This window comes from Saccopteryx bilineata, chromosome 1 (genome assembly GCF_036850765.1).
Source record: "Saccopteryx bilineata isolate mSacBil1 chromosome 1, mSacBil1_pri_phased_curated, whole genome shotgun sequence".
Classification (NCBI taxonomy): domain Eukaryota; kingdom Metazoa; phylum Chordata; class Mammalia; order Chiroptera; family Emballonuridae; genus Saccopteryx; species Saccopteryx bilineata.
The window spans coordinates 406,478,119-406,547,175 of record NC_089490.1 but is presented as its reverse complement, the minus strand read 5'-3'; the positions used below and the strand labels follow the sequence as shown (position 1 = coordinate 406,547,175).

The window sequence follows — 69,057 nt, the reverse complement described above, 5'->3', positions numbered from 1 at the left end:
GGCATGGTCACCTCCTACGTCCACGGATGGCAGGGCCACGCTGTGGTCACCATGGCGTGTGGCCTGCAGAACCTGTGGCCAGAGAGTTTGCTGAGCCGTGACCCAGTCCCTTGCACACAAGCCCCTGGGGTCCCTCGGAGCCCAGGCTGCCCTTCCCGATGTTGATCTCCACAGAGCTGCCACTGGCTGTGTCCAGAGCTGCCGTGTCCACAGAGCTGCCACTGGCTGTGTCCACAGAGCTGCCGTGTCCACAGAGCTGCCATGTCCACAGAGCTGCCGTGTCCACAGAGCTGCCGTGTCCACAGAGCTGCCATGTCCACAGAGCTGCCGTGTCCACAGAGCTGCCGTGTCCACAGAGCTGCCACTGGCCATGTCCACAGAGCTGCCACTGGCCGTGTCCACAGAGCTGCCGTGTCCACAGAGCTGCCACTGGCCATGTCCACAGAGCTGCCATGTCCACAGAGCTGCCACTGGCCATGTCCACAGAGCTGCCACTGGCCGTGTCCACAGAGCTGCCGTGTCCACAGAACTGCCACTGGCCGTGTCCACAGAGCTGCCGTGTCCACAGAACTGCCACTGGCCGTGTCCACAGAGCTGCCGTGTCCACAGAGCTGCCACTGGCCATGTCCACAGAGCTGCCATGTCCACAGAGCTGCCACTGGCCGTGTCCACAGAGCTGCCACTGGCCATGTCCACAGAGCTGCCACTGGCCATGTCCACAGAGCTGCCATGTCCACAGAGCTGCCGTGTCCACAGAGCTGCCACTGGCCATGTCCACAGAGCTGCCGTGTCCACAGAGCTGCCACTGGCCATGTCCACAGAGCTGCCACTGGCCATGTCCACAGAGCTGCCACTGGCCACAGAGCTGCCATGTCCACAGAGCTGCCACTGGCCATGTCCACAGAGCTGCCATGTCCACAGAGCTGCCATGTCCACAGAGCTGCCACTGGCCATGTCCACAGAGCTGCCACTGGCCATGTCCACAGAGCTGCCATGTCCACAGAGCTGCCATGTCCACAGAGCTGCCACTGGCCATGTCCACAGAGCTGCCATGTCCACAGAGCTGCCACTGGCCATGTCCACAGAGCTGCCATGTCCACAGAGCTGCCATGTCCACAGAGCTGCCACTGGCCATGTCCACAGAGCTGCCATGTCCACAGAGCTGCCACTGGCCGTGTCCACAGAGCTGCCATGTCCACAGAGCTGCCACTGGCCATGTCCACAGAGCTGCCACTGGCCACAGAGCTGCCATGTCCACAGAGCTGCCACTGGCCATGTCCACAGAGCTGCCATGTCCACAGAGCTGCCACTGGCCACAGAGCTGCCACTGGCCATGTCCACAGAGCTGCCACTGGCCACAGAGCTGCCATGTCCACAGAGCTGCCACTGGCCACAGAGCTGCCACTGGCCACAGAGCTGCCACTGGCCATGTCCACAGAGCTGCCACTGGCCACAGAGCTGCCATGTCCACAGAGCTGCCACTGGCCGTGTCCACAGAGCTGCCATGTCCACAGAGCTGCCACTGGCCGTGTCCACAGAGCTGCCATGTCCACAGAGCTGCCACTGGCCGTGTCCACAGAGCTGCCATGTCCACAGAGCTGCCACTGGCCGTGTCCACAGAGCTGCCATGTCCACAGAGCTGCCACTGGCCGTGTCCACAGAGCTGCCATGTCCACAGAGCTGCCATGTCCACAGAGCTGCCACTGGCCACAGAGCTGCCACTGGCCGTGTCCACAGAGCTGCCATGTCCACAGAGCTGCCACTGGCCATGTCCACAGAGCTGCCACTGGCCGTGTCCACAGAGCTGCCACTGGCCACAGAGCTGCCATGTCCACAGAGCTGCCACTGGCCGTGTCCACAGAGCTGCCGTGTCCACAGAGCTGCCACTGGCCACAGAGCTGCCACTGGCCGTGTCCACAGAGCCGAAGGGGCCTTTAGAAAGCGTCCCCTTCATCCCGAGTGTTGAATGTTGTCTCAAGATCCTGGTCAATCCCTCCACCTCGTTCTGGAATACTAGCTTCCCACGGCTATCAGGGCAGGGAAGAGCCATGGCTGACCCCATCCACAAGGGTGTCCTGATCAATCCACAAAGATACAAGGGTAATGCCACCTGATACCCTGGGGACGCCCCGGAGGACATGGGCTGCGGTTTCAGGAGGCCCCCAGCCCCCAGAGGGGGAGCCAGAGCTCACACCTCAGCCTCTCTGAGCACAGGGTCCCAGCATCGCAGACCCGTGGGCAGGAGGTGGTCACCGTTGCTGGGCCTCATAGGGTTCCTGCCGTGCACGGGACAAACACGTGTGGGCCAAGGCATGTGCAAAGCCCTCGGGGCGGGGTGGGTGCCAACCTGGCTGTCCTGTGAGCAAACACACAGCTGGATCAGAGATGGGGTGCCCTGTGCTCATTGTGAGGAGAGAGGGGGAACCCCAACCACAGTCTGGGTCCAGAGCATCAGGGAAAGCCACAGAAAGCGGGGGCTCTGAGCTGGGCCCTGCGGGGTGGGGGGCGTCCGTGCACTGTTGCTGGGGTCACCCTGGGAAGGGCAGAGCTCTGTGCCCGTGGGAGAGTTATTTCCTGACAATCTCCAGGGCTGAGATGCTGAAATAGCCGTGTTTACAGTGTGCTGGGAACACAGGGATTTGTCCGCAGAGGGTCCAGCTGCCTCTGCTGATAAGGCACGTCCCTCAGCTCAGAGCTAAGCCTGGCTGTGCACTCCCGGGGCGTGGGGGCGCCAGCAGATACCGCCCGGAGCCACAGGGATCAAGGGCTCTTCCTCCCTTCCTTGGGGCTCTGTGACCTTGTGGCCTGCCGCTCAGGCCCCTGCCTGGGTTCAGGCTGACGTTTGCCCTGTTCCTGTCCCTGTCCCATCGCTACTGCCCCTGAACACGTCCTGTGGGAAGAGACCCACCGGTGGAGAAGGTCGGGGAGGGAGCAGGTAGGGGGCCAGCAGAAAGTTCACCCACAGTACCTGGGTGTGCCAGCCAGGCCCCTGGGAAGCTGGTGCGTCACCCTTCCCACCTCCGGTTCCCATGTGGGGAGGTGACCGCCCAGGGGCACGAAGCACCCCACCCAGGGTCACACATACCGAGGGCCCCGCACCCTGAAGGCAGACGCCGTCTGCCGGGACTCTGAGTCACGTAAGTGTTCTCTGCTGCACACAGGCACGCAGGGCAGTCCCGGGGGCTCTGTGGAGCGAGTGTCCTGCCGGCCTGCATTCCGAGCATGGCCCCCTCCCTGGTCTCGCCGACAGCCGGCCGCTCACGTCCATCAGCAGGCCCAGAATTCCCCAAGGCCTGAAGGCCAGTCTCCGGGCAGCTCGGTCTGCCTGGGTCGCCCCTTCCCACACGGACAGTTGGGGTGTCACGAGGCCCCTGAGGGAAGCTTGTGCACTGAGTGCCACTTACTCGTGGCTCCTGGTTCCCTGGGGTCGTGGGCCCCCTCCCCGGCCCTGCCTCCCTCAGCAGCTGCATGAGCCGGGCTCCCCCCACCGAGAGGCCGGCACATGTACAAGTATAGGTGCCCACGGGCACAGAGGGCTCCCGGAAGGAGAGGTGTGTGTGAGTGAAGTCCAAGATCTGTGGGGGACCTCGCAGGCGGGGGATCCAGGGAGCTGCGGGTGGGGCCTGAAGTCTGAGGCCCGTCCGCTGGAATCCCCTCTCCCTCGGAGGAGCTCAGTCTTTTCTCTACTCAGGCCTCCAACTGATTAGACAAGGCCCACCCACACCGTGGAGGGTGGGTCACTCTGCGTCCAGACATTTCAATGTTCCCCTGACCCCTGTGAGAGGACACACAGAATTATCCACCACAGAAAAAATAGCATTCATTTTGAGAGATTCAAAATAGGGTGTTTCAACAAGACATTTGTCTCGGATTTGGGGCTTGGTGTGTGTGTGTGTGTGTGTGTGTGAGAGAGGGGGGGGGAGAATGACATTTGTGAGCACCTCAGGTTAGAGTTGAGAGACAGAGGTCACAGAGTCCCTACTCTGGTGTGGACGGGCCCTGAGCACAGCCCAGCAGCAGGGAGTCTGGTTTCAGAGACCGAGGGCAGCCAGCACCGTGGCCGGAGGGGGGACAGAGCGTGAGAGCAGGGAGGGCCAGCGAGCCTTTTCTCATTATGAAAACGCACGAGGAGGGAAGAGTTACGTGGACGGACAGGGTGAGGGCGGCACGGGCAGGCAGGCACCTGTTAACGCCCCACGCTGAGCTCAGGGACGGGGGAGCTGACAACTGTTATGTTCCATGTACTTCAACCCAGTAAAAAAATGCACACATGTAATATCCACCTTTCAGCTTTATGAGGTGTAATTGGACGCAGGAATCTGCACACGTGTGAAGCACGTAGACTGGTTGACTCTGACCTGTTTGCCCGTGACACCATCACCCCTCCAGGGTGACGAGCACACTTCGCGCAGGGACCCCTCCACCTGTACCCCGCCCTGCCCCACGCGGACCCGCCGCATCTCACACGGCCCCCATCTTCCGGTCACTGTGCCCTCGTCTGAGCTTCTCAGGGAAGCGAATCGTCAGACACGTGCTCCCTGGGGGTCTGGCTTTGTCCTCTGCCGCGAGCGGGACCCACAGTGCAGCGGGAGTGGGGCGAGGGTCCCCGGGGCTCCCTCTCCCCCACCCCCGCCCAGCAGGCCCCCCCGTGCCTGCAAACCCTCATCCTCAGGCTGTCTCCACGCCCCCCACCACCACCACCACCCCGCCCCGCCCCGCCGGGTTTTGCCTACGCAGCAAATACCTGTGGAGCCTCTGTTCTGTGCCAGGTGCTGGCCCAGGCACGAGCCGCCCCGGGAAGACAGAGGTGGTGGGCGCCGTCTCCACCTGGACCCCGACACCCCGCATGATAAGACGGAAGAAACGCCTCCCCCGGGGAATGTGCAGAGGCTGCCGTTCCACCAGGCACCGCGTCCCGAAGGTGCAAGCTCAGCGCCTCTCGTGTCTCGAAAGGAAACACGAACAGGCTGGCAGGGCGTCAGCTTCTGCAAGATGGCTGTCGGGAACCGAGGTGCCCCTCTACGGACAGGGGACCCCAGGCGGCAGCCTCCCCCCGCCTCCCCCCCTGCCCCCGGTGTTTGGTCTGACACGGCTGTGCTGACAGTGTGGGACGCAATAAAAAGTGTATGTAACTATGTAAAAAGAAGGAATAAACCAGCCAGACCAGTAACAAAGCTCGGGACACACGCTAAAACCCCACAAGCCCCACAGACTCTCTGGGCACGACAATATCACGTGACAACACTTCCCCCTTGGAATTTAAAACTCATGCCCCCCCCCCCCCGATACTCCTTGGAGAAAAACTAAAATAAATGAAGAAAATTTAGTAAAAGCAATTTATTTTTTCTTAAGAGCTTGTTCCCCCAAAGACAAGGTTTCACCACACAGAGAGAGAGAGAGCACCACGTTGTTCCCGGATGAGGGGGACGGTGTGACTTCAGTCCCCCACAAGTGAACCTGCCGACGTCATCCCTCTCCCGTGACAATAAAGGACTATTTTTACCCTCCCGAGATTTCCCCGGGACTCTCGTCAAAGGGCCCGGGTTGCAGGGGACCTATTAAACTTTTTTAAAGCAAAATACACAGGCGGCGGTCAAGATTTCCCAGGCCGATAGCAGGGGCGGTCACCCCGACAGCGGACTGCTGACGGCAGCTTAGAGCCCGGGGACAATGAGGGGGACAGTGGGGCACGTCCGCCACCTGCGGGGGGCTCGGCGCTCCGGACAGACAGGCGGACAGACCCGCCCACCGCGTGCTCTGCCGTCAACAGGAAAAGGGGAGAGGGCCGCTGAGACGCTGTCGCCACCCTCGCTCCTCGGGGCTCCCCAAGTACCCGAGGCCGATGGCTCCGGCCGCACACCCACAGAATTCCCACGTGAGAACGACAGTGTCCCAGAGAAGCACCCTTTGTCAACGAAACACCCCCCCCAGGGAGGGTCACAGGGAAACAAGAAGGGTTGTTGCTTTAGAGAAGACAGTCGCCAACGCCCCTGTAAGGCTCCATGGCGCTTGATACCCACCCTGATCGCACAGTAAATCGGGGGGTCGGAGAAGCAGCCCCCGCTGCACCCGGGCTGGCCCGGCGGGGGGCTCGGAAGGACCCCGGGGTGAAGCAGTCGTCTGGGGCCGGGGAGGGGGCCATCCGTGTCCTCTGTACACGCATGGGGTGAATCACGTGTCCTCTGTACACGCGTGGGGTAAATCACGTGCCATCCGTGTCCTCTGTACACATGTGGGGTGAATCACGTGTCCTCTGTACACGCGTGGGGTGAATCACGTGCCATCTGTGTCCTCTGTACACGCGTGGGGTGAATCGCGTGGATTGCTCCCGTGTTGCGGCCGACCCTTTTCCTCGGCTGACTTATCTAGACTTAGCAGAATTCCTACCCAAGGAATTCCTACCGGGAGGGGGGGGGGGGAGAAATGGTTCGTAAAATAGACAAACTGATCCTACAACTGCTACAGAAAGGCAGAGGGACGTGTATCATTAAAAACTTAAAAGCCAACGTGAGACTCAAACGGGAGGAATCAGACCGCTCAGTTTTCAGACTGAGAAGCTGCCCTGCTCCAGGCGCGGCCCTGGGTGGTGGGGGTGGGGGTGGGGGTGGGGGTGGGGGGTGGCCACAGGCAAACGGAGCACAGGGGACTCCACGTAGGGACCCACGTGAGGCCGGCTCACGCGGGAGTCATTGTGGGTCCCTGGCGTGGAAGCATGTCCCTCCAGCAAACGGGGCTGGAGAGGTCAGACCTCGTGGGAGCTTCAACTAAACCTCACCCCTCTTCTAAAAAAATATTAACTCAGATCAGATCACGCATTTAAAGGTGAAATAGAAGACTTCCGACAGGAAGCACAAGGCAAACTCTTCAGGGCGTCCTGGACGCAGCATCAGAACCGTGGTCCATCCAATTAAAAATAATAATAATCTGTGAATAACATTTCATCAAAACGACAGCCTTTGGCCCCGAAGAAGACTGTGCAAAGGGGTGAGGAGGCGAGGGCCCAGGCTGGGAGGGAGGCAGGGTCTGCGGCCTATGGGCGCCAAAGGCCTCAGCGGGCGATGCCGCCAACTCTTAACACCCAGCCGCCAAGGGACAGGCAGACCCCAGACCGCGGAGAGAGGGGACGTGCAGATGGCCCACAAGCAGCCTGGGAACACGGCCACCAGCACCGGCCCCCAGGGGACGGCAGGCTCAGCCCCCCGCCCCCACAGGCCAGCAGCACACCCCTGCCAGGGCGGCTGCAGAGCCCCGGGCTAACCAGCAGGGGCCCCGGAGAGCGGGGAAGGCTGGGGGGAGCGGAGGGGGTGGTCGCTGGGATGGAAAATGTCCGTCCAGGCCGGAAAGCAGTTTGACAGTTCCTTAGAAACCTGCACGGACACTTCCCAGATGGCCCAGCAACGGGCCATCCGTCCCCCTGAGCACGGACCCCCACAGAAGTGGAAATGTATGTTCACACAAGAAAATGCCCATGGGCGTTCAGGGCGGTTTTATCTGCAAGGGAGGAGAGCCGGGGACAGCGGCCCTATCTCTCCCCCCCACCCCCCAGGTGAGCAGCTCGGCCAACTGGCTACGTGACTGCCCTCAGATGTGCCTGCCCCAGACAAAGGCGCAGCCCCGCTGATCGATGGGAGGACGGCCTGGCCCCCAGGCGCTGGGCTGAGTGGGAACAGTCCCTCGCAAAGACCCATCTGAACAGCATTTTTAAAATGCCACCCTGACAGCCACGGAGAACAAGGGCTGGGCCGGAGGAAAGAGTTAGGGACGCTAGGACACGGTTCTGGGGAGACCAGGGCCCTGGCTGGGGGCCGGGGAGAGGGGGGCTGCAGCTCAGTCACTGAGAACCGAGCACACTTTAGCCAAGCCGGGTCCAGGCCGTGCCCAGCCGCCCACCCGGCCGGCCACCGGGCGGACAGCAACGTGAGAAAGCTCCGAACTATTTTTACAGCTTCCCGTGAATCTATCACGATTTCAAATAAAAATTTTTTTTTTCAAAAGTCTGTTTTCAAAAGAAAAACAACAACAACAATAAAAGGCAGTGACGAGGTTGGCCTGCCGGCCTGCGGTCGGGGGAAGAGGGAGAAACGAGGAAAACAGGCCTGGCGTCCCCGCAAACAAACAGCGCAGGAAACGAGGTCCGGCCGCGAGCGCTACCTGCGCCGCCGGGGACAAGGAGGTTACGAGCGGCCAGAGCCCTGCTGCGTCCCACCTGACCGCTGAGATAAGCGAGGAACAAAGCAGAACAACAAGAGAAATCGATAAGGAAGGAGACAGGCAGACACAGATAAACCCAGAATGACGTGCACATTTTCCATGGGGAAAAAAAAAAAAGTGTCAGGGCGAGAAGCTGCTCCCTGCACACGCGGCTGAGCCCCACGCAGGAGAGAGGGACACTGTGGGGACAGTGGGGAACACTGTGGGCACACAGGGCTCAGCCAGCTGGCAGGAGGGAAGAGAGCCAGCCACGGACATCTCAGGAGAGGCCACTGTCCTTGGTGCTGCTGCACAGTGGCACTCAGGGTCGGGGCTCCCGTCCCCAAACCCTAGGTCACAGAGTGAGGGTCCCCGGAGCCTCCAACCCCAGGCCCAGCTCCTCAGCTCCCACGAGCAGCTCGGGGCACACACACACACCCCCCGTCCCCCCACCCCACCAGCCAGGCCCTGGTCTCAGCAGATTCCTCCCAGAAAGATAAGCTCCCAGCCCAGCCCAGGGTGGGCGGAAAGTCAGAATGACTTCCTTAGTTGGCATTTTCCAGCTGAGAAAACATTCTATGCTGCTTTTCACGTGGTCGTTTAGTTACCCAATGTTTGCATTTTTGGAGAAGACCTGAAATTGCAGAGATCTGGGGGATTTAGGGCAGGAATGCAAGGCCAATCTGGCCTGATTGAGCAACGTGTCAGGCGGTCACTCTGACGGGTCCCAGAGCCGGTGGTGCGGCCCCCCGGGCCCCCGGGGAGGGGGCTCTGACGCAGATGTGCATCTGCCGCCCTGGGCAGGAATCTGGTTTACGTCCAGAGCTGAGCGTGTTTACAGGACGCCGCGCCCCTCTCCCCTCACCCCTTTCATGTTGGCGGTGACGCTGTGCAGGGCCAACTCGGGGTCCCGGGGGCTCTGCCATTGACACGGGTCAGGCCCCTCATCTGCAGACGGTCCCATCGGGGGTCCAGCAGCTCCAGGCGTGCCCACCGGGGTGGTGGGCCCGGGCTGGGCTGGCAGTGCCGACAGGGAGGGACTGGAGACCCCAGTGAGGGACAGAGGTGCCTTCAGCCTGGGGATGACACCTTAGCCAGAGTCAGAACCCCGTTCCATCCCCGAAATGGGCCCCGTGGACAGGATGCCGGACCCTCTGGTGTGTTCTGGACACAGAGGCTGAGACAGGGGTCCAGGATCTGTAACTGTCCACAGACACTGAGAAGCCCCACTCGACAGGGGCCCGGGTGTGCAGACCCCGGCTAGGGCAGGAGCCGGGTGGGCGTCGCTGAGCCCACGAGGAGCTGGTGGACGTCAGGACAGGGGTCAGGGATGAGTGGGCTCCTGGCACATGAGTCTTGTCCCTGGACCCAGAACCTGTCCAGCTGCCCCTCTGACCTGACCCACCCTCAGCCCTCAGAACCACGGCAGCTATTGTGGCTGTTCCAGGGGCCGTGGGCCCATCTGTGGGGGCTGTGGCTGCAGATGTGGGGGCCGAGGCTGCTTTGGGGGCTGTGGTTTCACTTCTCCCCTCTGGCCCGTGTGCCTCCTCATCCTCTCTGTCTCCCAGAGCGACCTGGACAAACACAACATCCTTGGGTCTCTGTCCTCTGACCCCATGGCCATGCCCAGGGACCTCGTGCCTTTGGGGGAGGAGGCCCACTCTGTGTCAGACCCTCAGCCCCCTGACACCATGGCCCAGAGTGGACACGGTCCGCCCCCGCCCGGTGCCATGCTCACAGCCTCTGCCAGCCCCCTCGGCTCTCTGCACACCCTGAGGTCTCCCCTGCGGAACGGCAGCTACGCCCGCCACGCGGAGAGTCAGTGCTGCCTTTCCCACGACATCAATCTCTGGCACACCCAGGACTCTCATGGCTGCCGCATTCCAGCGAGGCTGTACCTTTGCTGTGATAGCGTCGGGGGCCTCAGAGCGGCATTCCTTCCATAAATGGCCTGTCGGTGCCTCTGTAGATAAAGGACGGCAGGAAACGCCGTGACAGCGCGGGGACAGCGTGGGGACAGCTTGGGGACAGTTTGGGGACAGCTCGGGGACAGCTCGGGGCTCTGGGCGTGTCGGCAGGAGGCTCCCAGAGAGGTTCCCACGTCCCTGCCGCGCCCGCCTCAGCGGCTGCGCCCAGGTGCGCTGGGGCGCCGGTCACGTCCGCCCGGGTCCCCCTCGTCCCTGCGTCATGGCCAGGGCAGCCCCTCTCTTCCCTCCCGCACTGTGTCTCCTCCATGTCCCTCCTGGGGCTGACCTGGAGCAAGACTCTCAGACACGGGGTTAACACCTCATTTTGCCCGTTTTATTTTGGTCTGGGTGTTTTATTCACCGTGAAGCCCCCGAGAAGTGATTGGTGACAAAGGTCACCATTGCCTGTGACGGGTGTCTTCCCAACTTTTTATTGTTAGGCTGTTCAGTGCAACCGGGTTGCTTTGAAACGTCTGCACCTGCTTTTCCTTAATGGCCGAGGGGCGGGTGCTCAGAGCCACAACCGCCACAGTGTGTCCGTGTCCAAAGTGAGACGGGAAGGTCAGGGTCATTCCCCTCTGAGCTGTGGACGGGGGCGGCCAGCACCTGGTCCCGAGGCCGCCGAGAGAGGAGCCTGTGTGTTCGGGAGGGGACTGTGTGCTTGTCCCCTGTCTCCTCGGCTCAGCTGGAGAGTGGCCCCTTCCTCGTCACAGCACGTTTGCTTGTGGGGCCGCTTACTCGGCCTGTGTGGACGGCTCGTCACGGGACAGGGAGTGGACGGCCAGCCCCCGATGACCCCGGGTGCGGCCGAGGCTGCTGGTGCCCAGGGCGAGGGGCTGTGTCCCCGCTGAAGGTGTCAGAGTGAAATCCGTCCTCAGGGCGGTGCGGTGGGCTGGTCCTCGGTTCTGCAGGAGGTGACGACAGGGCCCAGGCGGGCGCCCCTGCCCCCCGTGGCCGTCCCAGCCCCGCACTGCGGCCCGCTGAGCCGCCCAGCTGCGCCCACACCTGCCTCTGCGGGACAGCCGCGTCCTCTCGGGGCTCCCCAGACTCAGTGACGGGGGCCTGCGCCACGTCCCCCCAGGCTCTCACTCTGCTGCCCGCGGGCGCTGGTCTCACCGCTCCGCAGAGGGCGCGAGAGGCGTCAGCGGGCCCCGGGCGTCTGCACGTGCCGGCCGTGTGCCGTGGACACAGCCCAGCGCCCCCACTGAGCCCGCTCTGCAGCCGGGCACACAGGCCCCTGGTGGGCGGAGGCGAGCACAGTGGCACCCCCCTGCTGCCGCCGGTGCCCAGGCCGGGGAGGGCTGCCCGCTGCCCGGAGCTGGGAGTGCTGTTGGTCACAAGCTGGGCTGCTTGTTGAGACTGACCTTGCAGGGGTTTGCTGGCCTGAGGTCCCTGCGCCCCCTGCTGGGCGCTCTGGGCATGGCAGCTGTGCCCGTGCCGGGTGGTTCTGTGTGGGGCTCTGTCCCCGAGCCAGGGCTGGACCGAGCCCAGGGCCGGCAGGGTCCTTTCAGGGAAGTGGAGCTGCCTGGGTCGCCCATGCCGCCGGAGCAAGTGGAGCTGAGAGCATATCTGCATCTGTGACACAGTGACCAGCTGGCTCGTTAGCGTGTGAGTCAGGGCCAGCTCCCCCAGCGCAGGGCCTGGTCATCGTGGCCAGCCGAGCCTTCCAACCATGAACGGTCACTCTCCATTCTCACCCTTGGTGCCCACTGCGGGCGTCACAGCTCCCTGTGTCCCTCGAGTGGGTGTCCCCTCCCCACTGCCGGGGTCACCTCCCACTGCTCACTCCAATCGGCTGGGCAGCGGCCGTGGGGTCTCCCCGTGTGGTCTCCCTGTGTGTGGGGGAGGCTGAGCTCCCTTCGGCCTCTCCCTCCTCTCTTCCTCCTCCTCCTCTTCCCTTCCCTTCCTCTCTGTCTGTCTGTCTCTCTGTGTGTCCCTCCATCGAGGACGTCTGGGTGCAAAGCATTCCCAGTGTGACCCTCTGGCTACACTGCTGTAACCAATCATGTCCTGGACCCACCCGGCCGCCTCTTGTGTTGGGTTGTCCAGTGCGTGAACCAGCTGGTCACCATCTCCCTCCCCCCCTCCATGCCCTGTGGGAGCTGGTGTCACCATCTCCCAGTGAGGACCCTTCTAGTCCACATCCCACTCACCCACACGTCCTGTCCTGGGCCTGAGGTCCCTGCGCCCCCTGCTGGGTGCTCTGGGCATGGCAGCTGTGCCCGTGAGGCGTGGTTCTGTGCTGGGGCCTCTGTCCCTGAGCCAGGGCTGGACCGAGCCCAGGGGGGTCAGAGTCCTTTCCGGGGAGCGGAGCTGCCTGGGTCACCCATGCCACCGGCAGCGGTGGTGATGCTGAGGGGTGTGTGCGAATGCTATGGGTCTGCGGAAGGCTGTCTCCTCCTCAGGGGTCCTGGGGGGTCTCGGACACTGGGTCCGCAGCTGGGACTCCTGCAGAACACCCTTTGGGTCTGAGAAGAGGAGCCCCCTTCAGCGACTCCATGCTTCTCCTGGGTGGGTTTCTGCGCCCCTGTGTTCCTGGCCAGTGGCCCGACTGGCTCTCCCTGCCGTCATTAGCGTGAGCCTGTGTCCAGGCCGCCCAGAGGCAGGTGTTGGCCTGCCCCTGCCACCCCCTCCCTTACACCTGGAGCCACCGCCTCGCCAGGTCACACCCTCAGAGGCCACCTCTGATCACGGCCCACTTGTCAAGGGGCGCCCTGCCCGGATGCCCCTGCCTGCTCACGGGGTGCCCGCCTCCGGGGACGGGCAGGCTCACAGCCGTGCCTGCGACGTTGAGGTTGGTGAACGGAAATGGACCAGGAATTAGTCATTTGTATAATGAAAAGTGGATGAGTGAATAAGCCGGATAACCACCGTCCAGTTTCCAGGACAAAGCAAGCTCCCTGGTGGCCTGGTCCCCGGGGCCTGAGATGGCCCAGGCACACACAGCGGGGCCCAGGCCCGGACCGCTGGCCTGACACTTCCTCCTCTGTTTTTCCTTGTGTCTCCCGCCCGGGTCCCTGCACACAGCAGACACCACACAGATGCTTGAGGCAAGGAGGGGGTGACCAGCCGAGGGACGCAAGGTGGGCCGGACGCGGTTGATACTGCTAGAGCCAGGGGCCGAGGTGTCTGCCCGGAACCACTACCCTGCCCTGGACAAGCCCGAGGGCCTGTTCCACTGCTGGGGTCTGGGTGCCCGGAAGCCCCTGCCACCACTGCCCAGAATGTGCACACAGGGCCCCAGGGCGTGGGGTCAGCATGAGGAGGGAATCCCTGGGGGGTGGGAGCCAGAGTTCTCGACACCCCCAGACCTTCTACCAGCTCCATTCCCGGGCTGGGAACACAGAGGAGGGGGCATGCCTGGGCCAGCGGCCGGGGCTGGTCCCACTGTCCTGAGCTAAATGGGGGTTCGTGATGGTCTGAGCTGTGACCCCTCCCCAAAACCCACATGTTGAGACCCTAAACTGCACTGTGGTGGCGTTTGGAAGGGGGGTCCTTAGGAACTAAATGAGTTTGGATGAGGTCACGAAGGCAGGGCTTAGTGTCCTTGTGGACACTAAGTGAGGGGCTTAGTGTCCTTGTGGAAGGGAGACCAGAGCCTCCCCCGCCCCCGTTGAAGGCCACAAGGACAAGCAGCCATCTGCACACCGGGGAGGTGACTCAGCAGAGCCCAGCCTTGGTGCCACCTTGATTCGGACTTGCAGCCTCCAGAGCTGTGAGAGATAAGAGGCCGTTGTTTAAGCCACCCTGGTTGGTGGCATTTTGTGACAGCGGCCCGAGCTGACCCATTATCTGCCAGTTTCCGACTGTGTCCAGGGCTCAAGGACGATGTAGCCAGACCCCTGACCAGACGGAAGATGCTGGCTCACGGAGCAGCCAGCAGAGAGAGTCTTGAGGGGAAACTGAGGCCGAAGAAGCTACAGCAAAAACCCACGACCTCACACGAGTGCCTGGCACACAGGACCCAGGGTCACAGGGCACTTTGCTCCAGGATGGAAGCCGTCACCACAACCCCGGGGAGAAGGGAGAGTCCGTCCACCGGACGGCGAGGCCCCGAGGCCCGGGCAGCCTCGCCAGGCGCGCCCTCCGGCCCTGGCCTCTTCCCAGAGCGGGTGCTGCCCGAGTCATCCGAGGCCACCGACCCAGCGGTCATCGGACAGCAGGAAGGACGAAGTCTTCGGTGCACAGAGAAATTCTTGTCGGAGAAGGAAGAAGGAGAGGCGTCCTCACTCCCCAGGGCCGCTCCCCAATTCGAGCTGACGGTGGGGGTGTCAGAGGACCGAGATCACCATGTACACACACGGAGACAGGAAGCAGTCCCCACGGAGCCAGGTGGACAGAGCTACCAGGGCCACCGGACCCAGGACAGGGCGGCAGAGAAGGGGCAGAAAACCCTGCCCCGGGCAGGGTGAGGGCTGGGGTCCCGGTCCAGGCTGAGGGGTCACCCAGCACCAGAGAGGTGGCTGGCACCCTGGCTGATCTTCCTCCAGGTCCTTAGCCTGCCGCTGCCCCCACGCCAGCCCGCCTTGGCTCTCTGGGCCCCCGAGGGGGAAGAGGTGATGACAGAGACCCCAGGCTCTCCCCCGGCGCCGTGGGTTCTGATCCGGTTAGTCTGCCCGGAACGGAAGAGTGGCCGTCGTGCTCTGAACACGGGGCGTCCAACGAGGTGTCACGTGTTGACGACGCCCCAGGCGAGGGCCCTGTGGGTGCTGGCCGTGCCCCTGCTGGATCTCCCCTGCACACCTGCTCAGGGTCCCGGGAACGGCCACTTCAGGCTGCGCGATTCTGTTTCTAAAGAGCGTCGAGGGCCCAGGACTGGGAGGAAAGTGGGTGCCTAGCTTAGTTGGGGTTCCGCGTGGTTCCGTCTGGATTGCCCAGGGGAGGAGGACCACCACCCTCCCCCCGCCGCCCGGGAACCTGACCGTCTAGGGGAATAGTCTCTTGAGAGCCTGCTGGACTCCTGCAGACCCCAAACCCTGGCGCTGAGGAGCTGGTCACTCCCTGGAGAAGGTTGTCTGGGCAGACACAGCCTGCCCTCCAGGGGCTCACACGCGGCCACCAGGTGGCGCCCTCTCCGCCCTGCGGACTTGGCCGCCCGGAGCAGCCAAGACCCGTGGTCCCCAACCTCCGGGCTGTGGACCGGTACCAGTCCGTGAGCCATTTGGTACCAGTCCGCAGAGAAAGAATAGCTAACTTACATTATTTCCATTTTATTTATATTTAAGTCTGAACAATGTTTTATTTTTTAAAAATGACCAGATTCCCTCTGTTACATCCGTCTAAAACAGGGGTCCCCAAACTTTTTACACAGGGGGCCAGTTCACTGTCCCTCAGACCGTTGAAGGGCCAGACTATAAAAAAAAACTATGAGCAAATTCCTATGCACACTGCACATATCTTATTTTAAAGTAAAAATACAAAACGGGAACAAATACAATATTTAAAATAAAGAACAAGTAAATTTAAATCAACAAACTGACCAGTATTTCAATGGGAACTATGCTCCTCTCACTGACCACCAATGAAAGAGGTGCCCCTTCCAGAAGTGCAGTGGGAGCCGGATAAATGGCCTCAGGGGGCTGCATGTGGCCCGTGGGCCGTAGTTTGGGGACCCCTGGTCTAAGACTCACTCTTGACGCTTGCTTGTCTCGGTCACGTGATACATTTATCCAGTCCCACCCTAAAGGCCGGTCCGTGAAAATATTTTCTGACATTAAACTGGTCCATGGCCCAAAAAAGGTTGGGGACCACTGGCCCAGATGGTTCATGGGGACGGGCTCCCGATTGCCATCGAGGGTTTAGAGCTCAGAGAAGGAGACGGAGGGAGAATGTGGCTTGGGGACAGTCACAGGCGAGGACCTGTCCCCCCAGGATGCAGACGACCCCTGAGTGACGGGCAGGAGCGCTTGGGCACGGGACCTGGAACAAGAGAGGTGCTTGCAAAGACCAGGGAGGTCCCCAGAGTCCAGCCAACGTGGGGGAGCCTTCCCCGTGGACCTCCAGGCCACTGCAGGGAGCCAGGCCCCGAGCTACGGAGGGGACAGGTGGAGGTGGCTCTGAGGTCCAGAGAGGGGGCGCGCGGGAGAGAGGAGGGGGCCAGGCGGCTGTCCGACCCGAGGGGAGGTCCTTGCTCTCCTCACGCACCCCCGGAGGAAGGTGATTGCAGAGGGACGGAGGACAAGAAGGTGACCACAAACCCGGCTCTGCTCCCAGGGCAGGGAGGGGCTGAGGGACCCGGCTGCTCTGAGCCCACGGACCTCACGGGGCCTCGCTCTGCGCCAGCCTGTGCAGGGTCCCTCAGGGAGCCCGTGGCTGGTGCCAGGCCGCCCTGAGTCCCTGCTTCTGATGAGCCTTAGAGAAGCCGGTCCGGTCTGGGACGGTCCCTGAGCAAGGCCCTCGCGGGCACCAGGGGGCGCCCATGGACCTCACAGAGACTCAGCAGCTCACCAAGCTTCCTCTGGAGAGAGCCGGGTCCAGGGGCCCAGAGAGGGGTACTATGGAGCTGCCCTGTCGCCCGGCCTGCCAAGGGCCAGCCTCCTCAGGGCCAGCTGGGCCTGCCGTCTCTTCGGACACGGGGTCCTCCCGCGGCCTTGTCCTCCCGCGGCCTTCGTCCTCAGACCCTGCCCGCCTTCGGGGCCCTCGTTCTGTGCCCTGAGCTCACGCCCGGTCTCAGCTCCCTGCTGGCCCTGGGTCCTCACAGCAGTGGGGGAAACAGGGACCCTTGTCTCCAGGGCTTGCATCCTGGGCGGGGTGAGCTCCTCCGGTGACCCCTGCGGGCGGCCCTGCTGTTCCCTGCGCTTCACAGCGGCCAAGCCCCAGGCGCAGAGTGGCATGCAGCCGGGCGGGTGGCAGCGTCCCACCCCTCCGAGGGCCGCCAGTCCTGCCGAGGACGTGACCAGCTACGCAGTGGGCACCCAAGGCCTCCGCTTATCGATGAATCCGGGGTGGATAAGGAGAGGCCGGGGTGTTGGGGAGGGTGCACCTTCTGTCTGGGGAGCTGCAGACACCCCACCCTATGGGGACCCTGATGGCCAGGGAGCGCTGGCCAGGGCTCTCGTCCCTCCCAGCCTCTCAGAGTGCCTGGGCTCTCTGGGGACACACTCTGGGCTGGTCAGGAGGCACCGAATGGGGTGCTTCCTTCCTGGGCCTCCAAGGCTCTCCAGGTGTGGGGAAGGTCAGAGCCCTGGTGGCCGTCTGGCCCTGACCTAGGACGCCCGTGCCTCCTGTGGGCTGGCCACAGGCTCCCCTCTGCGCCCCCAGGCTGCACCAGCGCCATGCACATTGTGCTGGACGCTGGCAACTCAAGGAAAGTCCCAGGCTTGTGGCATAGCCCTGCCAGGGCCACTGTCACATGTCAGCCACCCACCCCGGGGTCAGATGGTCAGAGGGCTGAGAGCCCATGTCCACACACACACACCTTCCTGCCCGGCTGCCTGCCTGGTCCTCACACTGCTGTCCCATTTCAGATGAAGGATCATGTGAGAGAGATGACGGGTCCCAGAATAGAGGCTGTCCCCCCCCCCTTGAGGGCACAGGGTCCCCACAGCTGCCCCACTGAGACTCGGGGGCTAGTTCTCGGGACGACAACAACAGTAACATTAAACGGAGACGTTTCAAGGCCGAGCGGAGCTGCCCGCCCAGGGGTGCCGTCTGGCACGTCTCCGCCCCCAGACCTCTGGGTGTTCAAACAACCAAGGAGCCTCCGCTCGGGGCTCCCCAGCGCGTGGTCGCTCCAAACCGCTGTTCACAGAGATAGCCGGAAAGTGCGCACAGGGGCCGCTGCACCGTCGTGGACGGCCGCCGGGCGGGGCGTTGACCGCGCTGTGCCGAGGCAGCGAGGCAGCGGGTCAGCGAGGCAGCGTCACCGTGCCGTTTTATCTGCGCTGATAAAGACGCCCCCCTCCCCACGGGGGTCACCGTTGTCCCCTTCTCTGTCCCCTAAACACCACATCGCCTTCGCCTCCTCCTCAGAGCACCGGGTGGGCTTCTGCCCGAACCCGCGCTTCCCGGAGAGCGGTTGCCTCCTCACCTCAGACAGACGCTCGCTCGCGCCCCCCCCCCTCCGGCCCGTCCAGCTTGGAGGCCGGCGAGTCCTGGTGTCCAGTTCTGCGGCCACGGCCCACAGCCCGATGAGCGCCTGCGTGGGCAGTGGGCCTGGAGTTCAGGTCCAGAGAAGCGTGGCGGTTCCGACACGGGGTGTGGACGTCGCTGGCTACGCGGGTGCCTGAGCACACGGGTGACGGTGTCGCGTGTCAACGCTGGCTGGGCCACCGTGCGTCCAGGCCTTGGGTCCAGCGTGGGTCCACATGCTTGGGGGAGAGCGGTTTATGTTTTTATTTTTTTTAAAGGACTTGATTCATTTTAGAGAGGAGAGAGAGAGAGAGAAGGGGGGAGGAGCAGGAAGCTTCAACTCCCCTATGTGCCTGGGTGACCTCCGTGTTCCAGGTCGATGCTTTATCCACGACGCCGCCACAGGCCGGGCTGGGAGAGTGTTGTTGAATGAGATTAACATTTACGTCAGGGGACTTGGAGTCAAGCAGATGGTCCTCCCCAGGGTGGGTGGGCCTCACCCGATCAGTTGGAGGAAGGCCCGAGTAGACCAGAAGACTGCTGTCCCCTGGGCTGTGGAGGTGGTGTCCCTGGGAGACGGCCTTCAGACTCAACCGCAGCTCCTTCCCGAGTCTCCTGCCCGCCGGCCTCCCCATCGGACTGCGGGCTCTCCGAGTTCAGCTCTCCACTTCACCCACAGATGTTCGGTACCTTGGATGAGACGGGCAGGTTCCTGAAAGGTGAGCCTTCTTCTCTTCCTTCTGTACCATTTCCTTCACCCGTTTCCCAGACGACCAACCAACCAACCCACCCGTCACGATGATCCCGCACTCAGACGGCGCCTGGAAATAAAATGATCACCCCGAGAAACAGCCGGAGGGCCAGAGAGCAGGTGACACCAGTGGTTTTATTTATTTAATTTTTTTGTATTTTTCTGAAGCTGGAAACGGGGAGAGACAGACAGACAGACTCCCGAATGCACCCGACCAGGATCCACCCGGCACGCCCACCAGGGGCGAAGCTCTGCCCACCAGGGGGCGATGCTCTGCCCCTCCAGGGCGTCGCTCTGCCGCGACCAGAGCCACTCTAGCGCCTGGGGCAGAGGCCAAGGAGCCATCCTCAGCGCCCGGGCCATCTTTGCTCCAGTGGAGCCTCGGCTGCAGGAGGGGAAGAGAGAGACAGAGAGGAAGGAGGGGGGGGGGTGTGGAGAAGCAGATGGGTGCTTCTCCTGTGTGCCCTGGCCGGGAATCGAACCCGGGACTTCTGCATGCCAGGCCGATGCTCTACCACTGAGCCAACCGGCCAGGGCCACACCAGTGGTTTTAAACACACACGTAGCAGACGGGGCTGTCGAGGTCGCTGCCTGTCACCCTCCCACCCCGGACCGCGTGTCCGGAAATAGCCCGTCCCGGTCCCTCTGAACGTGGAACGTGGTGTCACATTCTCCAGCTGAACGCTGTTGGGTTGAGTAAAAAACAAAACAAAACCAACCAACCAACCAACAAACAAAAAGCTTCTTTGTCTGAAACCAGAATGAATGACAAAAATCTCACGTCTTGTACTTATTTAATGCATTATTTCGGGACAAAACCCTGAGCAGCCGTGATGGCTGCAGAGTCACGGACGGCCCAGGGGGGTGACGTCTCCCAGGAACGGGAGGAAAGAGGAGGTGAGTATTCAGCGCAAGACACTGGCGGCAGGAACACGGCACCAGAACCTCGCGCAGAGTAACACCCGTGGCAAGAGAGCCCGCCAAGCGGGGCGCTGTGAGGCTTCTCCAGCCGTGGACAGATCGGACGCCGTGCGATCACGCGAGACTGACAACCCAGACACCGTGTGCTGAGGACGAGGTGTGAGAGTGTGGCGCAGGCCAGCTGGCTCCGCGGGGAGCATCCGCCCGGCGTGTGCATGGATGTCCCAGCTAGGATTTCCATTCAGGGCCCGTCTGCTTCTCCCCTCCCCTTCCCCTTTCTCTTTCTCTCACTTTCTCATCCGGCAGCCGTGGCTCAGCTGGAGCAACTTGCCCCCCCCCCGGCCGCTGAGGATGGCTCCATGGCCTCCGCCTCAGGCCCTAAGAAGAGCTTGGCTGCTGAGCAACAGAGCAAAGGCCTCAGATGGGCAGAGCGTCTGCCCCCTGGTGGAGGATCCCATGGTCGGGGCCCATGCGGGAGTCTGTCTCTCTGCCTCCCTTCCTCTCTCACTGAATAAAAAGGAAACAGAAAAACAAAAAATGAACACCCATTCAAAAAAAAATTATAAATGGGATTTAATAAAACGTAAGAACTTAGAGTTAAGAAAGAGTGAAAAGGCAAGGGCACAAAGTAAAAAAACGTATGTTTTTCTCCTGAGTTACTGCGGCCCTTTATTCTGGAATGGCACTGTGATCCTCCTCGACTCCCTTAGCCTCGGCCCTCTGAAGCGTGCCGGACGGTTATCTATCACTATCCCTCATCTGAGGCTGCCCGGTGCGTGGCCGTGCCTCCGTGGCCAGGTCTCGGTCAGCCCGGGCCGCACTGGACACGGGAGAGGACGCACACACTGGCCTCCCTCCCGGCCCCTGGCCCGGAAGCTCCTAGAACAGAACCAGGCGTCAGTGCTGGGAGGAGCATTTGTTCTCCTGTTCAGTCCTGGACCTCGTCCCTCACGCGGGGTCCCTGAAGCCCTTGGAATTTCCTGGGTGACAGGAGTGCCTTTTGTTCCCATGAGGTGACTCTGGGGGTGGGGGGTGGGGGTTCTGGACAGAACTGGTCACCAGGAAGGCCAGGCTGTGGTTAGAAGCTTGGACCCTTCAGCCCAGAGAGAGGAGAGGGGCTGGGAGTAGAGTTAATAATTAAACACATCCATGCAATGACGCCTCCGTAAAGTCCCCGGAGCAGGAGGGTGGGCTCTGGAGAACTCCTGGGCGGTGCTGGAGCAGCATCACCCGCAGACACGGGGCTCTGAGCCCTCTTCCGCGCAGCCTGCCCTGCAAAGCTCTCCCACCTGCCCCCAGCACGTCCCGCACTGCACCCTGTTACTACAAACTGGTCAACGTGAGCGACCTGTTGGCCTGAGCTCCGCCAGCCGAGCCGCATTACCAAACTCCCCACACCCGAGGGGCGCTGTGCCCGGGAGCCTCCCGTCGACAGCCCGTTGGTGGAGACCCAGGTGAAGGGGGGGAAGCCCCCCCTTGTGGAGGGGACTGGGGGGGGAGTAAGCATCCCGCCGGCTCCGTCCTTGTCTTATCCCTTCCGAGTCTGTCCCTGACTCCACTAGCTCTGATGTATGTGCTCGTTCGACCAGTTCACGCGTGTAACCCAGCTCCGGTCATCACCGGGGGGCAGGGGGCAGGTGGACAGGACTGGGAAGCCAAGCGAGGGTGATCCGTCCATCCAGTCGCATGAGAACTCACTGACCGGACCGGACCGGACCGCCTATGCCAGGCCCCGTGCCAAAATCAAGGCTAAAATGCGGTGAGGAGGCCGGGGAAGGGCCTGCCCACAGTGCCCCTGACCCCAGCAGGGACACCCGCCAGGGGACAGTGACTCCTCTGCTGAGCCCGACGGGGTGGATGCTGGGGCTGCTGGGGCCGGACAGGATGCCCTTCCAGCCGCCTGGGACAGACGCAGACGTCTGTGAGCGCAGATGACTCGCCGGGTGTGGGACAAGTGCCTCACTTGTCAGACGGGAGCGTGAGCATCCCCTGGGCGGGCAGGTGTCAGAGGGACGTCCCCGAGGCCCCTCCATCCTAGTGCGTCCCCTCCTGGTACCTGTCTGGGCCGTCGGCCAGCTGCTGGTCTCAGAGGTGTAAGAAAAACGAGCACCCCTCCCCACCCTCCATTCCTTCTCTGCTTCTCCTGCCTCCTCCAGGCGTAATAAAGCCACCTGGACCCGGGTGGACCTACGTTGACCTCACGATTCACAGCCCCGTGTGTGGCCCCTGGTGCCCTGGGACCCTGTCCCAAGACCCTGCAGCCCCTCCCCACCCTCTCCGAGCCCGGCTCCTACAGCGTTCCCTGTCCCCCTCAGTCCCCCGCCCAGCTGGTCCTGACGCACCCACGCCTGCCCCGCTCAGCGGGTCCCGGGATGCAGACTGTGTCCCACCCGATGACAGGACACACAGTCACCCCTCCACACCTGAGCTGCACGGAACACCCTTGGGCTTCCCACGCGGCGTGGCCCCCTCGCCCCCAGGGCTGCGCACACACGGGTCCCCCCGCAGGACGCCCCTGCCTCCTCCTGGGGTAACCCCCGACCCCGGGGCTGACTCATGTCTCCTCCTGGGGTAACCCCCGACCCCGGGGCTGACTCGTGTCCCCTCCTGGGGTAACCCCCGACCCCGGGGCTGACTCGTGTCCCCTCCTGGGGTAACCCCCGACCCCGGGGCTGACTCGTGTCCCCTCCTGGGGTAACCCCGACCCCGGGGCTGACTCGTGTCCCCTCCTGGGGTAACCCCCGACCCCGGGGCTGACTCGTGTCCCCTCCTGGGGTAACCCCGACCCCGGGGCTGACTCGTGTCTCCTCCTGGGGTAACCCCGACCCCGGGGCTGACTCCTGTCTCCTCCTGGGGTAACCCCGACCCCGGGGCTGACTCGTGTCCCCTCCTGGGGTAACCCCCGACCCCGGGGCTGACTCCTGCCTCCTCCTGGGGTAACCCCGACCCCGGGGCTGACTCGTGTCCCCTCCTGGGGTAACCCCCGACCCCGGGGCTGACTCCTGCCTCCTCCTGGGGTAACCCCGACCCCGGGGCTGACTCGTGTCCCCTCCTGGGGTAACCCTGACCCCGGGGCTGACTCGTGTCCCCTCCTGGGGTAACCCTGACCCCGGGGCTGACTCGTGTCCCCTCCTGGGTAACCCCGACCCCGGGGCTGACTCATGTCCCCTCGCCCGCGTCCCAGGAGCGCCTGCCTGTGCTTTCCTTATCTCAGTCACCAGACAGCGTCCCCGTCCCCGCTGGGCGGTGGATTGTCTCACCCCGCCCCCACCCGGTCTCCGGCACAGCGGCCAGCCCAGCCCAGCCCGCGGAGGCGCCGACCTTGACTCTGGACCGGCCACCTTCAATTCTCTTTCCCCTCAGCTGGCCTTCACGGCGACGCCGAGGGACGGGAAGGCCTTGTCCCTGTGTCACCACGGCAGTGAGGACACAGGCAGAAGGGGGTTCGCTGCCAGGTCCCAGGTCCCCCGGATGGACGGGGATCGGATGGTGTGCTGTGCCCTCCTGTGTCTTCTTTGAGCTTTCAGCCCAGTTGGCAGCTAGCTCGTTCCACTGCCCGCCCTCTTCCTCTCTAAGGGGGCTGCCTGGTCCCCCCCCGACATACTCTTCCAAAAAACCTTTCCCCGGCCCCTGCCGTGCAGAGCAGTCAGGCCCCCTGGGCTGGGGAGCACACAGCATCCACGTGGAGCCCAGAGCCCCCCCACGGTGCTCCCCCAGACCTGGCCATGGGGCGGACAGAAGGTTGAGCCTGGGAGCGCTGGGCAGGAATTTTATTGAAAACTCACAGGAACAGGAGCTCTGAGCAGGGTCACAGCTTGGAGGAGACTGGGTCAGGGAGGACAGAGGGAGTCCCCAGATGCCGGCAGCCTCCCCAGATTCCTGGGAAGCTCCCACGGAAGCCCTTCTTGCTGGGTGTCAGGTTGGGGGTGAGGGAGCCCCGGGAGGGGGCGCGGGAAGACAGGGGTGCAGCCGCTGGAAGGGAAGCCAGGGTGCAGGGGCCCAGGAAGAGCCCAGCAGCAGGCGGAGGGCCAGGAAGCAGGGCGGAGGGGGGGCCGCACGGAGCTCCTGCCCCCCCCCCCTTACTGTACGGAGCTTCCAGGCCTCGCCGCCCGGTTCACAGCCTCAGGGTCGGGGGGGGGGGCCAGAGCGGACGCCCTGCTCTGCCCCCACTGCAGCCTCCAGGGTCCGTCAGTCACAGACGTGGACGTCCCCAGGGCGCTCTGTCCGCACGGCGGGCGGCCGGGGGCCTCAGTAGTCGGTGAGCGGATACCGCAGGAAGATGAAGACCAGGATGATGCAGGAGGCGGCCAGGGCGGAGCTGGTGATGTTGAACAGCCGGGCCGTCTTGGCGTCTTCCACCGCGCCGTTCAGGTCGTTGAGGAGCTTCTTGTCCCGCACCTGTGGGGGCCACAGAGCAGAGGTGAGCCCAGGAGGGGCCGGGGGCCGGAGGGTGGGCAGCGGGCAGCGGGCACAGAGCAGAGGTGAGCCCGGGAGGGGGCCCGGGGCCGGAGGGCGGGCTGTGGGCAGCGGGCAGGCGGGCACAGACTGTTGGCCTGGCCTGCGGAAGTCCCGGGTTCGATTCCCGGTCAGGGCACACAGGAGAAGCGCCCATCTGCTTCTCCACCCCTCCTCCTCCCCCTTCCCTCTCTTTCTTCCCCTCCCGCAGCTATGGCTTGAATGATTCGAGCAAGTTGGCCCGGGTGCTGAGGATGGATTCGTGGCCTCCACCTCAGTCGCTAAGTAGCTTGGTTGCTGAGCAACAGAGCAGTGGCCCCAGATGGGCAGAGCATCACCCCCTAGTGAGCTTGCCGGGTGGATCCCTGATGGGGTGCATGCAGGAGTCTGTCTCTCTGACTCCCTGCCTCTCACTTAATACAAATAAATAAATAGAAAAAAGAAAGAAAAAATTATATTAAAAAATTTAACCAAGTTTCCTACGTAATACACCACTTCCACAGTAAATAGAAGTTCTAGTTCCTCCTCCGAGTCCTCCTTCCTGGTCCCCCAACCCAACTCTGTCCGGGGGCTTTTACAACACCTGCCGCCCCTCCCTGGAACCTGCCTCCCAGGGGGGAGGGCAGTGCGGGTGACGCCCACGAGTCAGTTCAGGCTTTCCTCAGAAGGATCATCCCATCACCGAGGCCTCCGTGCCCACGCTCTATAAAACAGCGCCCCACCCCTCCCGGACCGGCTTCCCCGCCGAGGGCCACCCCTGACCACGCTTCCCCGCCGAGGTCCACGCCTGACCACGCTTCCCCGCCGAGGTCCACGTCTGACCGTGCTTCCCTGCCGAGGTCCACCCCTGACCGTGCTTCCCCGCCGAGCTCCACGCCTGACCGTGCCTCCCCGCCGAGGGCCACGCCTGACCGCGCCTCCCCGCCGAGGTCCACGCCTGACCACGCTTCCCCGCCGAGATCCACCCTGACCACGCCTCCCCGCCGAGGTCCACCCCTGACCGCGCCTCCCCACCAAGGGCCACGCCTGACCACACCTCCCCGCCGAGATCCACCCCTGACTGTGCCTCCCCGCCGAGGTCCACCCCTGACCGCGCCTCCCCACCGAGGTCCACGCCTGACCACGCTTCCCTGCCGAGATCCACCCCTGACCACGCTTCCCCGCTGAGGTCCACGGCTAATGTGCATAACTGTGAGTTTCCTCACTGCCCCCACGACGACGGGCACCTGGTGGGCGGGGCCGTGGGCTGCTTTTCACCTGTCAGTCATTGGACAACCATCCAGTGCACGAGGGTAAATATCGTGGGAGGAACGCTGGGAAGTCGGAACGGGCTGGTGATCAGGTGACCGAACAGCTAATCGATGAGGAGAATTGATGATGAAACACGTGTGGAAAAGGGAGGGAGGGGGGAGATAGGACAGAGGACAGGCCTGGTCATCTGAGCGGGAGGGAGGACGTATGACTCTACGGACGGGGGGACAGAGAGATGACGGATGGAGGTCAGTGAGGAGGGACGGGAGAGAAGGAGAGAAGAGATAGACACACCCACTGCCGGCGTCTGGGTGGAGCAGGCAGGAAAAGATGGTGGGTGGGCGGGCAGGAGGGCGGGGGGAAGGGAGCGGTGGGCGCGTGGGGACAGAGAGGCTGACCGGGAGGCCGGGGGAACGCTGGGGTGGGTGCGTGGGCAGAAGAAGGGGGGGAAGAGTGAAGGTGGGAATGTGGGTGGTGTATGGGTTTGTGGATGGAGAACAGGTAGACAGACGGACGGACGGCTGGACGAAGGGGTCGTGCACCATAACAAGCGATGCGATGAAGAGATGAACGGGTGTGGGGACAACGGCAGGGTTCAAAGTCTGGAAGAGACAGCTGAGTGAGTGGGGGAGAGAATCGCAAAATCGAGGAGGAGAAAGGGGCAGACCGATATACTTTCATCAGTAGGTGGGGAACTCGTAAACCAAGGAGTAATTAGAGTGAGTAATTAATGGGGAGAAGGAGGGAGGGGGAGGAAACAGCAGGAAGATGGGGAGAGACCTCCGGCCAGGAAAGGGGTGAACGGTTGGATCTGTGTACGGATAAATGAATGGCCGAGATCATCCACAGGGCCGGTGGAGAGACAGAGGTGACAGAGGTGAGAACGGAGAGGGAGAATGACGCTTGGAATAATCGTAAAAATGCTGAGAAAATAAAGGCCTATGAGTGTGGTGCTGCGCTAACAGTGTGACTTGCTATTAACTCAGTTAATCCTCTCGAGAACACCACTGTGAGGTGGGCTCACGCCCATTTTCACAAGAAAAGTTAGGCACAAAAAGTTACTAACTTAAGGCCCCGGGACTCAAACCCACATTGTAAACTAGAGCTGCCATGAAGAATCAGGGGTACGGCTATGTGGCATATTAAGAAAGTGGAAGAGGGCCTTGGCCGCTTACTCTGTGAATAGAGCATGGACCTGGTGTAGGCACATCCTGAGTTCGATTCTCAGTCAGAGCACACAGGAGAAGCAACCAGCTGCTTCTTACCCCCTACTCTCTCCTTTCTCTCTCTTCCCCTCCCGCAGCCAGTGGCTCAATCAGTTTGAGCATCAGCCTTGGGCACTGAGGATGGCTCAGTTGTTCTGAGCACATCCAGCCCCAGGTGCTAACAATAGCTCGGTAATTGAGCGTTGGCCCCAGATGGGGTTGTTGGGTGGATCCCAATCAGGGTGCCTGTGGGACTCTGCCTCCCTTCCTCTCACCTAAAAATAAAAGTGGAAGATGTGGACAGAAGCGGGGAGAGACGACAGAAGAAGGGTGAAGAGAGTCAGAGGGAGTTGGATGGATGGATCACTAGAGCACAAATAATCTGAAGAAGGAAGACATGGAAAGGAGGGAGGAAGGAGAGACGTATGAAAAGACTGATGGGGTCGGGGAAGGGTGGAAAAATGAACAGGTGTGTGGATGACGTGTTGGGTGTGTGGATGACGTGTTGGATGTGTGTGGATGACGTGTTGGGTGTGTGGATGACGTGTTGGGTGTGTGGATGACATGTTGGGTGTGTGGATGACGTGTTGGGTGTGTGTGGATGACGTGTTGGGTGTGTGGATGACGTGTTGGATGTGTGTGGATGACGTGTTGGGTGTGTGGATGATGTGTTGGGTGTGTGGATGACGTGTTGGATGTGTGTGGATGACGTGTTGGGTGTGTGGATGACGTGTTGGATGTGTGTGGATGACGGGTGTGTGGATGACGTGTTGGGTGTGTGGATGACGTGTTGGATGTGTGTGGATGACGTGTTGGGTGTGTGTGGATGACGTGTTGGGTGTGGATGATTTACTTGGTGTGTTGATGGAAGGTATTGTGGGGTGAACTGAATAAGCAAAGAGGACCAGGAGGGAGGGTGGGAGGAAAGGGAAGTGGACAGATGGATTGAAAGACGGGTGAGAGTATGAAGTTTCATGATGAGAAATAGGTGAGTGAGTGTGGGCAGGTAGGTGGATGGATGAATGAAACAAATGGGTATAGTGAGCACAGAGAGATAGAGGAAAGGATGGATGGACAGGTGGATGGATGGATGGATGGATGATGTATGTATGGATGGATAGATGATGAGTGGATGGATGGATGGATGGATGGACTGGTAGATGAATGGATAGATTGGTGGAAGGATGAATGGATGGATAGATGGATGGGTAGATGATGGATGGATGGATAATGGATGGATGGTGGATAGATAATGGATGGATGGATGATGGATGGTGGATAGATGGATAGATGGCTGGCTGGCTGTATGATGGATGGATAGATGGATGGATGGATGATGGTTGGGTGGATGACGGTTGGATGGATGATGGATGGATGGATGGATGAATGGATGATGGATGGATGGATGATGGATGGATGATGGATGATGGGTGGATGGATGATGGATGGATGGATGATGGATGATGGATGGATGGATGATGGATGGATAGATGGATGAATGGATGATGGATGGATGGATGATGGATGGATGATGGATGATGGATGGATGGATGATGGATGGATGATGGATAGATGGATGAATGGATGATGGATGGATGGATGGATGATGGATGGATGATGGATGATGGATGGATGGATGATGGATGATGGATGGATGGATGATGGATGGTGGATGAATGATGGATGGATGGATGAATGATGGATGGATGGGTGAATGGATGGATGATGGGTGGATGGATGGATGATGGGTGGATGGATGGATGATGGATGATGGATGGATAGGCAAATTAATGAATTCAGCATATGGAGTGGAAGGGGACGAGGACAAGAAAAGGAAGAGAAGACAAAAACGTAAGTGAATGGATGCATCAGTAGCTGGATACGTGGATGGGTGAGAAGGGAGGGAAAATAGGAAAAAGGACAGTGGGTGGACCTACAGGGATCGATGGGATGAGTTGAGGGGTCAAAGGGTACAAACGAGCAAAGGTGAGTGTGACAAGGGGTCGTGATGATGAGACCACTGGGGTCTAACTCGGAGAGCAGAGAGAGACGGAAGGGTCGACGGCTTGAAGGATGAACAGATGTCCTGACAGGCTGGCCCGGAGGATGGATGAACAAGGACAGGCAGAGTCATTACGTGAGGGAAGTGACTGAGAAAGTGAGGTCAGACAATGAGTTAAGCATCACATGAGGGAGGGGAGGCCGGGATGGGGGGAGGGAGAGAGGGAGGAGGACGTTTAACAAGCAGGTAAACACCTGACCCGCACCTGACCCCAACCCCACCCTCCGGGGCCCTTTCCTGAAACACTAGGCTGCCTGTTCCCCCTTGCCACCTGCCCTCTGTCCACCCACCCATTCACCCAGCATCTTGCAACCCCCTCGTGACTCTCGGCCCTGCCGTGGTCACTGCCGGTCTGGTGGGTGTCGGACAGCCATGGTTGGGGCAGAAACGTCTCTGCAGGGGACGGGGTTCAGCCAGAGGGAGTCCAGGGGAGACTTTGCAGCAGAGAGACCCCGATCTCACCCACACCCCTGGGCTGGAGAAGCAGCACGTTGCCAGGGCCGGGGGGCGTTTGGTGAGGCCAGGGGGGCATTGGAATAGATCTGGGGGTGGGGGCTTGAATTTCCAGACAAGGAGTCTGGTCTTCCTCCAGTGACCACAGGGGAGAGGGGACAGTGGTCACCGTGAGCAGCCTGTGCTGAAGGCATGAACGGAGACAGACGCCTGTCTCCACCTTCCCCGGACGCTAGGCAGAGCGAAGTCGGGCTGCGGCCCGTGTTTGCAGACCCAGCCTGAAGTGGACCGAGGTGACCGGCTGACCCGTGGAGGTGGAAGGGCCCGAGGTGTGGCGGGGGGGGGATAAACAGATGGGGGAGGCAGGCAGGGACGCGGTGGCTAGTTCACACCGACCCCCGAAGGCCAGCTCTGCCCGGCCCGCGGGCGCTGAGGCGGACCCTGCTCGGTTTCCAGCTGATTTGTGTAGGAGGAAGGGAAGGACCGGATCGCTGAGGCCAAGTGGCACCTCACACACTCTCAAGGGGCCAAGCTGGGCCTGCAGCCAAGGCCTCCTGACCCCACGTCTGTCGGGTGCCCTTGGTCATGCCTGTGACCGGCTGCACACGCTGTGGGTGCAGCAGGTCAGGAGACGTGCAGCTGGACGGACAGATGGACGAGTGCGCGGCAGCCATGAGAGCCCGCGCCGGCCAGCGCCGTCCTCCCCTCTGCCCGGGACGGAGGCGGCTCACGCTGCATGCGCCCTCCCGGGTCAGTCCGCCCCCTCCCTCCGAGGAGGAAGACCACGGGGAAGCAGCCCCGGGGTGCAGGCATCTGAGCGCCACGCTGCCCCTCAGAGGCACCAACGCCTCCCCACCCGCCACCCCGCACAGAGCCTGCCCCGCTCCGTGACCTACCTACGGCCCACAGCAGATGGGCCTGCCCCGTGCCAGCCGGCTGTCCACAGCTGAGCCAAGGGGGAGAAGGGACGCTCAGGACAGGAGCCCGTGCTGCTGGACCCAGGTCCACGGGCTGTGGGCAGGGAGGGCCCAGCCACAGGGCAGGACTGAGGTTGGCCCCGGAGGCTCCACCCTCCGCTCGCAAGGACCCTTCCCTTTGCTGCCCTTGTAGCACACGCACACGCACACTCATGCACAGTCACGCACACCACACGCGTGGCATGTGGTGAAACCCAGGACCAGGTGCCCAGGCCTGGAGACAAGGGGACGAAGGCCGTCCGTGGTGGCGTTCCCCGGGGTGAGTCAGGAGAACCAGAGAGCCGGTAAGACAGGGGGCCGGGGCGGTGGGGCCGGGAGACAGAGGCAGAGCTGCCCCCCCCGTCCATCCTCCCCTCCCCGCAGCCCCCGTGCTCCAACCTTCCCCACCCCCGTGGTCCTCGCTCGCCTCGTCTCGCCGGGCAGCTGTCCTCACTGAAACACACCTGACCTTGGACACTCAAATCTGGGGAAAAAGGATGATCAGGCTAGACAAGAGCCAAGCTCCTCCGGCGTGACAGAGACGAGGTGGGAGGGGTGCGGGGACTCCTCTTCCTGCTGGCAGGGCTCACGCAGCCTTAGACCCTCTGTCCTCTCACACACACACACACACACACACACATGCCGGTCTCTCAGCCCCACGTGTGAGTGACCACAGCTTCCCTCCTGTGACCTGTCTCCACGGTGCCCTGGGGGTGGGAGTGGGGGCAGAGCGTCCTGTCTGCTCCTGGCCGGTTCCCCTCAGAGCAGTGAGGGGCTGGGAGTCCCACCCACCCAGGCGGGGTGTGAGGTCAGAGGTGTGCGGGCGTGTGCTCCCAAGCCCTCCCTCTGGCTCCCGGCCACCCAGACAGAAACTGTGGGCAAGAGGACAAGGCAGATAGCTGGGACTGGTGACCCCACCCCCCACCCCCGAGGGCCTGCCTGGGGTCAGATTCCCCAGCAAGGGGGTCTCCGGCAGTCCCTGACTTCACCGTCAATGGGGAAAGGACGCCCAGGACCCTTCACCTTTGTGTGGCTCCGTCCTCACAGACCCAGGGGCAGCTGTGTCCAGGTCTAACTGCCACCCACACCCCCACCCAGAGGACAGAACCTGGACCCCCAAGTCCCTTCCACCCCCTAACTAAGCCTGTTGAGCAGAGAACCTGGCCCTGAGGACCCTGAGCCCTCTCAAGACACCCCAGAAGCTTCCCAGGTCAGCACAGGGAGAGGGAGCCCAGAGCTCACCACATCATCCTCTCTGTCCCCTCCCCCCCATTCTTCTGTTCATCAGCACCCCCTGGGCTGCACCCACCCCACTCATGGCTTCTCTGAGAGGGACGGCAGAATGCTGCAGTGGGGGGGGGGTCTGTCGTGCTCGGCCCCAGCCCCACTTACCTTCAGGGAGTAGGCCAGGGCGATGAAGCCCCCGCTTACCTTCAGGGAGTAGGCCAGGGCGATGAAGCCCCCGCTTACCTTCAGGGAGTAGGCCAGGGCGATGAAGCCCCCGCTTACCTTCAGGGAGTAGGCCAGGGCGATGAAGCCCCCGCTTACCTTCAGGGAGTAGACCAGGGCGATGAAGCCCCCGCTTACCTTCAGGGAGTAGGCCAGGGCGATGAAGCCCAGGCAGCAGAAGTTGAGGTAGACGAAGTTGAAGATGGACCACAGGTAGTAGTCGTTCACCTCGCTGGTGTCCGGGTACACCTCGATGACCGTGGTGGGGTTGGTCATCGTCTTCTTCTCCGCGAGGTGCTTGCAGACCTGGGGGGCGCCGGCAGCCCGCACGCTGTCCGTCTTGACACTCTTGGACTCCATGGGGAACAGAGTGGGCGCCATGGGGGGCGAGGCGGAGGGCTCCGGCGCGGGGGCCGCGGGCGCCTGCAGGGCCGGGGGCTTGGACACGCAGGCAAAGCAGCCCTTGGGCGAGCCTGCCGGGGGCCTGGGGATCCAAAAGGCCCCGTCCAGGGGCACGCGGGCTTCCTGGGCGCCGTCCGTGGTGCTGGCCGGGGCTCCCAGCAGGGCTGGGCACTGGCCAGGGCCCTGGGCCTGGAGGAAGCGGAGAGGACGAATGACCGGGCGTCCCTCAGCATCTCCCCTGCAGCCCCGGAGGAGACGGAAATCCCCGGCGAGGCAGCCAGCTGCCAGCCTGCCACCTGCCTCCCCGCCCCCCCCAGCCGCTGGCATGCCAAAGACCTTCACAGCAGCCCTGGCACGAACATTGGGGGCTTTTCATCGCTTTGCCATCTGCGCACAAACATTCACCCACGACGCACCACAGCGACACCCCCCGCACACCCAACAAGGCCCTGACTGATGGCTTTGCAATAAGCAGAGCGCGCCAGCGGCCCCGGGCACACACACACAGGGCGGCAGACCCACAATGACACCGCCTCAGACGCGGTCTGGCAGAGGGAGCAGCGCTGCCTGGACACCTGCAGCCCTATACCGCTGACACATCGGACACAACTGCCGCCGCCGCCGCCCCCGGCTCTCCAGACCCCGGCAGGTCCCGTGCGCTCAGAGCCGCGGCTAGGTAAACAACTCCGCACCGTGACACGCAGCGTGGACACAGAGACACAGGCTGGAACACCATCGCCGGAGAACGAATGCGGAGGCTGGGGGGCGGGGTGGTGCGGGTGGGGGTGCTCCAAACTCGCGCGCAACGATGTCCTCGCCCGAACCCTGGCCCAGAGCGGCTCCTGGGACCCCAAGCGTGCGCACTCGCTGGGACCCACCCACCCTGTGCCAGGAACGGATGCACAATGACACACTTTGAAACAAACACTTCCCCAAAGAGGCACCAAGGCGCGCCTGCGCCCCCCTGGGGGGTCTGCGGCCGAGCCCCCACCCCCACCCCCAAGGTCCCCAGCAGGACTCCATCTGTCGCAGCCCCCCGGACGGCGCGCTGCGCTCTCACTTACGGGCGACTCCTGGGCCGGTGGGCCCGACTCCTGCGCTCCGTCCGCGCGTCCTTCTGCCTGCCCGCGGGCCTCTGTCTGGCCGCTCCGCGTCCCAGCGTCCCAGCCTCCGTGCGGGAAGTGCGCGGAGTAGGGGGGCGGGGAGGGCGCGGGGCTGGCGGCGCTGCCTCCCCGTTGCCGGCGCTCCCTCCGCAGCGCCAGCCTGGCCGCGCGGCTGCAGCCCAAGCCTGACTCACGGCGGCGGCAGCGGCGGGCGCAGCCACCTCCCCGCCTCCTCCCGCCGGCAGGGTGGGGGCCAGCTGCGCGTGCCGGAAGCCGGACCCTCAGGGATTGCCTTGCTGGCCAGGGATGGGTCCCCCTACAGCGCTGGAGCCGGTGTCCGCGTCACTGTGTCTCCCAGGACCCCAGCCAACTCCCTGACCCCTCCTTCTTGCTAAGCCCCCCACGACCTCTGTTGGAACCGGTCCCCTCCCTGGACCCTCCTAACTGCCTCCCCAAAGAACCCCTTTCCTGCTGTCCTTGCGCACCCATGGCCCCAACTGAGCTCCTTGCAGGCCCATGTTCTTCTTGAATTTGATGCCTCGCAGCCTGCAAGCCCCCAGCTGCAGTCCCTCTCTGGGCGGAATGGCCCTCGCCAAGCCCTCACCCAGTGCTCATCCTGCACAATCCTGTCCCGAGTCGGTGGCCGCCCTCAGAACGCCGTCCTCCTGACCCCACCAAGTCCAGGCCTCACGTGGCCCTGTCTTTGCTGAGCCCACCCCCGTCCGAGCTCCTGTCTGTCCCCTCAGATCTGACCCTCACACAGCACCCCGAGCCCCGGAACCCCATCCCTGCTCATCTAGTTCCCTTACAAAGTCGCGTCTCCCAGCCTCCTCTCTGACCAGTTAGTTGGTGCCTCTGCCTGTGGGGTCGGATGTCCTTCTCCAAGTCTCCTTGGAGCTCAGTCCGCACACCAGCCCCTGTCTCTCTGTGAGCCCTGCCTGTCCCACCTGGGTCCCCTCCCCTGCAGGTGCTCTGTCCCCACAAATCACTTGCCTTAAGCAGTGCCTCCCCACCCGTGTCTCCGTCCACCCTTCCACGCACACTCTCCCATGTCCCCTGCTGACCTCCCCTTTCTGTAAGAGTCCCAGCGACCTCTCCATCCTGAGGAACCCCTCGCACACCTACGAAGGTGCCTCTCTGCACTGGGTCCTCTTTCCCAGCCACGGGTCCCTGCCGAACCCAGACCCTCCAAAGCATCCCCTGAGCTGCCCCGAAGTACGACCGCCTGTTTTCCTCACATCTGTCCACCCAGAGACCCCTCCAGTGCTCTGAGCGTTTCCTCCCACAAAGCCCTCTTCCTCTGACTCCTTCCACCTGCCTCCCCTTCTCCCCACGACCCTCCCGCCTCTGAGCCCGGGTCCTTCCTTCAGACCCCTTCTCCTCTCAGAGTCCCGCCTGCCTCCGCCTGGTCCTCTCTGAACCCCCTTCTCTCCCGGAAACTCTGGGCTCCCTCTCTCCAAGCACCCCCACCCCAGGACGGCCTCGTCCACCCTCATCAGGACCCCGGACCACCGAGTCAGCCTTGAACGTTGTTGATAAAACCTTCTGTGTGTGGGAGGGCTTCCCAAACACAAGCCCCCCACTCCCCCCAGGACCAGGGCCTCCGGCATGAGGGCCGCTGGGGTCTGCCAGGGAGCCAGGGCTCAGCTCTCCTTCACCCAGCACCCACTGCCCCCTTCTCAAGGGCCTGGCATGGGGGCGCTCAGACCCCTCTCCCGGCGCTGAGCCTGACCTCGGGTGCCTGCGTGTGGCCTGTGTGCCACCCCACTGGGTCTCCCTGGGGTCTGAGCTGGGCTGCCCTGGGCAGGGGGCTGCAGGGATGACCAGTGGGGGCCTCATCTGCACACAAGTGCACCTGCTCCTCAGAAAGGTCACTGTGGGGTCCGGTTTCTCTCCCACAGACCACTGGGGGGCTGCCTCTCTCTGATCGCCCCCACACACTGGCCTCCACCCTGAGTGGACGAGGAGAGAAGCTGGCCCTGGGTCGCTGCTGCAGTTCAGCCCCTGACGCTGGGTGTCCTCCAGGCAGGGGTGTGGGGCAGGAAAGGCACCCCCCCCACCCGCCCGGCCCACTGGGCCTGTGCAGAGCAGGGCCCAGCCAGCCAGGACCAGAGCCAGCGCTGTGCTGGGCTCTCTGGGCGTCCGGCAGGTCCACAGTGAGGAGCGTCCTGTCATTACCTTCCTTCTAGAGACAGAGACTCACAGGGCGGGGGTCAGGGAGGCTGAGCTGAGCCCGGGGCGGCCACAGGGCCTTGGGCTCTGCACAGGAGCTTGCAAGACCACGTGGCCTGGATTGGGTGGGGGTTGGGGGCTCATTCTGTACTGACCCAGAGTAGAGGGCTCTGGCTGTGCTCACCCCCATGTTCCAGGGGTCTCGTCCTCCGGGGGACCCGAGACTCCCAACTGAGAGGGTCACACACACGGTGATCGGGTGGGCAGTGGGTCCCGGGTGGGCAGTGGGCCCCGGGGCGCCTGGCCCCGTGAGGCGTGCCGGCCTGGTGGGTGGGCCGCAGGGAGCAGGCAGCAGTCCCAGTCTGCGGGAGGGGCTGCCTCCCCCCAGGCTCTGCCCGCTGGGCCTTGCACACAAAGGCTTTGATGACACCGTCTCCCAGAAGCCCTGCCAGGCCTGCAGTCTGCCCGCGCCCTGCTCATGTTTCAGGCGCAGAGAGCACCGGATCAGGCGGACCAGCCTCCTGCCGTGGAGAAGGTGTCCGCCGAGGCTCAGCTCTGGGGGGCCGTCCCCCCTGCACTCTCCAGGGCTGGCCCGACAGCAGCCAGAGCCCTGCAGGCTGCAGAGACACCCAGACAGCTACAGACGTCACGTGTGCCGAGCCCCACACCTCCAACCCAGGGTCCCAGATGGGAGCCCTGCCCCCCCAGGACCGCCAGGGCATTCCTAACTCTGGTCCCTGAACCCTGGGACCCCAAGACCCCAGGAGGGCCTGCCCAGCATGGGCTTGGCATCCCCCGGAGAGGCCACCTCCAGAGCGGGCAACAAGGAAGCCCAGGTGAGAGGCCAGCTGCCAGCACCTCAGCTCCGTCCCCAGCCCAAGGGGGGCGTGCCAGGGGGCCAGGGGACACTGGGGTCCTGCTGCTGGGCCTCCTCCAAGGGTAGGAGAGTTCCCCCAGAAAGTCTGGCAGCCACCTGGAAACCAAGCCTCCATCAGGCGCCCCCAGAAGGCCTGCGCTGAGCCCCACCCTGCCGCCTCCAGCCCGGGCCCCATTGTGCCGGCCACTGCTACAGGCCGCGGCCCAAGCCAGACCCTGCCAGCCACGAGGCAGGGCCACCAGCTCAAGCCTCCAGGGCCCCAGGCACAGGGCACCTCCAAACCTCCCCCCCCTTCAAGACTCCAAGTCGCCTCCAAAATGCCCCCCGCCCCTTGCCTATGTCCAAATCGCGAACCACCCGCCCCACCAAGCACAAAACAGGCCAATGCACAGAAAGGGCCAACTTTTATTGTCAGGTCAACTTCGGCTCTGGCTACTCGGAGGGAGCAGCTTCAGAGAAGACCAGTGCCGGACCCATGGCCTGATCGAGGTGGGGTCACGCCCCAGGATGACCCACAGGTCTCACAGGGCTGGCTTCTGTCCCCTCTCACCCCTCCTAGCTCCCTCCTAGCTCCCTCCTGCCAGCCCTCCGGCCTCGCCTGGCCCTTCCTCACCGGGCCCGAGACACACGGCCAGGTGAGGGGGCGGCCGTGCCCAGCTCCAGGCTCCGTCTGGGCAGAGGAGAAACCGGGAAGGTAGCCTGGTGCAGAGTGGGGGCTCAGCCCAGGCTGGGTCAGGGCACCCCGGGGGGAGAGGGTCCTGGGGTGCACAGCTGACCGGCGGCCAAGCCCAGCTCGGTCCAAGTTAGTGAAAGGGCTCTGAGCCCTCTGACCCCACTGGCTGCCCTGGGCCACGCCCCTCTATCAGACAGACAGACAGACAGGCAGGCGGGTGGCGTTCTGAAACCAGGGAGAGGAAACCACAGGAACAGCAGCTCGGTCAGGCCGGGGAGCCAGACTGTGAGCAGGCGAGTGTGAGTGTGTGAGCGCTGAGTGTGTGCCGTGGGCAGCCAGGGGGAGGGTGGGCGGCCGCCGCCTTCTCTCCGGCCGGCGCGCAGCTACAGCCTGGCAGCCTCGGCCAGGCCCACGCGGTTCTCGTCGCGGTCGAACACGGTGTAGTAGCGGCCGATGAAGACGTCCCCCAGGATCCAGAGCGGCCCGCTGGGCGGGGGGATGTCCATGCCCATGAAGCCGCTGAGGCAGATGGTCTTCCCGCCCTGTGACACCTGGAACGGCCAGAGGGTCACCACCCGGCCAGCCGGCGCCCCAGCCGCCAGTGCCCGGCCACTCCTGCCCGGCCGTCCCCTCACCTTGAGTGTGTAGTCCTCTGCACTCAGCTTGTAGTCTTGGCTGCCCAGCTTCAGGGTGACCTCGGGCAGGCTGGACACCTTCTCACAGGGGATCATGTACTGAGGGAGGAGGAGACGGCGCGTGTGGGGGACAGCAGGCAGTGGCGTGGGGCGCCCCTGCGGCCACTCCGGCCTGCACACCCCGGCCTGCACGCCCCGCTCACCTCACCCTGGATGAGGGGCACGGCCCCAATGGCCTTCTGCAGGTCCCGGACCTCGTCCACGGGGCCCACGATCAGCGAGGTGCCTGTGTCCACGATGGCCTCGCAGCCCTTCTTGCACAGGGTCAGGCTGTTGCCCACGTCCACCCTACAGGGAAGTGGGTGTGAGTCCCCAGGGCCACCAGCGCCCCCGCCACGCCCGGCCACGGCCACGGCCACGGTAGGACATTTTCTCTTTTAGGACTTGGCCGTGAACAGAGCTGGGTGCCAGGGCCTGGGGACCCAGAGCAGGGTGCCAGCCACCACGCAGCCGTGCAGAGAAGAGGGCACCTGGGGCTGGTGGGGTGCAGGGTCCAGCCCGGCCCGTGGCCACCGCCCTCCCTACCCCCAGCGGGGTGGCCACAGCCGGGACTCACTGTTCCATGTGGACCTGCCAGTAGGCCTTGCGAGTGACGTTGAGGTAGGTGAGGGAGCCTTTGTAGTACTTGGAGTCGGTGCCACCCAGCATCAGCTCGCCCCCTGGCTGTGCGCTGGGGTCCCTGGGAGGAAAGGGAGGGACGGTCAGCCCCCGGCCACCCTAGGAGGACTGGTGAGACAGGGACAAGCTGGGGCCAGGGGTCAGGTGAGGACAGGCAACTTCTGAAGGCCTGTCAGGGCGGGGCTTTCCTGGGTCCACAGGGATGGAAGGATCTAGAAGGGGCACAGAAAGCAATGGAACTTTCTTCTCCCCCAGGGGCGGGGGCTCCAATCCCGCACCCCCTGTGGACTGCAGGCCAAGCCCGACGCCCAGCAGGAGACGCCGTGCTCGGGTCTCAGGGCCTCCTGGTCTGCCTGCTGAGGACGGCCAGGGTCAGGCCAGTGGGTAGATGGGAAGGGAATAGTGCCAGGAGCCCAAGGAGGGAACCCAGGAAGGCTTCCAGGAGGAGGTGCCAGACAGCCCTGAGAGTTGAGCCAGTTCATTCCTGCCCCGGGACTCGTGGCCTTGTTCCGTCTGGGCTGTCAGCAATCCAGGGGCCCCACCTGCCTATCACCAGAACCGGCTCCGGTTCTCTCAGCAGAGCCAAGACTCCGGACACACAGACTGGGCCCTCCTGTGGTGAAACACAGCCGCCTCGTGGGGCTGCTGGCGCCTCCCTGAAAGGGTGGCTGTCCCTGTCTCTACCTGACGTCGGGGGCTGTGGTCCAGTGTGCAGGGAGGACACGGGACCACCACAGCCCACCCAGCAGCCCCTCACCCTCACTGCAGCCCCCTCGCCCTCACTGCAGCGTGGCTGGGCTGGGGGGAACCAGCAGCCCCCTCGCCCTCACTGCAGCGTGGCTGGGCTGGGGGGAACCAGCAGCCCCCTCGCCCTCACTGCAGCGTGGCTGAGCTGGGGGGAACCAGCAGCCCCCTCACCCTCACTGCAGCGTGGCTGGGCTGGGGGGAACCAGCAGCCCCCTCACCCTCACTGCAGCGTGGCTGAGCTGGGGGGAACCAGCAGCCCCCTCACCCTCACTGCAGCGTGGCTGAGCTGGGGGGAACCAGCAGCCCCCTCACCCTCACTGCAGCGTGGCTGAGCTGGGGGGAACCAGCAGCCCCCTCACCCTCACTGCAGCGTGGCTGAGCTGGGGGAACCAGCAGCCCCCTCGCCCTCACTGCAGCGTGGCTGAGCTGGGGGAACCAGCAGCCCCCTCGCCCTCACTGCAGCGTGGCTGGGCTGGGGGGAACCAGCAGCCCCCTCGCCCTCACTGCAGCGTGGCTGGGCTGGGGGGAACCAGCAGCCCCCTCGCCCTCACTGCAGCGTGGCTGGGCTGGGGGGAACCAGCAGCCCCCTCGCCCTCACTGCAGCGTGGCTGGGCTGGGGGGAACCAGCAGCCCCCTCGCCCTCACTGCAGCGTGGCTGGGCTGGGGGGAACCAGCAGCCCCCTCGCCCTCACTGCAGCGTGGCTGGGCTGGGGGGAACCAGCAGCCCCCTCGCCCTCACTGCAGCGTGGCTGGGCTGGGGGGAACCAGCAGCCCCCTCGCCCTCACTGCAGCGTGGCTGGGCTGGGGGGAACCAGCAGCCCCCTCGCCCTCACTGCAGCGTGGCTGGGCTGGGGGGAACCAGCAGCCCCCTCGCCCTCACTGCAGCGTGGTTGGGCTGGGGGAACCAGCAGCCCCCTCACCCTCACTGCAGCGTGGCTGAGCTGGTGGGGGGGGGAGACGTGGGCCCAGCCCGCCCACCTGTTCAGGTAGAAAGAGAAGATGTTCTTCTCCACCAGCTTCTGTTCCATCAGGTTGTCAAAGACGGGCACCACGTTGTTGACAGCGATGCGGGGGTAGGCCATGCCCAGGATGCCGTCAAACTTGGCTGCGATGAAGGTGATGCCCGGCTGCTTGGTGGCCTCCCCAAAGACCTGCCGCTCGACCCTGACGCCGCCCGGGGCCGACACAGCGGAGTTACAGGGCACCTGTGGGCCGCGGAGCGGTCAGTGGGCCACGCGGACCTCAGAGCCCGGCCCCAGGCGGGCCGTCCCCAGGGGCCTTGTGTTGGAGGTCACAGCCACAAGACCCAGCTGTGCATCATCTGGCACATGGAACGGGACAGTGGGGGCGGGAAGAAGGGGCTGGACACTCCAGGGGGGTCAGGCCCTGCAGTCCGGGGGCGGGTGTGGGCTCGGGCAGGGCAGCGGGGCCGGAGCCAGGATGCAGAGGAAGACGGAGGCCCTTGCTCAGCTCTAGCCCCGCCGCCCGGCCTGGGCAGCTCGGGTCCTCAGGCTGGCCGGGAGACGGGGGCCCCATGACAAACCCCCGGCACAGCCCAGGCCCGGCTGCAGACAGACGAGAGCGGAGCAGGATGTGGGGACAAACGGCTGCACATGGGGACACCACAGGGGGAGCGTGTTGGGCCACATCCTGCTTCAGGCGCGGAAAGAAGCGGGGGGTGTCGTGGGGGTGCCCGAGAGACACTGGGTGGGGGGGAAGGCAGCCCCCAAGAAGGTGAAGTGCGTGGGAAGGTGCCCAGGGGTCCTCATGCTGGCCCAAGGGCAAGCCACCACGGCGGGGCTGCCTGAGCCCACCCGTCGTCCGGACGAGGGACAGACCCACGAGCTGCTGTCCCCCCTACAGGAACTTCCTGTGCCTCTGGGGGGGGCTGGGCTGAGAAGGAACCCCCTTCTTGTTTCTCCTCTTCCCCCCAGAACTCCTGAGCTCGGCCCGGAGCCAGCTCCACATTTAAGAACCGTCGGGGCCACTGACCCTCCCTTGAGGGTGAGCATGTTCTGCGCTCACCCCAGAGACCCGTGACTGCAGGGGGGGCCCCGGAGAGCCACCCCAGCTCCTCTCCTGTGGCTCCTGGTGCTGTCATAACCCTCTGCCTTTGCTCCCCAAGCCTCCCCCACTGCAGGGACACCCCCGGGGCTGGCCCCGAGCACCCAGCTGGCACCTCAAACCCAAGCGTCAGAAGGGAAACCAGTCCTCCCACGGCCCACCCACGAGCTTCCCCGTTAATCACTCAGCAGGCCCCGCTCCCAGGCCTGCACCTGTGTGCCAGGCCCAGGTGACGACTGGGGTGTTGAAACCCTCGCTGGGTCAGCAGCCCTGCCCACCAGCCCCTCCTTGCCTCCTGGCCATTCCCCGGGGCCTGCAGCCCCGTCCACACTCACTGTCTCTTCTCCACGAAGCACCCCAAGCTCCCCCTCCTGACCTCCCGGCCTTCGCTCGAGCCATGCCCTCCACTCTCCGCTCCACCAGCGCTGCTGCCCGTCCAAACTCAACAGCGCTCCAGGGCGCTAGCTGAGACCCCTGTCCTGGGGCGGGGCTGCGGGTCCCAGCGCCCTCTCGCCCCGCCACACAGAGAGGGGAGCCCCCACCACGGGGACACACTCACCCGACACCGCGGGGACACACTCACCCCGACACCGCGGGGCACACTCACCCCGACACCGCGGGGCACACTCCCCGACACCGCGGGGACACACTCACCCCGACACCGCGGGGCACACTCACCCCGACACCGCGGGGACACACTCACCCCGACACCGCGGGGCACACTCCCCGACACCGCGGGGCACACTCACCCGACACCGCGGGGGCACACTCACCCGACACCACGGGGGCACACTCACCCCGACACCGCGGGGGCACACTCACCCCGACACCGCGGGGGCACACTCACCCCGACACCGCGGGGACACACTCACCCCGACACCGCGGGGACACACTCACCCCGACACCGCGGGGCACACTCCCCGACACCGCGGGGCACACTCACCCGACACCGCGGGGCACACTCACCCCGACACCGCGGGGCACACTCACCCCGACACCACGGGGACACACCCCGACACCGCGGGGACACACTCACCCCGACACCGCGGGGACACACTCGACACCGCGGGGACACACTCACCCCGACACCGCGGGGACACACTCACCCCGACACCGCGGGGCACACTCCCTGACACCACGGGGGCACACTCACCCCGACACCGCGGGGCACACTCCCTGACACCGCGGGGACACACTCACCCCGACACCGCGGGGCACACTCCCCGACACCGCGGGGCACACTCACCCCGACACCGCGGGGCACACTCACCCGACACCGCGGGGCACACTCCCCGACACCGCGGGGCACACTCACCCCGACACCACGGGGACACACCCCGACACCGCGGGGCACACTCACCCCGACACCACGGGGACACACCCCGACACCGCGGGGCACACTCACCCCGACACCGCGGGGACACACCCCGACACCGCGGGGACACACTCACCCCGACACCGCGGGGACACACTCGACACCGCGGGGACACACTCACCCCGACACCGCGGGGACACACTCACCCCGACACCGCGGGGCACACTCACCCCGACACCGCGGGGACACACTCACCCCGACACCGCGGGGACACACTCGACACCGCGGGGACACACTCACCCCGACACCGCGGGGACACACTCACCCCGACACCGCGGGGCACACTCACCCCGACACCGCGGGGACACACTCACCCCGACACCGCGGGGCACACTCCCCGACACCGCGGGGACACACTCACCCCGACACCGCGGGGCACACTCACCCCGACACCGCGGTGCACACTCCCCGACACCGCGGGGACACACTCACCCCGACACCGCGGGACACACTTGACACCGTGGGGTCACACTCACCCCGACACCGCGGGACACACTCGACACCGCGGGGCACACTCACCCCGACACCACGGGGACACACTCACCCCGACACCGCGGGGACACACTCTCCCCGACACCGCGGGGACACTCACCCCGACACCGCGGGGACACACTCCCCGCCACCGCGGGGCACACTCACCCCGACACCACGGGGACACACTCACCCCGACACCACGGGGACACACTCACCCCGCCACCACGGGGACACACTCGACACCGCGGGGACACACTCACCCCGACACCGCGGGGACACACCCCGACACCGCGGGGACACACTCACCCCGCCACCACGGGGACACACTCGACACCGCGGGGACACACTCACCCCGACACCGCGGGGACACACTCACCCCGCCACCACGGGGACACACTCGACACCGTGGGGACACACTCACCCCGACACCGCGGGGACACACTCAACACCGCGGGGCACACTCACCCCGACACCGCGGGGACACACTCACCCCGACACCGCGGGGACACACTCCCCGCCACCGCGGGGGCACACTCACCCCGCCACCGTGGGGACACACTCACCCCGACACTGCGGGGACACACTCGATACCGCGGGGGCACACTCACCCCGACACCGCGGGCACACTCCCCGACACCGCGGGGACACACTCACCCCGACACCGCGGGACACACTCGACACCGCGGGGGCACACTCACCCCGACACCGCGGGGACACACTCATCCCGACACCGTGGGGACACACTCACCCCGACACCGTGGGGACACACTCGATACCACGGGGACACACTCGATACCGTGGGGACACACTCGATACCGCGGGGACACACTCACCCCGACACCGCGGGGGCACACTCACCCCGACACCGTGGGGACACACTCACCCCGACACCACGGGACACACTCGACACCGCGGGGACACACTCACCCCGACACCCCGGGGACACACCCCGACACCGCAGGGACACACTCACCCCGACACCGCGGGACACACTCGACACCGCGGGGGCACACTCCCCCCCACCCTGGGGCACACTCACCGACACGGTGTCCTGGCTCAGGTACCCGGACAGGCTGCCGGAGCCGTAGTGGATGTCGAAGGTCGTCCCGTTCTTCACGTAGGTGCTGGACTTGCCGCTGTTGTACTTGTGGTGGATCCCTGCGCCACGGGAGCCCGTCAGCCTACCCCCCACGGTGGCCTCTGACCCTCGTGACCCTCACCCTCCACACAGTGGTCAGACTGCCCCTCTCAGGCCCCCGGTCACCAGGCCGCCCTCCCAGGGGCTCAGGACAACAGGCTGACGCCCCCAGACTCAGCCTCAGCCTCCGCCCAGCAGGCGGGCGGCCCATGGCGGGCTCCGCCCTCGGCCACTGTGGCCCCAGCCCAGGGAGAAGCAGGGCTGGCAGGAACAGGTCCACCCGGAGAGCGGGAGCCCCAGGGCTGGGACTGCCCGGTGCAGGCGGGCATCGGGAGCAGCAGGTCGCCCAGCGGCTAAGGCAGGGCTGCAGTGCCCGCCTCCCAGCCCCCAGCCCATGCCACATCCCGGGACCGGAGAAGACCAGCACAGAGGCCAGGCAGCAGCCCCCACCAGGGGACAGTGTGCACCTGTGACGTGGACGAGGGCCGGGCGCCCCCACCACGGGGACAGTGTGCACCTGTGACGTGGACGAGGGCCGGGCGCCCCCACCACGGGGACAGTGTGCACCTGTGACGTGGACGAGGGTCGGGCGCCCCCACCACGGGGACAGTGTGCACCTGTGACGTGGACGAGGGCCGGGCGCCCCCACCACGGGGACAGTGTGCACCTGTGACGTGGACGAGGGTCGGGCGCCCCCACCACGGGGACAGTGTGCACCTGTGACGTGGACGAGGGTCGGGCGCCCCCACCAGGGGACAGTGTGCACCTGTGACGTGGACGAGGGTCGGGCGCCCCCACCACGGGGACAGTGTGCACCTGTGACGTGGACGAGGGTCGGGCGCCCCCCCAGGCCCCGACCACCCTGCCTGCTCCCGAGTCCGGCCCCTCCGCCTCGCCCCCACTTGGAAGGGCCCGGGACAGACAGGTGGGCAGGACTTACAGCAGGCGATGTCCAGCAGTTTGCAGTGGATTGACGGGACCCACAGGTTGGAGGAGCCAGTGTCAAAGACGACAGTGAAACACTGTGGGGGGGTCCCAATGCCAATCTCCCCGTAGTACTGGGCCTGGGGGGACACAGAGGGCCATCAGGGCCAAGGGAGGAGCCCCCCACCTGTCCGCTGTCAGCATGCCAGACCCCAGGCGAAGGACAGTCAAGGTCCACACCTGCCACCCCTCACACCCTGGGATACAACCCCACCCTGCCTGGCCACAGTGAGAGCAGGAAAGACCACCCACCCCTATTTGAAACATGAAATCAGTGGTCCATTCAGAGTCCGGACAGGCTCTGACCACCTCCTGAGCCTCGAGTGGGAAGGGCCTCTGGGGCTCTGGGGTCCAGGGGTCCAGGAAGGGAAGCAATTGCCACTCTAGGAGGGGGCCATGTCAGGGCCTGACCCTGGGGCCTTAGTTCCTACCCTGCCCAACAGGGCCAAGCCTGGAGGGCTCCCAGGTGGAAGGGTCTGGGTGACCAAGGGGAGAGGGTACACCCTGGAGGTTCAGAGTCCCCAGTGGCCCAGCCTCTCTGCCTTCACGGCTCTGGGTGGACACATGGGCGCAGGGGCAGGTGAGGGGGCTCCAGTGTGCACAAGGGGGCTGCGTGCCCCACGAGCCTCAAAGGGAAGCCCCATCTTTGGCCCTCTCCTATGTCAGAGAGTGTGGGCGTTCTTGACCTTGGGGTCAGCTGGGGCCCTGCCTGCCTGGGCATCCCCTCCCCCCAGGGACGGGACCTAGGACACCCGCCCCCCCAAAGCCTCTCTCCCTGGACACTTAGACGCCGGGAGCAGCTGCTGACTGTGACCCAACAGAAGTGTCCGGATTGGGAAGGGAGGAGGATGACTCAGCAAATATCCGAGCGTGTGGGCACCGAGGATAATCAGGAACTGGTCAGTAGGTCCTGGGCTGCTGGCCCCCCTCCACCGGCCCAGTCACATGCCTGTGAGGCTCCGGCTTCCTGGCGCAGCCCGGGTTCCAGCCAGCCCAGAGGGCACGGCCACACCTGTCACAGCCCCAGGTGTGACCAGGGGCTGGAGGCAGCCAGGCTGGCTCCCCAAAACTCAGGTGGGTCCCCAGAGCTGGGGGCAGGCTGACCCGGCCCCAGCTCGCTGTGTGGCTTCCGGAGTATTCCACCTCAGAGCCTATGTCCCACTCGGGCAGCAGTGGCGCAGGCTGGGTCACGGGGTGGCCCCTGGCCTTCCGGCAGGATGGGCGGGAACACAAGCTCCATGGGAGCTCATTACACCCTGGCAGCAGGCCCAGGACCCAATCTCAAGGGTCCTCCGGGGCCCCACCCACAGCCTCTCTCCAGGGACAGGCCAGTATCTGATTCTGGGCTCCTCCACGCCTAGCCGGTGGCTCTCTCGAGGGTGACGCTGTCCCCACTTCCCACAGGTTGGCCTCATAAATGGGACACCTGCCTGGCTGAGCCCAGGGTCAGTGGCCCACAGGAGGCAGATACGTCCCAGAGGTGCCAGGGCCACCCCAAGCTGTCCTCTCAGCAGGGCAGGAGAGCCTCAGGCCGTGCAGACCCCAGAGGAGGCGAGAGACCTCCAAGGGGCAGGGGGCGTGTGCCCGAGGGGAAGCTCCTCCCCCCACAGGACAGGTAAGGGCTCCAAACTGCTGAGTGCCGACCCCAAGAGCCTTTCACCAAGACGCAAGCCACGCACATGGAACCTTCCCCACAGCCCAGTGTCTGCGGCCGCCCCGAGTGGACACCCCTCCCTCACTCACATCCATGTAGTTCTTGAGTATCTCGGGGACGGGCCCCCCGGTCACAGCAGGCCCCGCCTGGGCGTATTTTGTAATGGGGCCCTTGGCAATCAGGTTTTCCACGGGGCCCCCCACCTCCGACATGGTCCGGCGGATGGACGTGAACTTGTGCAGTGGGATTCTGTCAAGAGGAGGGGGTCAGGGCTCCTTAGGGCAGTGCCCGGCTCCTGTCTCCCCTCTGACCCTCCACACCCACACCCACATCCCAGCTGGAGGAAAATGGCCCCTGCTCCCCCCCCCCCCAGCCACCAGGAGCTTCCAAGACCACCCCCTCTGGTTCCTGCTGTGACAGTGGCTGGTGGGTCTGTTAGGTGTCAGTGGCTACCTCTCTGCCCAGAGCCTGCAGATGCCCCTGCGCTCTGGTCCTCTAGCCACGCCGTCTCCAGACCTGAGGCTGACACGGTCCCCACCTCCCCGCCCTGTCCTCTGTGAGGTGACCAACTTCGGGAATCAGATTGAACTTCAACGCCACCCCCTCTAAGAAGCCCTCCTTGACCACATCACCCTGTCTCCTTCCACTGCCCTCGCCCCACACTGCAGTGACCTCGGTCACTTCTTGCTGACCTGTCACTCTCTCCTCACCACCATACAGACCCGAGAAGGCTAGGACTGCACCTGGAAGGCGGGGTGGGAGGACTGTGCTTGCAGCCTGTCCTCTGCCACACCTGCCCCATGGTGCCCGGTGAGAACACCCTTCCCTGGAGCCTCTGACTCGCAGTTAACAAGCCCAGCTGGGGTGGTCTTGGTGGTCCGCCCTTCATAGGATGGAAGTCAGGGGTCCTGGCTGTGATGTGCATGGGGCTCTGCCATCAGAGCAGAGGGAGGGGTCCCTTCCTTCACTCCCCTGGGTCCCTGGCCCCCCTGGCTCTGAGCTTGCTCCCTGTTGCCATGGTGCAGGAGGCAGGACAGGAGGGCAAGGTTAACCACTGGGATGAGACGTTTCCCCAGCCTGACGATTCAGGAGTGCGAGACGACGGCCATTACCAGCATGCCAAGGGCGTGCTCCAAAAACCTGGGACTCTAGCCCAAGAGCTGGCAGGCTGGGGGAGGGACACACCCTCCAGCAGCCAAGGAAACTGCAGGCATCAGTCCCAGAGGACCTGGGCGCTGTGAGGGGCTCAGAGAAGCCCGGACTCCCCTCCCTACTGCTCTCCTTTCCCGTCCCCCCTGCTGGGGAGGTCTGTGGGCGGGGCTGGAGCAGGCTCAGGCCTACAGCTGCTGCCCCAGTTGGGGCTACTCACCCCCAGGCCACAGCCCACGGAGAAGCCCACGCAGGGCAGCCTGCTGGCAAGGCTCAGCCCCACTCGGCCCCCAGCCAGCTCCTCGGCCTTATGACCTCACCCACCTGCCCACGGGCAAAAGGCCCACAGTCCAGGTGGAGGAATTCATGCTCAGGCCTAATACAAGGGGCCCCTGGGGATGGGTGGGGCAGAGGCAGAAAAGGGTGGGCTTGCTGGGAGAGCAGGACGCCTCTCAAAGGTGGGAGAATGGGGTGGGGGAGGAAGGGAAGGGGTGTGGGGACCCTCCTCAGCCTGGCTGGCCTCGCATGGCACAGCTTCAGACCAGGCCTGGCAGTCGGTGACCTTACCTGGCACAGGGGTGCAGGTCCCTGGGGCCTCGCTGGGTCAGAGCTCTGCCCCCCCCCAGGCCTAAGGCAACTCACGCAGACCCTCTCCTTAACTAACACCCTTCCTGTTTGTTGGGCATCTGGGCTCTGTAAGGTGGCCCGAGGGTCTCCCAGCCCATGGCCTGTGGTAAGATCCCACGTGACAAACCGGAGTGGGCAAGTCCAGTTCACAATGGCCAAGTGGAAGTGGGAAAATGCCTTGCCCGGGTTCAGGGGCCTCCCCGGCAAGCACGGGGGTGGGGGGTCTGCCCACTTCCACCAAAGGGCCTTGAGCACAGACACCCCGTCCGACCCCACCCGTCCTGGGGGTGCTGGTCAGCCAGAGTGGCAGCCACCCTCCGTCGTAGCTACTAGCCCCACAGGATGCAGGGAGGGGTGTCACCCGGCTGCGGGAACTCGAGCGAGCCCTGCGCCCCCAGCCGCGCCCGAGGGTGGTCCTGCAGGAGGCAGCGCGGGATCCCGGCTCAGGTGAGGCGCGCGGAGGTCACCGGGGGCGCGGGGCTCCGAAGCCCGGGCGCCCGGGACGGGCGGACCTCACCTGATGAGCGCGGCGGCGGGCGCAGCCAGCAGGCCGAGGATGAGCAGCAGCAGGCTGGAGGGCTGCATGGTGGCGGCGGCCTGGTCGGACGGAGCGGGGCGGCCGGGTCACAGCAGATCTCCCCGAGGTCGCCCGCTTATAGCCGGGATGACGGCGCAGTCGGGGCGGTCAGCTGACCGGCTTGTTTGCAACGGGGCGGGTCACGTGCGCCCCGGCCGGCGTGCGCCGAGCGGTTCTGGGCGGGGCCACGCCGGCCACGCCCCCGGCTGCGGCCGGCGCTCCCGGCCCGGGCATGCGCACTGCGCTCGCCGGGGCGCGCCCCCTTGCCCAAAATGGGCCGGGACCAGCGTGGGCGTTACGCGTGCCCGGCGAGCACGGGCACCCACCCGACCTGCTCCAAAGGGGCCGGGGCCTGGACCGCCCCACCCTCCCGAGCCTCTCCAGCGGGGCGAGACCCGGGGGTCTTGGCTTTTTCCTGTCCCAGCCCCGCGGGCTGCGCACAGATGAGATTTCACACTCCCTACCCACCCCACCCCCCGGATTCCAGGGCGCCCACTGCTCCTCCACCTGCACCCTCCGCTGGGGGCCCCTGTCCCTCCCACTCCTCCTTTGTCCTGGGAGTGTCCAGGGACTGACTGGGAGCTCCAGCCACCTTCAGTCTCCTCCAAGTGTACATAACCTGTCCCCCAACTCTTCACTTCCCACCTCCCCAGAGCAACACCTGGCCTGGTACTGTTCAGCCACCCTGAGCCCACCCTTCTCTGGGAACCCCCAACCTGGCCGCAGCACCGTCCCCTCCAGACTCCGACTCAAAGTGAGGAATCGGGTCTCCCAGCTCCAGCCGAGCAGGGCCTGGGGAAGGGGGCCCTCCGCTCCCACCAGGGCTGAGCTCTCCAGGACTGACCGTGCACCCCTTGTGGCCCCATTTGGTGTCTGGAGCTGAGTTCACTGTCTGAGCAGAGGGCCCGCTCCGTCTCCAATGCCCCGTACCAGCCAGAGGAGGCACCGGCCTCAACCTTAAGGAAGACAGGAGTCTGGACAGGCCATTTTAGAGAAGATCGTGTCAAGAAGGAAATTAAGTGGACAAATGTGCTAGAAAGTGACCACTGTCACAGAGACATTCATGAGGTTGGCAAGGTCACCGGAGTGTGTGGGCAGAAGAGGAAGTTGGATGGTTGGGGGTGGGTAGGGCAGTGGCAGCCGGTTTGATCTGGCCAGGAGCCAGGCTGAGATCCCGGGCTTTCTTTTTAAGACAACAGCTAAGAAGGGACCCTCTGGTGGCCTAAAAGGTGGAGAGGCCCCATTCTCCTGCAGAGACTGCTTGTCATTACTGTTCATCTAGTACAGAGTGGGACCTTCTCTCCCTGTGGTTCCCAGGATTCCCCAGCTCCTAGAGCAATGCCCCGCACATGGTGGGTGCTCACCAGGTATGTGTGACAAGGACAGAGGGATGCTCCCAGTCCCACAGGTACTGTAGGCTCAGAGGTCTTTCCCTGGTGGGCAGCACCGTGGGACTTGGCTGCGGGATCTGGGACCCAGGCTGGGCCCGGCCTCTACTGCCCAGCGCCAGACAGAGCCTGTGGCCCCTTCCGATGCAGCCTCTCTGGCCTGGGCCCTGTGTTCCCCAAGAAACCCCGTGGCTTCGATCAGGCACCTAGGGGGTCTCTGCTCTTTCACAGGCCAAAGCCGCTCCCCCTCCACATCAGTTACCCCATCAGAGCCAATCACAGTGATTGGCCAGAGGGTCCCCGAGGGCCCTGTCCCCTGTGCTCTGCCACATGTGGCACAGGGCCAGAAAGAGGTGCCCCTTGGGCCACAGGCAGTGGACCCAACACAGAACTGCAGGGCCTCTTTGACCTCTGACGTGCTCAATCACCTACTGGCCAAGGGGCCCAAAGACAGGCCTGGTGGGAAGAGGGCTTCCTATCAGCTGGGCAGGTGTGGGGCCAGCACCTGACTCCTGACCCCTGGCTCCCATTGAGTGAGGACCAGGGTCTGGGGACTCCAGGGAGAGAGCCAGGACCCAGGAGGGCAGGGCCTTCCTGGAGAATCAGGGAACGAGAGGGGGCTAGAAGCCACTCCTCTTGGACTCCCCTCAGACACCTGACGGGCCACCTGTCCCACGCTTGATTGTCCAGCCCCTGCCACGTGCTCTGGGTGCTGGGAAGTCACAGGACCGACACAGGAGCCCCTCCCTCGTGGAATGCATGCTCCAGACATCACATGGTCTTCTGGGAGAAGACAAGGGCCCCGGAAAACCACGGCAGGGGAGGGACACGGAGTGTGACAGGAAGGAGGGTGTCGCAATGGGCGGAACCTCATGGGAGCACGCTGGTGGGTCAGTGTTCGAGGTCAGAGATGGGGCCTGCACGCTGGTGGGTCAGTGTTCGAGGTCAGAGATGGGGCCTGCCTGGGGTGTGTGTGTGCGTGCATGGGGGGCTCAGTCAGCTGAGCAGAGCACCGGGAGGGGAGGGGGGGATGAGGTCAGAGGTCAGAGGTCAGAGGGGAGCCGCTGGAGGACCCTGCTTTGGGTCTGAGAGGAAAGAGCTCAGGATCCTGGTCAGGAACAGTCTTGGGGGGAAGGAGTAGGAGCCAGCCAGGCCGGGAGGCCGCGGTGGCCTGAACTGGCCGGGCAGGGGCAAGGGGGCCTTAAGGAACAGGGTCAGCTTCGAGACACACTTTCGAAGCAGGGCCAGCAGGCTTCTCTGGCGGGTGGGGGCCAATGGTGTGTGCCGGCGGGGTCCTTACGCACTAGGAGTCTGTCCGCAATACCCTGAGCAATGGGGTGTTATCGGCTGGGGTGAACCGGCTGCAGGAGGAGGGGCGTGGGCGGGAGGCGGGCCCGGAGCTGGCTCTGCACGCGTCCCACTGAGAAGATGCCCGTGCGGGGGGTGCGGGGGTCCGTGCCGCCGCTGTTGAGCGCCGGCAGCTGTTGGAGCCTGGAGTCGAGGGGAGAGGCCCAAGCTGAGGTAGAAGCTCTTGAGTCGACGACCGTCCACAGCAGCTAAGGGGTGAGACTGGACACAGGCCAGGGCTGTGGGCAGAGATAAGAGGCCCCGGGGTGGGGGTGGGGTGGGGGGCAGCAGAGGAGATGGAGCAGGGGCTGCCGGGACTGAGTGAAGAGCAGCTCAAGGAGGGGTGGCCATTGTGACAGCTGCCACCCCAGGGTGCAGTCCCAGGAAGAGGGGCTCTGCACTGACCCGCTGGATTTGGGACTTGGACCTTGAGGAGAGCCGCTCCAGGGACGCGGCAGAGGTCAAGTTGAAGAGAATGGCTCCTATAAAAAGGCCCAGTCGTCCAGACAGCGTGGCTTTGATGCAAGGATAGGCCGGAAGACGGCTGGAGGGCGGAACTGAAGGGTCTGAGGGCGGAACTGTCTGACGCTAACATGCGTGGGGGGGGGGCAGGGGGCTCTATAAACAGTGCCGTCCCATGGAAGCACTGTGGTCCTTCCCTCACACCGCACACACTCTCCATTCCAAGAGGGTTAGAGAGAGAAACGCCCGCGGTGAATCCCCAAGTGAGACAAAGGGGACCATCTCTGGGATGTTGGAATCAGCCAGGATTTGTGGTTGAAACAGGAAGCACACCAAAAGCACCTGGATACCGGTAAAGAAAATAATAATAATAATAAAAAGACAGAAAGACAGGCCACAGCCAGGGAAACACGTGTGTGTGTGAGTGTGTGTGTGTGTGTGTGTGTGTTCGAAACATGCGGAGAAGTCTCGGAACTCTCCGCAAGGGGAAAACGAACAGTTCAATTAAACAGAAAAAAAAAAAACGGGCAAAGTTCTGAGCAGACACGTCACTGAAGAAGCTCTGCAGAAGGAAAATAAGCCGGCGAGAAAACACCTGTGTCACAGGGGAAGTGTGCACATTAAAGCAACAATGAGACACCACGGCACACCTATCCGAATGGCTCAAGTCCAAAATAGTGACACCATCCAGTGCCGGGAGGACGCGCATGGAGCCGCCCGGCATCTGCCCCGCTGCTGGGGGAGCGCAGGGGGCGCAGCCGCTCCGGGAGGCGGTTCGGCGGTTTCTCACAAAACCAGACAGCCAGCAAGGGTGCTCCTCCGTGAGCTGGAAACTTACGTGCACACAGAAACCTGCAGGAGGATGTTTATACTGTTCTAGTCATCATGGCCAAGACTTGGAAGCAACAACGTTGCCCCTTTCCATGGACGAGTGAATCAACATTCCAGACAGTGGATGTCAGGCAGGGGTCAAGAGAAATAAGCTACTGGGTCGTGAAAAGACACTTCAATACCTATTACGAAGTGGGAGGAACCAATATGAGAAGGACCACACACGGTGTGGGAGTCCACCTCCTAAGACATGCTGGGGAAGGTCAAGCTCCGCGCTGGCCAAGCTCCGTTCTGGGGACAGCGAACAGACCAGGGGTTGCGGTGGGGGAGGGGCGAACACGTGGTGCGCAGAGGACTTTTACGGCAACGAGACTTTGCTCCAGACTAGAACGTTGTACACCTGACGTTATAGATTCTCCCCCCCCCCCCCCAAACTCACAGAAGATACAACTCAGGGAGGAAAACCTTCAGGTATAAACTGTGGGCTTTAGTTAATAAAAATGTATCAAGGCCAGTTCTTCAATTGTAACAAGTGGGCCGCAGTCATGAGTTAATAACAGGGGCGCTGGATGTGTGGTGTGGAGGGTGTGGGGGTTTAAGGGGCCTCTGTCCTCTCTGCCAACTTCTCTGTATGTGTAAAACTGTTCTTTAAAAAAATTGAAGTCTATTAACTGGATAAAAGGAGCACTAATCTCTTTTAGGAGAAACATGATGAATTTAGGCTAGGGCGCTAGGCTAATATTAATAACTCCTGTTCCTGAGAATATGCTGTATTAAGAGGGAGAAGAGGCAAGCCACGGAGGCGTAAGACATTCATTGCATACATCTGACAAGCAGCTAGAATCTGAAATATAAAAAGAACCACAAATGAATAGAGATGATAGACAGACAACCCAATAGGAAAAGAAAAAAAAATTTTTTTAAAGTACAAATGATTTGCCAGACACTACACACACACAGAAGGGAAGTCCGGGTGCCCAGCAAAGGTGTGGAAAAGTGTTTATCATCTCTGGAGCCGGGTCGCACCCGCGCCCACCAGAATGTCTGCCATGGAAATGCTGGGAAACCCCACGTGCGGTGTGGACGTGGGGCGATCGGAACACGTGTAGCCAACAGGATGGCGAGTTGGTAGGAGAGCTTTGGAAAACCACGTGGCCCTGTCCACGAAAGCTGGTCTCCGAGCTGCCCTCGGCCAGCGGTCAGCGGCACCTCTCTGGGGTGTACGCGCAGCAGAAATGCCCCTGGCCCCGGGGTCAGGGCGGAGCACGGGCAGTCAGCCATATTGACAATAGCGCCAGATGGAAGGTGCCCAGAGCCTGTGGGAGCTCCACCCCCAAGACAGTAGAGAGGTTCATTGTTCATGACAAATTCACACGATGAGAACGATCCACCGATCCACCGCAGGACACACGACAGACAGGATGAGCCCTGTGAACTGTGAACGAAAGCAGAGCAGGCTCTGCGGCCAGGCCGGGCCCTGTCCTTCTCTCTCCCCCTCTGTCCCCTCACTCACAGAGAGGGGCGGGCCCTGTCCTTCTCTCTCCCCCTCTGTCCCCTCACTCACAGAGAGGGGCGGGCCCTGTCCTTCTCTCTCCCCCTCTGTCCCCTCACCCACAGAGAGGGGCGGGCCCTGTCCTTCTCTCTCCCCTTCTATCCCCTCACCCACAGAGAGGGGCGGGCCCTGTCCTTCTCTCTTCCCCCTCTGTCCCCTCACCCACAGAGAGGGGCGGGCCCTGTCCTTCTCTCTCCCCCTCTGTCCCCTCACTCACAGAGAGGGGCGGGCCCTGTCCTTCTCTCTCCCCCTCTGTCCCCTCACCCACAGAGAGGGGCGGGCCCTGTCCTTCTCTCTCCCCCTCTGTCCCCTCACCCACAGAGAGGGGTGGGCCCTGTCCTTCTCTCTCCCCCTCTATCCCCTCACCCACAGAGAGGGGTGGGCCCTGTCCTTCTCTCTCCCCCTCTGTCCCCTCACTCACAGAGAGGGGCGGGCCCTGTCCTTCTCTCTCCCCCTCTGTCCCCTCACCCACAGAGAGGGGCGGGCCCTGTCCTTCTCTCTCCCCCTCTGTCCCCTCACCCACAGAGAGGGGCGGGTCCTGACTGGTGGGCGGTCTCATCTCTGCCCGGATCTCCCTGCCCTCCGCCTGGGTCTCACCTGGAGGCCGAGAGACCCCGCCCCCGCACCCCTCTGCCCTGCAGCCTCCAGTGGGAGGCAGGGAGGAAGGTGTACCGGTTCTGCCCTTTGGCTCAAGCTCTGGGCCTGCAGTGCCCGCCCGGTGCCCAGAAGGAAAGGAAGGGTGCAGGGCAGGCCTGGGGCCGGGGCTGCTCGGAGCCTGGGAGGAAGTGGTTTCTGACCCCCCCCCCCATCCTCCCGGCGGGTGGGCGGGAGCGGCTGCGGTGCTGAGTCATGCCTACTGCGCTGTCCTCCCTGCTTGGCCCTCCAGGCCACTGGGCTTGAGTCACTCCATTCTCAGGACTTCAGGGCTGGACACACACACACACACACCCCGGCCCTCAGGAGGAGGTGGGGTTGCAAGTTTCCTGGGGCCCGAGCTGCAGGCCCAGGCTCTGTACGGGCTGCAGAGGAGGCCATTGAAGGAATCAGCTTTGGGTCAGCTGCTTTGGACAGGGGCCTAAGCCGGTGGGGGCGGGTGGGGCCTGTGAGTGGCTGGCACAGTTAGGGCAAGAGGAAGGGTGGTGGGCATATGGGCACAGGTGGACAGAGCAGGGGCAGGGGTAAGGGGCACAGGTAGGGATGCCGGGCTCAGCTAGACCGGGCTGTGGGGGTCCTGGGTGCCCTGCAGGCCGGGCACCTGGCTTGGCTAAAGGTGCCTGTTGGCCTTCGGTTCTCCCCACTGGAGTCAGCCACCCTCAGCTCCGCCCCCCCACGCCAGGACGGGATCATGCAGGGTGACCCACCCTGCCCAGTGCCTCCTGCACCATCGTCCAGCACCCTGTACGACAGGGAGAAACACCTCCCAGGGCCTACAGTGGCTGAGCCCGGCCTGTCTCCTCTTCCAGTGGGCTTTGCTTCCCTCCCGCCCCCGCTGCACCCCGGCCACCAGTGTCCCTCAGGTCTATGCCTAGTGTGGGGGCTGGTTCCAGACCAGCAGGGTGCTGTGGGGGCAGAGCCTGGAGCTCTCGGGGCATCTGGGGAAGCCCAGGATCACAGGGACAGTTCCCTTCTTCAGCCTGGTGGGTGGGCCTGCTCACCTTTCAGGTTACCCACAGCCCCTAGGACACACACACACACACACACACACTCACACACACACACACACACACACACACTCTCACACACACTCTCACACACACTGGGGGGCTGTGTTGAGCTCCTCAGAACCCTAGATTCTGAGAGGGAGACAAAGCCCGGAGGCTTTGAGGACACACCAGTCTCTCAGGGCCTCCGTCTAGAAAGAAGATGCTGGTGAAAAGGAGACCGGGGTCCCAGAGGCTCACAAGCCCTCTGGAGCCGGCACACTCTAGGGCCAGGGGTTGGGCCCCAAGTCACACAGCCTTACTTCATCATGGCTGCCCTCAGCAGATGGAGGCGGAGCGGGGGGGCTGGCAGCCCCCTGGGGACCCCAGCAGCCCACGGGTCTGGGGCTGGCCCCAGCATCTGCCTCACTGGGCCTGGAATGACTACCCGCTGAGGTTCCGTCCCCGACGTCAAGCTTGGTCGGAACCCCGCCCCGCGTTTGGGGGCGCCAGCCCCCTGCGCTGCACGCTGAGGACGAGCCAGGCAGACGCAGCCCTGCCTTCTCGGGGCAACGAGATCCAAGCAGGGTCCTTAACCAGTGAAGGACCCAGTTAGGGGCTGCAGCCCGTGCAGAGAGGAGCTGGCCCGGGAACCTGGCCGGCTGGCGGGGGGACTGGGAGGTCAGGAGAGCCTTCTCGGCTTGGGGAACAGCATGTGCAAAGGTTCTGAGGTGGGACAGAGTGAGGTGAGCTCTAGGGAAGGACTGAAGCCCGCTGTGGCCAAGGAGGAGCAGGGAGATGACAGTGGATCAGAGGGATAACAGCGGCCACCCAGCCAGGCAGTGTGGCCTGGAGCAGATGTGCACTTACTTAGCCAGGCTGTGGTGGTCCCGGGGGGGACACAGCAGCTGCCCCCACCCCAACTCATTAGGGAGGCAAGCCAGGCACCCATGGAATCCTGGGATGTGGGGGTTGCTGGGGCTCAGGGGTGCCTGGGCCGTGGTGGAGAGTTTGGGGCTCCATACGCTGAGCTGCACAGCTCCCTGCCCTTGGGGTCTGCGCCCTGCGTTTTCTGCCAAGTGACAGGCGCAAGGGTGTGAGGACAGAGGTGCCAGGAGACCAGTGCAGACAAGGGGTGGGGGGACGATGTGGGTGGAAGAATGTGTTGGGGGGAGACATGGTGGAGAGGGAGGATGGGGGGGGATCACGTGGTGTCAACTTAGCCAGGTCATGGTGCCCAGATACCTGCTCCAGCATTGTTCTGGGTGTTTCTGTGAAGGTGATCTTGAGATGTGATTAACATTTCTCATCTACTGGGACTGAAGCAGATCACCCCCAGCCGTCAGTTGAGGGCCGTAGAAAAAAGACTGAGGCCCCAAGGAGGAAGGAATTCAGCCTCCAGATGGTCTTCCGACTGGAGCTGCCGCACTGACCCTTCCCTGGGCCCCCAGTCTGCGGGACCCTGAGCCATTCCCTTCAATTAACACTCTCTCTCTATCTATCTATCTATCTATCTACACACACACAGATAGATGATGGGTGACAGATAGATAGATAGCAGGACAGGTCAATAGATAGTTGGATAGACGGATAGATAGATGGACAGGTGACAGATAGATACACACCCTACTGGTTCTGTTTCTCGGGAGGACCCTGACCAACAGGCAGATTCAGTAAAGGCTCCCTGGAAAGATGCCCTGAGACACTGTGAGCCGGGCAGCGGCAGTGGCCCGGCCAAGGGGTGGTGGTGACCCGTCTGGGCGTGCAGAGAGGAGGGCTGGGTGAAGGCCCGGGTGGGGGGTAGGGGGGGTGTGCAGAGAGGAGGGCTGGGTGAAGGCCCGGGTGGGGGATGGGGGGTGGAGGCCGAGTCTCAGCAGAGACGCGGGAAGAAGAGAACAGGGGCCCAGACTCGGAGCGTCCACTCGCTCTTCTGCCGGGGGGGAGGAGGGGCTCTCCAGGTGGACGGGGGTGGACCTGAACTTGGAACTTGAAGTTCAGAATGGGGCAAAGGGCCCTGCCGGACAGCTCGGTGGGTCAGAGCGTCATCCCGAAGCACAGAGGTTGCTGGTTCGGTCACTCACACATCGGGGCACAGGCAGGGAACAGATAGGTGTCTCTGTCTGTCTGTCTGTCTCCCTCTTTCTCGAACATCAATACATTAAAATAATTTTCAAAAATGGGACAAAGGAAGCAACAGCAGATACTAGGAAGGGGTGGGTGCATTTATTGTCCCCCTCCCCCCCAACCGCTCCTCCTAAAAATAAAGGACGTCATCCTGGTTCCAGAGGGAGTCGCTGGGAACCCCACATCGGTGTCCTGTGGCCGCCATGACAGAGGTCCACACACAGGCAGGCTTAACACAACACAAAGTTACTATTCTCACCGTCTGGAGGCCAGACGTCCGAAATCAGGCCTCGCAGGCTAAAAGCAAGGTGGGCAGGGCTGGCCCTTCCGGAGGCTTCTGAGGGGAGAGTCCCTCCTCTGCTTCTTCTGGTTTCTAGAGACACACACAGATAGATGATGGGTGACAGATAGATGGCTGCCCTCTCCTCCGTCCACCGTCAGAGCCACAGGCTGGCTTCCCCGTTCCCTGTGAGACCCCCACCTTCCTGCCTCCCTCTCACACAGACCCCTGTGGTCCCACGGGTCCCCACCGGGTCATCCAGGGTCCTCCCGCACCTCCTGGTCCTCAATTTAATCTGCAGAGCCCCCTTTGCTCCTGTGAGGTCACATGGTCATAGGTTTGGGGAATCAGAACGTGGGTGTCTTTGAGGGGCACTGTTCTACCCCCTACTACTGCCCTTGGTCGACACGGAGGACATAAGAGTGAGGACGGGGCTACAGTGGGGGCCAAGGGGCGTAGGCAGTGCCGGCCGGCTGGACGGCACAAAGAGGTGTCCCCGAGGAGCTTGGACATCTGAGCCAAGTCAGGACAGGGTCAGGGGACAGAGAGATCGTGGGAGTTAGCTGGCCGGAGACTGGCCAGGACCCATGCACAAAAGCCAAGGGTGGGCTGGACTCCCGGGGCCCCCAGCGTCGAAGTGGCCGGTGACAGAGCCTGGGGCTGAGGACAGATCCCCCCCCCCAGGGAGGCTGGGGTGGGATTGGGGGGGTGGCTAGGCTTGGGGAGGCTTGCAGGGCCAGGGAGGAAGGACCCTGGGGGTGGGCAAGGTCGGCTGGGGCCAGGGGACTGGGGGGCTCCCTGGGCGGCTGGCTGGCTGAGCGGGCAGGCACGGCACTGGGCTGTTCTGGCCAAGTGCTGGGCTAGGTTGGCTGGTGGCTTGCTTTTTGGTGCCAGCTGCGCATGTTGAGAGTTGAGCAACGTGGATGGCTTCACCCAGTGCTCTCGGGCCCTCTAAGTGCCCTCCCGAACAGAGGGTGACTTGTGCCCGGGCAGCTGGAGGCCCACGGAGTGAGAACTCCTCTGCATGCACCCACCTCGCCCGGATGCGACCCCAGCTGACACCCCCCCCCCGCAGCCAGACCTCCCTCCTGCCTAGAAGGGGACCCAGCTCATCTCCCTTGGGTGCCCACGGCACCGTCCCCCAGAGGGCAGGGCCGCCGCGACCCCCACCCAGTCACCACCTCACAGCGGTGAATTTCGGAGGTGGGTCGAGGTGGAGCCCCGGGGGAAGCCTCGCCCTCCACTCCCGGGAGAACCGGCTCTGTCCCGGCCTGAGTCCGGCTCCCGGAACCGACCTTATCAGTCCTCCATCCGCCCTTCCCCACCCTCCGCCCACGGCCAGACGGGCCACACGGGCCTGTTCCCAGGGCTGGGCCAGGGGCTGGCGCTCAGTGCCCTCTTGCTCTGAGGGATGTCAGCTCCCCGGTGGCACCCGGCCCCTCCCAGGCAGCTGGACGGACGGGTCTGGGGATGCGACAGCCCTCTCTCTGGGGCGGTGACTCAGAGGGCAGGGAGAGTGTGCGGGGGCAGGAGGCCCGTGTTCCGCGAACAATGCCCTGGTTCTCCGGGAGCCCCGGGGCGGACGGTGCAGGAAGGAGGGTGACGAGTGAGCTGAGATTGGGCAGGGAGGAGGGCCTCGGCCCCACCTGGAGGCACCTCCCCCCGGGGTGGGGGGCTGAGGATGGGCAGGGAGGAGGGGCCTCGGCCCCGCCCGGAGGAACACCCCCCCCCGGGGTGGGGGGCTGAGGATGGGCAGGGAGGAGGGCCTCGGCCCCACCTGGAAGCACCTCCCCCCGGGGTGGGGGGCTGAGGATGGGCAGGGAGGAGGGCCTCGGCCCCGCCTGGAAGCACCTCCCCCCGGGGTGGGGGGCTGAGGATGGGCAGGGAGGAGGGCCTCGGCCCCACCTGGAGGAACCCCCCCCCGTGGGGGGCTGAGGAGGGGCAGGGAGGAGGGCCTCGGCCCCACCTGGAGGAACCCCCCCCGTGGGGGGCTGAGGAGGGGCAGGGAGGAGGGCCTCGGCCCCACCTGGAGGAACCCCCCCCCCGTGGGGGGCTGAGGAGGGGCAGGGAGGAGGGCCTCGGCCCCACCTGGAGGAACCCCCCCCCGTGGGGGGCTGAGGATGGGCAGGGAGGAGGGCCTCGGCCCCGCCCGGAGGCACCCCCCCGGGGTGGGGGGCTGAGGATGGGCAGGGAGGAGGGCCTCGGCCCCACCTGGAGGAACCCCCCCCCGTGGGGGGCTGAGGAGGGGCAGGGAGGAGGGCCTCGGCCCCACCTGGAGGAATCCCCCCCCCGTGGGGGGCTGAGGAGGGGCAGGGAGGAGGGCCTCGGCCCCACCTGGAGGAACCCCCCTCCCCGTGGGGGGCTGAGGAGGGGCAGGGAGGAAGGCCTCGGCCCCGCCTGGAGGCACCCCCCCCCGGGGTGGGGGGCCCATCCTGCCCATGACTCAGGGCTGCCTCCTGCACGTCCTTGCTCCCCTGCTGGTGGTACACACGGCTCTGGAGACAGACAGACACACAGACATCTCCCCCACTCCCTGGGCCTCTCCAAGCCTCAGTCTCTTGTCTGTCAAATGGGAACGTGACACAGAATCTTTCTTGCAGGGGACACGGTGACAGGTGCCCCTACTGGAACCCGCCTGCTCTCTGTCCCAGCCGGGGAGGCTGCTGGGTGGGTGGTGCAGCCCAGGAGGTGAGGGGCTTTGCCTTGCCCCCCGGGGGTCTGTCTGGAGCTCAGGGAGGCCGGCAGGGTGGGAGAAGGCCCCGGGGTGGGCCCCAGCACCGCAGGGCAGGCGAGCCATACGCAGGCCTTGCTGGCTTGGCTGGAACGGAGGGTGCCCAGGTGGAAGAGAGGCTGCGAGTCCGGAGGCTGATGGCGGGGCGGGGGCGCCAGGGAGCTTGATTGGGAGGAGCCTTCAGTGCTGAGGCTGAGGTTGGGGGCTCTGAGTGTTTCTGATGGGCGATATCGGCAGGTGAGGGGGACACTGACTGACCCTCTGGGCTCAGACACTTGCTCACTGGTCTGCTCTGAGTGTCCAGGACAGTGGGTGCCCCTTACCAGGGGTGGGGGCGGGGGCGCTGGAGTTGGTCGGACAGGTGGAGGCTCAGGACCCGGGCAGCCAGCTGCTCCTCCGTGTGGGCTGGGTGGCCCCTCGGGAGTGTTCTTGGAGCACCTGGTGCAGGTTAGACAGCGGGCTCCGCACCCCCAGCCCGAGTCTTGTTCCCCCAACCAGGGGCGAAGAGTTGGTGTGACGCCCCCTGAGGGCCGGGCACTGTGTGGGCACCGGAGATGCTGAGATGAGCAGAAGGAGCAGACGGACAGGGAGGGGGGCATGGGAAATACAGCCGCGGGGGAGGGGCACAGAGCACCGGCTGGGCCCCCCGGGGAGGAAAGGAAACTCCTGACCGCTGGGGACCGGCGCCCGGCGAAGGGTCAGGTGGCCAGTGAGAAGGGCCCTGAATGAGCAGAGAGTAGGGGTCAGCTGACAGGGGCACTGGGCTGAGGCTGGTTCAGCAGAGATGGCGGATGGCGGAGGTGGGGGGGTGAGGGGGTGTTGTTGGCCCCCCCCCCCGCTGTGTGTCTGGGAGGGAGCAGAGGAGGGCGGGGTGGCACTCGGGAAGGGTCTCAGCCGTGCAGGCGGGGACAGCAGCTCGCCTGGCACACAGGGCTGTGTCCCCAGGGAGAGCCCTTCAGGGGGCAGACAGACTCAGACAGGTGGGGGAGCTGGGGCGGAAGACAGGCCGAGGGGGCCCCCCGAGTGACCGCGGGGTCCCTGGGTTCCTGGCTCTGCCATGGGAGGGGGCAGCCACCCGGCTGTTCCTCCCCCCAGGCCCTGTGCTGAGTGAGCCCGGGGGCCCAGGCCTGCTGACCTCTGAGCACATGACGGAGGCCGTCCCTGCGGTCATGGGCTTCACCGGCGACTTCCTTCCCTGTCCAGGGGCGCTTGCTGTCTGTCGGGCTGTCACGTGAGGCTGGCCGTGGCCTCCGGGGTCCGCGCTGCACAGTCGGCCGCCAGCCCCCCGGCCCCTTGCACACACCCCACCCACCCGGGGCGAGGCAGCCCCTCTGCTTGGCCCCCCACTGTCTCCCTCGACCACAGGCCTGTGCCTCTCGGGGGGGGGGGCAGAGGCTCCTGATGGCCCTTCCACAGTGGCCACGGCTGTTGGTCCTGCTCTGGCCTGTCCCCCCCACATCTTTACCCCACAGGCTGCTGCGTCCCCCGCCCTGGGCCCTGCCGTCCTTCCATCTGCAGGGACCATGACAGGGCGTCACCCCGTAGGGGCGGCTGGCAGGAAAACCACGGCTGCACAGCCCACGCCCAGGGTGGCATCCCAGCCAGCTGCGCGGTTTCCAGCGAGGGGCCGCCTGGTCGGGACCTGAGCGAGCAAAGAAGAGGGCGCCGGAGACCAGAGTGGGGGCTGGGAGCGAGGCCCCCGCGGCAGAGCAGGAGGCCGCCCGCCGGGAGGGAGGGACGGTGGCCCCAGGAGAGATGCTGGCTTTCTCCCCGCCCGCCCCACTCCTTGTCACTCCCTGTCCAGTCTCGTGCCCCCGGCCTTGTCCCCGTCACACAGGAGGACGCCCAGAACTGCCCACGGAGACAGTCACGCACGGACACCTACAGCCGCCCCCCCATCCTGCTTTTGCAGAAACCACTGCCCCTGTCCTCCCCTGTGGCCTGGCAGGGTCCCTAACGGGCAGAGGGCTCAGTGCCCACGCGGAGCTGCCCTGTGGGTATGGTGCCCTTCTGGTCAGAGCATCCCCTACTCCTCCGAGGGCTCACGGCTGGGCCAGGGGACGTCCCCTCCTCCAGCTCCTCAGTGGTAGGACCCCAGCTCCCCGCCCTCCCAGAAGGAAAACGCAGGTGTCCCAAAGCCCTGGGGTGGCCTGTCCGGTGGTGAGTGGACTCCAGGGCCCATCCCAGAGCAAGGGCCTCCCGGGGCTCCAGGGACTGCCCACTCTGCTCCGTCCCTTCCTGACACAGATGCCTTTGTCCTTGTGCTGGGTTGAATGATGTCCCCGCCCCCAGAGATATCCACATCTGTGAGGGTCAGTTTTATGAGCCCTGACTGGCCCCGGGGGGTCAGACATTATCCAGGGCGAGCCCTGTGAGGGTTTCCAAATGAGACTGACGTCTGAGGCGGAAGGTGGACCAGGTGAAGCCGGCCGTCCTCCCAAGTGTGGGTGGGCCTCGTCCGATCAGTCGAAGGCCTGGATAGACCCTAACCCTCACCCTCCCCGACTACGAGGGAACCTCTCGGCCCGACTGCTGGGCTGGCTGGGACCTCGGTCCTCTCCTGCCTTCAGACGGGAGCCACCCCACCTGCTCCCCATGGTTCCAGCCTGCTGACGGCACGTCCTGGGACTGTCAGCCCTGTAATTATGGGGTCCAGTTCTTCATAAGATAACGGGTAGATAGATAATAGAAGATAGATAGATAGATAGATAGATAGATAGATGATAGATAGATAGATAGATGATAGATAGATAGATAGATAGATAGATAGATGATAGATAGATAGATAGATGATAGATAGATAGATAGATAGATAGATAGATAGATAGTAGAAGATAGATAGATAGATAGATAGATGATAGATAGATAGATAGATAGATAGATAGATAGATAGATAGATAGATAGATGCCCTACGGGTCCTTTCTGGGGAGCCTAACACAGTGTCCTAATCCCGAGGATTTGGACTCGGTGACCTCACATGGCAAGAGGACTGGGCAGATGTGATTGAGTGAAGGGTCCTGATTGGGGAGAGTGTCCCGGTGTGCCAGGGCGGGGGGACCCCCAGGAGAGCGGCAGGAGGGTCAGGGTCAGACAGAGGCAAAGAGTCAGGAAGAGGCAGCGGCGGCCGCCTTGGAAGCCGGAGGGGGCGGGGCTGGGAGCCGTGGGGGGGAGGAGGGGCTGGGAGCCGTGGGGTGACTGATGCTCCCCGGTTTCCGGGGGCCTCCCCGCAGCGGCCTCGACTCCTGTCCGGTGAGAGCCAGCTCCCAAACCGTGTGGGATGATGAATCATCCATGCCGTGGTCAGCCCCGCGTTTACGGCGGCCGGTTCCCGCGGCAATAAGAAAATGATAGTGTCCTGGTGAAGATGCCCAGGCGTCCCGGCCGGCCCTGGGGCTGTCCCTGTTTCAAAGTGAAAGTCCTGTGGTGTGCTGTCTACATCTGGGCACCTGTATAATTTTGTGTAATTGTGTTACCCGGTGTCACCCCAATAAATTCCACTGAAAAAAAAAATAAACAGAAGAGAGAGAGAGTCCTGTCTCTGGAACCTGCTCCTCCCAGGCCAGCGGGATGCACGGGTCACCCTGCCTGTCCTCTCCCTCGGCTGACCCCTGACTTGCCGGTCACGGACCCAAAGAGTGAATGTCACCCGGAGAACCCTCAGGATGGGGCGTCCGTCTGCCTGCCTTCCGGAGCGGCCGGACCACTATCCCATGTCACAGGTGAGAAGACGGGCATGGACAGGCCGAATGACAATGAATTTTAACCCAGGGGTTCGGCCCACACTCCCCACCCCCGAGGGATGCAGGTGGGATGTCGGGAGCCGATCAACGACTGCTGGCTGACAAGGTCACAGCAGGAGAAGACCCACAACTGCTGGCTGACAAGGTCACAGCAGAAGAACATCAAAAACTGCTGATTGACAAAGTCACAGCAGAGAAGACCAATGGCTGCGGGGTGACAAAGTCACCCAAAGGAGAGACACAACGATACTTCCCCCTTTGACTTTTTGAATTAATTTGGCCTTATATCCCCCCTTTTCTGGGTGTGTGCTATTATTTGTGGCACAGGGATAATAGTACCGTGCTTTCCCTGTAGATTCGTAGTAATTTCTTTAGAAATGAGACAGAAGGTTTAAGTTCCACAGAAAAGCCTGTAAGCCCCTTGAACTGGGCTCATAAACATAAGAGGCTGGCCATGATATCCCTAGTAAAGGGTTAAGTTTGTAGGAGAATTTCTTCTTATTAATCATGTTAGAAAGAATAAAGTTAGAACTTAACTAGTGTATGAATATAGTAAATAAATAAAGTTTAACTAGACATTAGAATCTTAGCTAAGGTGTAGTGGAGTGGCCCGTTGTGGCCCGTTGTGTTGCCTTGGATGGGAGCACAGCTGGCAAGTAAAGAATGTTTTGTTAAAAGACTTGTTTTGTGACTGAAGGTAGTTGCTGGGCTTTTCTCAGTAAAACATTCTCATGAGATTTTTGTATTTTCCAAGAATAAGGAGAGGAATGTAGTGGGATTCATAGCAGCAATAGCAATTAATGCCTTCTGATATTATGTTGCTACTAGCTATCTTGCAGGTGCACTCTATATATCTTTAAGCAAAAGTTACTCTTGATGTTAGGCCAATTTCTTAAATAGCAAGCCTTTTGTAGTCTTGTGAGAAAAATTAGGACACTGCATGAACTCAGGACCATTTGCCTGAGCAAGCGGTGGTCCTTTGCTAGTCCTTGATGATTTCGTCTGCTATCTCTCTCTGCGCCCTTGACTCACAACAACAGTAGAGTTATTAATTAGTACTAATCTTTTAGAAGTTTGTACCAATATTGTTATTGCTATTCAAGTTATTGTATAACTGTACTTTGAATGACTTACCACCTGATTTGTAGCTTATAGATATGAATTAACTGTTATCTAGAAATATGTAACCATAGTGAAACAAAATACCATGTGATTGTAACTTAGTGTGTGTGCATAAAAAGAAAGCTAGACCAGCACCTGGCGGAGATGCCTGGCAGTAAATGCTAACTAGAGAATAAAGAGAAAGAAAAGAATTCAGCTCTCTCACTCGATTCGTGCCGACGCTGTCTCCTCCTGTGGGACCCCTGGATCCCCCCCGGGGATGGACCCCGGCAGTGGTTACCCCTATCCTGTCCTCTCCACTCACCTGCAGGCCAGGGTCAAAGTCCAGGGCACTGCCCACCTCCTGCCACCCTCACCAGCTCCGAAGCAGCCTCCCAGGACCAGCAGACCCCCCGCCCGCCCTGACTTAAGGGACCCTTTGGTTTTGATTGGCCACGGTCACCCGGCCTGGGTGAGGAGACAGATTGTTCTCAGCGGTGTGTCTGTCAGCAAAGCCATATCCTAAGACTCCGGGGCATCCACGTAAAGTCCACGGATGGCGGCTTGAACCACAGGCGTCACCAGCCCCATCCTGGCTCTGAAATTCTGAGGTCCCCGGTGAGGGCCAGGCGGCTTCCTCCCCTGCCCTCTCTCCTGGGCATGTAGATGGCCAGCCATCTTCTCCCTGAGTGCCCACACGGCCGTCCCTCTGTGTGTGTTGTGTCCCGATCTCCTGTCCTGAGGACACCAGTCATCTTGGACGAGGACCCACTCTAACAATCTAATTTTCCCTTAATCAGCTCTTGAAAGACCCCCATCTCCACAGGCAGTCACTTCTGGGGTGCTGGAGGCCAGGACTCCCCAACACTGGAATCCCTGGGACACAACTCAGCCTCCATCGGTGGCATCCCTCTGTCCGCCCCCACATCATCCCCCCCACACACACACCCAGCACACGGTGTACGCAGGCCTGCCTTTGCCGGGTGACGACCTTGAGCCCCTCCCCGGCTGTCTCTGTCACCTGCTGACCTCCCACAGTGGACACAGATTGAGCCCCTCCCCGGCTGTCTCTGTCACCTGCTGACCTCCCACAGGGGACGACCTTGAGCCCCTCCCCGGTGTCTCTGTCACCTGCTGACCTCCCACAGGGGACGACCTTGAGCCCCTCCCCGGCTGTCTCTGTCGCCTGCTGACCTCCCACAGGGGACGACCTTGAGCCCCTCCCTGGCTGTCACCTGCTGACCTCCCACAGGGGACGACCTTGAACCCCTCCCCGGTGTCTCTGTCACCTGCTGACCTCCCACAGGGGACACAGATTGAACGCCTCCCCGGTGTCTCTGTCGCCTGCTGACCTCCCACAGGGGACACAGATTGAGCCCCTCCCCGGCTGTCACCTGCTGACTTCCCACAGGGGACACAGATTGAACCCCTCCCCGGTGTCTCTGCCACCTGCTGACCTCCCACAGGGGACACAGATTGAGCCCCTCCCCGGTGTCTCTGTCGCCTGCTGACCTCCCACAGGGGACACAGATTGAACCCCTCCCCGGTGTCTCTGTCGCCTGCTGACCTCCCACAGGGGACGACCTTGAGCCCCTCCCCGGTGTCTCTGTCACCTGCTGACCTCCCACAGTGGACACAGATTGAGCCCCTCCCCGGTGTCTCTGTCGCCTGCTGACCTCCCACAGGGGACACAGATTGAGCCCCTCCCCGGTGTCTCTGTCGCCTGCTGACCTCCCACAGGGGACACAGATTGAGCCCCTCCCCGGTGTCTCTGTCGCCTGCTGACCTCCCACAGGGGACACAGATTGAACTCTCTCCCCGGTGTCTCTGTTGCCTGCTGACCTCCCACAGTGGACACAGATTGAGGCCCTCCCCGGCTGTCACCTGCTGACCTCCCACAGTGGACACAGATTGAGCCCCTCCCCGGTGTCTCTGTCGCCTGCTGACCTCCCACAGGGGACACAGATTGAACTCTCTCCCCGGTGTCTCTGTCGCCTGCTGACCTCCCACAGGGGACACAGATTGAGCCCCTCCCCAGTGTCTCTGTCGCCTGCTGACCTCCCACAGGGGACACAGATTGAACTCTCTCCCCGGTGTCTCTGTCGCCTGCTGACCTCCCACAGGGGACACAGATTGAGCACCTCCCCAGTGTCTCTGTCGCCTGCTGACCTCCCACAGGGGACACAGATTGAGCCCCTCCCCGGCTGTCACCTGCTGACCTCCCACAGGGGACACAGATTGAGCCCCTCCCCGGCTGTCACCTGCTGACCTCCCACAGGGGACACAGATTGAACCCCTCCCCGGTGTCTCTGTCACCTGCTGTCTCTGTCACCTGCTGACCTCCCACAGGGGACACAGATTGAACCCCTCCCCGGTGTCTCTGTCACCTGCTGTCTCTGTCACCTGCTGACCTCCCACAGGGGACACAGATTGAACCCCTCCCCGGTGTCTCTGTCACCTGCTGTCTCTGTCACCTGCTAACCTCCCACAGGGGACACAGATTGAACTCTCTCCCCGGTGTCTCTGCCGCCTGCTGACCTCCCACAGGGGACACAGAGTGAACTCTCTCCCCGGTGTCTCTGTCACCTGCTGTCTCTGTCACCTGCTGACCTCCCACAGGGGACACAGATTGAACCCCTCCCCGGTGTCTCTGTCACCTGCTGTCTCTGTCACCTGCTGACCTCCCACAGGGGACACAGATTGAACTCTCTCCCCGGTGTCTCTGCCGCCTGCTGACCTCCCACAGGGGACACAGAGTGAACTCTCTCCCCGGTGTCTCTGCCGCCTGCTGACCTCCCACA

At 63.5% G+C, this 69,057-nt stretch overlaps 2 protein-coding genes across 2 annotated transcripts; both read right to left on the bottom strand.

Moving 5' to 3' along the window:
• Positions 1-23,679: 23,679 nt before the first annotated feature.
• IFITM10 (interferon induced transmembrane protein 10) lies at positions 23,680-36,459 on the bottom strand. Its single transcript, XM_066252868.1, has 6 exons — positions 36,434-36,459; positions 35,838-36,024; positions 35,309-35,420; positions 33,197-33,492; positions 31,869-32,321; positions 23,680-24,297 (listed from the first exon to the last, which is right to left on the bottom strand). The coding sequence occupies exons 1-6, from the start codon at positions 36,457-36,459 to the stop codon at positions 24,148-24,150; spliced, it is 1,224 nt and encodes a 407-aa protein (XP_066108965.1). The 3' UTR covers positions 23,680-24,147.
• A 210-nt stretch (positions 36,460-36,669) lies between these two features.
• Positions 36,670-49,182, bottom strand: CTSD (cathepsin D). The gene is made up of 9 exons (XM_066252374.1): positions 49,000-49,182; positions 46,796-46,955; positions 45,009-45,132; positions 43,970-44,088; positions 39,996-40,222; positions 38,209-38,331; positions 37,796-37,940; positions 37,593-37,691; positions 36,670-37,508 (listed from the first exon to the last, which is right to left on the bottom strand). Exons 1-9 carry the CDS (start codon positions 49,065-49,067, stop codon positions 37,341-37,343), a joined length of 1,233 nt encoding a protein of 410 aa, XP_066108471.1. The 5' UTR covers positions 49,068-49,182; the 3' UTR covers positions 36,670-37,340.
• Between the last annotated feature and the right edge of the window lie 19,875 nt (positions 49,183-69,057).

Excerpts from the sequence above, each read along its gene's own strand:
- IFITM10 (XM_066252868.1), bottom strand. The coding sequence starts at position 36,459 with ATGGGGCCCGGGCTGGAGGCGGCAGG. Across the intron at positions 36,025-36,433 it reads CCCGGGCTGGAGGCGGCAGG|CCTGCAGGGCTCTGGCTGCT; the intron begins GTGGGGCTCAGC and ends GTGTCTCTGCAG. Across the intron at positions 35,421-35,837 it reads GGCAGGGCTTCTGGGAGACG|AAGGAAGGTAATGACAGGAC; the intron begins GTGTCATCAAAG and ends CTCTGTCTCTAG.
- CTSD (XM_066252374.1), bottom strand. The coding sequence starts at position 49,067 with ATGCAGCCCTCCAGCCTGCTGCTGCTCATCCTCGGCCTGCTGGCTGCG. Across the intron at positions 44,089-45,008 it reads ACTGCTGGACATCGCCTGCT|GGATCCACCACAAGTACAAC; the intron begins GTAAGTCCTGCC and ends CCCGTGGCGCAG. Across the intron at positions 37,941-38,208 it reads TGGCAGGTCCACATGGAACA|GGTGGACGTGGGCAACAGCC; the intron begins GTGAGTCCCGGC and ends ACTTCCCTGTAG.